The sequence below is a fragment of the Camelina sativa genome, chromosome 5, assembly GCF_030686135.1.
Source record: "Camelina sativa cultivar CO46 ecotype springtype chromosome 5, ASM3068613v1".
Taxonomy (NCBI): domain Eukaryota; kingdom Viridiplantae; phylum Streptophyta; class Magnoliopsida; order Brassicales; family Brassicaceae; genus Camelina; species Camelina sativa.
In genome coordinates, this window is record NC_141884.1 from 11467239 (window position 1) to 11536394 (window position 69156).

At 38.3% G+C, this 69156-nt stretch overlaps 9 protein-coding genes, 1 long non-coding RNA gene and 6 pseudogenes across 17 annotated transcripts; 5 read left to right on the forward strand and 11 right to left on the reverse strand.

Annotated features, from left to right (window-relative positions):
* Positions 1 to 809: 809 nt before the first annotated feature.
* LOC147943585 (uncharacterized) lies at positions 810 to 3522 on the reverse strand. Its single transcript, XM_087512283.1, has 7 exons — positions 3177 to 3522; positions 2444 to 3070; positions 2299 to 2342; positions 2021 to 2243; positions 1455 to 1926; positions 1319 to 1373; positions 810 to 1217 (listed from the first exon to the last, which is right to left on the reverse strand). The coding sequence occupies exons 1-7, from the start codon at positions 3520 to 3522 to the stop codon at positions 810 to 812; spliced, it is 2175 nt and encodes a 724-aa protein (XP_087368409.1).
* Positions 3523 to 4390: 868 nt separating this feature from the next.
* On the reverse strand, positions 4391 to 5895 carry LOC147943586 (uncharacterized). Of its 5 annotated transcripts, none has more exons than XR_015556695.1 (4): positions 5617 to 5895; positions 4874 to 4992; positions 4617 to 4694; positions 4391 to 4527 (listed from the first exon to the last, which is right to left on the reverse strand). It is a non-coding gene; the product is annotated as an uncharacterized LOC147943586 (long non-coding RNA). The 5 variants fall into 5 exon arrangements; XR_015556692.1 differs by having other exon boundaries at positions 4874 to 5471; positions 5617 to 5878; XR_015556693.1 differs by having other exon boundaries at positions 4391 to 4522; positions 4874 to 5471; positions 5617 to 5839.
* A 3422-nt stretch (positions 5896 to 9317) lies between these two features.
* On the reverse strand, positions 9318 to 9929 carry LOC147943587 (uncharacterized). Its single transcript, XM_087512284.1, has one exon. It carries the CDS (start codon positions 9927 to 9929, stop codon positions 9318 to 9320), a length of 612 nt encoding a protein of 203 aa, XP_087368410.1.
* A 5551-nt stretch (positions 9930 to 15480) lies between these two features.
* LOC147943588 (mavicyanin pseudogene) lies at positions 15481 to 16485 on the reverse strand (annotated as a pseudogene).
* A 2837-nt stretch (positions 16486 to 19322) lies between these two features.
* On the reverse strand, positions 19323 to 19712 carry LOC147943589 (uncharacterized). Its single transcript, XM_087512285.1, has one exon. The coding sequence runs from the start codon at positions 19710 to 19712 to the stop codon at positions 19323 to 19325; it is 390 nt and encodes a 129-aa protein (XP_087368411.1).
* Positions 19713 to 20619: 907 nt separating this feature from the next.
* On the reverse strand, positions 20620 to 21256 carry LOC147943590 (mavicyanin pseudogene; annotated as a pseudogene).
* Positions 21257 to 23009: 1753 nt separating this feature from the next.
* LOC104789136 (uncharacterized) lies at positions 23010 to 24058 on the forward strand. The gene is made up of 3 exons (XM_010514877.2): positions 23010 to 23545; positions 23608 to 23851; positions 23936 to 24058. The coding sequence occupies exons 1-3, from the start codon at positions 23010 to 23012 to the stop codon at positions 24056 to 24058; spliced, it is 903 nt and encodes a 300-aa protein (XP_010513179.2).
* A 429-nt stretch (positions 24059 to 24487) lies between these two features.
* LOC147943591 (uncharacterized) lies at positions 24488 to 25064 on the forward strand (annotated as a pseudogene).
* A 1461-nt stretch (positions 25065 to 26525) lies between these two features.
* On the forward strand, positions 26526 to 27959 carry LOC104789137 (uncharacterized; annotated as a pseudogene).
* A 783-nt stretch (positions 27960 to 28742) lies between these two features.
* LOC104786525 (uncharacterized) lies at positions 28743 to 31207 on the reverse strand. The gene has a single exon (XM_010511948.3). It carries the CDS (start codon positions 31075 to 31077, stop codon positions 28828 to 28830), a length of 2250 nt encoding a protein of 749 aa, XP_010510250.2. The 5' UTR covers positions 31078 to 31207; the 3' UTR covers positions 28743 to 28827.
* Positions 31208 to 37786: 6579 nt separating this feature from the next.
* On the reverse strand, positions 37787 to 39335 carry LOC147943592 (putative F-box/FBD/LRR-repeat protein At1g22000 pseudogene; annotated as a pseudogene).
* A 660-nt stretch (positions 39336 to 39995) lies between these two features.
* Positions 39996 to 40805, reverse strand: LOC147943593 (putative F-box/FBD/LRR-repeat protein At1g22000). The gene is made up of 3 exons (XM_087512286.1): positions 40611 to 40805; positions 40397 to 40528; positions 39996 to 40274 (listed from the first exon to the last, which is right to left on the reverse strand). Exons 1-3 carry the CDS (start codon positions 40803 to 40805, stop codon positions 39996 to 39998), a joined length of 606 nt encoding a protein of 201 aa, XP_087368412.1.
* Positions 40806 to 41087: 282 nt separating this feature from the next.
* LOC147943594 (uncharacterized) lies at positions 41088 to 43694 on the forward strand. Of its 2 annotated transcripts, none has more exons than XM_087449925.1 (2): positions 41088 to 41669; positions 41833 to 43694. In XM_087449925.1, the coding sequence occupies exon 2, from the start codon at positions 41944 to 41946 to the stop codon at positions 43462 to 43464; it is 1521 nt and encodes a 506-aa protein (XP_087306051.1). In that variant the 5' UTR covers positions 41088 to 41669; positions 41833 to 41943; the 3' UTR covers positions 43465 to 43694. The 2 variants fall into 2 exon arrangements, with proteins under 2 accessions (XP_087306051.1, XP_087306052.1); XM_087449926.1 differs by having other exon boundaries at positions 41090 to 41669; positions 41815 to 43694.
* A 4550-nt stretch (positions 43695 to 48244) lies between these two features.
* Positions 48245 to 50459, forward strand: LOC147943595 (protein CONSERVED ONLY IN THE GREEN LINEAGE 160, chloroplastic-like). Its single transcript, XM_087449923.1, has 9 exons — positions 48245 to 48702; positions 48780 to 48829; positions 48942 to 49038; positions 49132 to 49227; positions 49452 to 49532; positions 49655 to 49746; positions 49847 to 49939; positions 50040 to 50108; positions 50208 to 50459. Exons 1-9 carry the CDS (start codon positions 48391 to 48393, stop codon positions 50374 to 50376), a joined length of 1059 nt encoding a protein of 352 aa, XP_087306049.1. The 5' UTR covers positions 48245 to 48390; the 3' UTR covers positions 50377 to 50459.
* On the reverse strand, positions 50444 to 51205 carry LOC147943596 (oxysterol-binding protein-related protein 1B pseudogene; annotated as a pseudogene). 2 transcript variants are annotated; one of them, XR_015556697.1, is made up of 2 exons: positions 51096 to 51205; positions 50444 to 50851 (listed from the first exon to the last, which is right to left on the reverse strand). The product of XR_015556697.1 is annotated as an oxysterol-binding protein-related protein 1B pseudogene, transcript variant X1 (transcript). The 2 variants fall into 2 exon arrangements; XR_015556698.1 differs by having other exon boundaries at positions 50444 to 50831; positions 51096 to 51136.
* A 730-nt stretch (positions 51206 to 51935) lies between these two features.
* Positions 51936 to 52742, reverse strand: LOC147943597 (putative F-box/kelch-repeat protein At2g44030). The gene has a single exon (XM_087512287.1). It carries the CDS (start codon positions 52737 to 52739, stop codon positions 51936 to 51938), a length of 804 nt encoding a protein of 267 aa, XP_087368413.1. The 5' UTR covers positions 52740 to 52742.
* Positions 52743 to 69156: the final 16414 nt, after the last annotated feature.

Sequence of the window (69156 nt, forward strand, 5' to 3'; positions counted from 1 at the left end):
TGCTTGTTTTTTTTTTTGTGCACCGTATAATGAGATGCTTGTTTTCTCTATTTTTCTACCAAAAAAAACGAACACCATACAACACTGTGAACATCTAAGTGCAAAGTGTAGTTGTACGTAAGAATAAATTAAGTAAGTTCGGGTGAAAAGCAGGTGATGCTTTTAGTGGTAATGACGATGTATTGAAGAAGAAATAAGGCAGATCGTTTGTTTCTATAGGGAGAAAATCAATCTTTGAAGAAGTAACAAAATTAAACACATAGGCTCCAACTGGTGACCAGTTTTTAGAGAAAGAATGAAAAGGAATGTGTTGTTTCTACTTGTTCCTCATTTTTGTTACTATTTACTAATAACATATTTTCCAAATTCTAAAACATGAACCCCACACTATTCTTATGAGTTTCTTTTTTTTTAGGAATCACATAAGAAATTTGTCTCTCTCCAAATTTGATGTGAAACAAACAGGAAAACAAATTAATTATTATTTAAAAAAAATTCATGTAAAAGTCTAATAAATTATTTAAAAAACGTTGATGATAACGTTTAACTTCAACCTAACTACAAAAAGGACATCTATATTAACATTTTTTTTTTGTCAACCGAACTTTAAATTAAAAGAGAACTCCAAGGTTGGTTGCCCAAACCGGAGGGAAGAAGTTTACAAAAGTAGTTTCTGAAACTAAAGAGCGCGATGAACGGACCAGACAATCTGCCCTCACATTTGACGAACGCGGGATCCTGCGTAGTATGAAATCGGGGATGGAAGATCTGAGTAAATTGAAATCATCCAACAGGTTGGAGAATGCGGGCTATTCATCAGGAGATTGCACCATCGCCACCAGCTCTGCACAGTCAGTTTCGAAAAGGGAACAAACAACGCCAGCCGCCAACAGAGACTCCATAGCCCAGATCAAGGCTTGTAACTCCGAATGTAGAAGTGAGGGGGTTTGTCTATAGCATCTTGCTCCCATAAGTAACACTTTGTCCTCTCTATTGCAATAACACCAGCCCAAGCCCGCAAAGGGATCAGACCCCTTCCAGGATCCATCAACCTGACAACGCGGAGAAGGTTCCAGATCTTCCATAGGTGTCGAATAATCCATGGCTCTGCCTGTGAATGACCTCGCCTCCTCCCACAAAATTCGATCATTAGCCGCCTGATTTATAATGTCTATTGGCGCTGCCTCCATACCCTGAAAAACCTTTTTATTCCTATCCTTCCAAATTGACCATAAATCCAAGGTAGACAAGAACAAACATCCGAGGCACTCGATTGAGATGTCTCCCGCCAGAATAAGAAGTCTAAATTAGAATAAACTGAGCCATAGGGTAAACCATCGGATGTTAACAAAACCGGGGATAAATCCCAGATCCTACGAGACCGAGAACACACAAAGAGAGCGTGATTTATCGTCTCCTCCGCCAGCCCGCACCGTGTACAAAGAGTGTCGCACCGAACACCCCGATGAGCTAGCCGTTCCAACACTGGAAGAGAACCAGAAGCTATTTGCCAGAAAAAGTGTTGAACCTTTGAGGGAACGTCAAGTTTCCAAACTTGTGCCCGAAGGGCCGTACACGTCGGTCCGGACTCAACTACCTTAGTTAGATCACGGGCTAGCCGATAACCCGATTTGACCGTATACTTCCCGAATTTAGTGTAGTGCCAAATCAGTCGATCCGGTTTATAGAATTTACTGATTGGCATAGCCTGAATAATCTGAATATCCTCTGGATCCATGTACTCCTCAAGGATGGGCATATACCATTCCATAGTGTGTGGATTGATCAAATGATTAACCATTAAATTAGGATGGAGCAATCTCCCGCGACCATTAGCTGGTCTTGGGTGGCTATCCGGTATCCAAGGATCTTTCCATACCGAGATATCACAACCAGATCCCAATGCCCATCTTGCTCCTTTTTCCACTAAACTTTTTTGTTGAAAAAATACTCCTCCAAGCAAAAGAGGGAGAATATGGCTTTTTGGCCAAAAGAGGATGTTTATTCCTAAAATATCGACCTCGCATCACACGAGCCATTAGAGATGTTGGGTAATGAATTAAACGCCAATACTGCTTAGCCAACATCGCATCATTGAATTGCTCCAAATCACGAAAACCCAAACCGCCTTCGCATTTATCATTACACATTTTATCCCAAGCTACCCAGTGCAACCCACGAGCTTTGTCGTTAGACCGCCACCAAAATCTTGAAATGGCACTTGTTAATTTAGACGTTAATGCCTGTGGCAATTTAAAACAGGACATAACATGAGTTGGGAGAGCCAACGCCACTGACTTGATCATAATTTCCTTGCCGCCTTTCGATAGATATTTCGCCGACTAACCATTCACACGATCATGTAACAGATCATTAACATAACTAAAAACCTTAGTTCGCGATCCTTGAAGGCTTTCAGGAATGCCCAAATAAGAGCACATACCGCCTTCTTTTGAAATACCAATAACAGACTTCAATTGGGTTCTTATGTCCTCCGAGACTTTTTTACCAAACATGATAGACGACTTTTCCAAGTTAACCTCCTGTCCGGATGCTTTTCCATACTTTCCTATGATTTTCGTACTACATTCCGTCGCTTCTGCTTTACAGAAGAATAAACTATCATCTGCAAAAAGCAAATGCGAGATGGTAGGGCAATCCCGAGCTAACGTAATACCAGTAAGTTTATCCTCCCTTTCAGCCTTTTTGATATTAGCTATCAACACCTCCATGCAAAAAATAAATAAATACGGTGAGAGCGGATCTCCCTGACGTAAACCTCTCTGAGGTATAATAGAACCACGGGGTTGACCATTGAGAAGGACTTGATACGAAACTGAGGTGACACACCACATAATCCAGGAAATCCACTTTCGATCAAACCCTAACCCAACCATAACTGCTTCCAAAAAATCCCATTCAACCCGATCATATGTCTTGCTCATATCCGTCTTAAAAGCCAGAAAATCCGATTTACATCGATTATTAGTATTTAACCCATGGAACATTTTCTGAGCAACAAGAATATTATCCGTTATCAGACGACCAGAAACAAAGGCCGATTGAGTCTCTGAAATAATAGAAGGTAGATACCTCTTTAATCAGAACCACATGATTTTTTGATATAATTTTATAACTCACGTTACAAAGACTAATCAGCCTAAACTCCGCCATACGCTGGGGTCTTTCATTTTTCGGAATGAGACAAATATTTGTCTCATTCAATCTTTTATCGAAGCATCCCGTATTAAAAAATTCTCTAACCAAAGCCACCAAATCCCCTTTCAAAGAGGACCAAAACCGTTGAAATAACAATGCTGCCATACCATCAGGACCTGGTGTTTTCTCCGGATGCATTGCAAATAGAGCTTTACAAACTTCCGATTCGGAGATAGCCTTTGTTAAATCCCGATTCATGGAGTCTGTAACAAGTGGAGACACCTCATTAAGCATCTCTGAGATGTCCCTCAAATCCGATTTCTTAAAAAGATCCTGGAAATATTTGGAAGCAATATTCTCCATACCCGATGGCGACTCATTCCAAACATTATCGGATGAAGTACATTTTGAAGTACATTTTGGTCTATACCCTTTAAGTTTTACTTATTTAACTTTTTTTTTACAACATTAACTCCTAAAACAATTCCATAAATAACATTGCAGATAAACTCAAAAACTAAATTTTCTTAAATTGACCAACATTTGTTACATTTATTGCTATAAAATCTTAAGAACATCTATACATTCCGATTTTTCCAAAAACAACTCTATCCATTAAAGTTTTAACCCATTAAATCTCCAAAACTATTTTTATGGATGCTAGAATCTCTCAAATTTAAATGATATACAATAGATTTTCCATAACAAAAATTTATAATATCCATAATTATATTAACATTAATAAATTTCCTAAACCGAAATTCCAATTATAAAATGTCACATTAAATATGTTGAAAACCTCCCATATAATTTGGTTTATTTTTTATTTTTTGAGCAATTACGAAAAAAATAAAATATTTCTATTAATTATCATAAACTATATATATTGACATGCACTACAACAAAAACGGTATTTGACGTCGGTCATTAGTGACTTTAACGTCATTTTCAAACTGACTTTAAAGTAATAACATCGGTTTAAAAACCGTCGTAACATTACGTGACGTTAAGTATATTAACTTCAGTTTATAAAATGACGCTTACTTTTGCGTCGGATTAATTAGCGTCGGTTTTAGTAATCTTAGCAACGATTTTCTTCCGACGTGTTCTCACTTGTAAACCGACGTGTATTTGTTTTTTTTGTTTCTTCTCCAGATTGTTTATGCTCATCAGTATATATAACTCAAATCTAAATGTTATTTGAAAAAATAACTCAAATTTCAAAAAGAACTCAAATAAAGCTCCCTTAATTAAATAAATCTGTTTTACATAGAATATAAATGTCACTTTAACAGTTACACACATATGCCATCTTATTATCCATGTATCTCGCAATTCTCCTCTTCAGTTATTTGCTTTTGTTCTGGCCTGGAATCATATACAAATACCAGACTTATATAAATATTATAAAAATTAATTAGTATACTATAATGAAAATGATGTGATGTGATTCTTACATGGTCGTTTGATACAATAGATGAAGAGTGTCAAATGCTGCTGGATGAAACATGTTGTTAACCTCTATATCTCCCTTCCTGCTCTTGCACAAGATAATTCTAAATTCAGCTCAACAAATGAAGTCAAGCAAAAAAATCAGTTCATCATTTAGAGGAAGCTGAAATACAAAACCAAAGACTTATCATATAACTCCAATGGCTAGATAAATTGTTCAGATTTTGGCAGTTTAAAGATTACTACAGGGAATAGCCATTACCTCTTCAGGATCAACCATATTTTGGAAAAGAAACCGGAAGTAGTACTAATCCAACTGTAACATCTCTACCTCTTGCATCAGTTGCCAATCCTGATCAATCGTCCACACCTTTTTCCAAACTAAAAATTGACTTATTCTCCAACAGTCTAAGGCCCTAAGTTAACATTCTGCAATCTCTTCTCACACTTTGTAAACAATCTCAAAACCATATACTAGTATCTTGATTAAAGAAAAAGCTACAATCTCTTGTTATTCACACCTATTGTAGCTTATGCTATAACTCATATGCCCCTGTGACATGTAAAACAAAACATATACGTAGTTGCTCTTCTTGATGAGCAACCAAAAACATCATTGCCAAAACTAGAGGGTAAATCAACCAAATTAAAACATTGGAACAAGTCCACGATGCTCCTTGAAGATCCTCAAAGATTATACTCTCAAGTCTCAACTTATTGAAGTCGTGGAAAACAAAAACTTGAGGCAGTCTTGGCTTAAATCAACTCCTTTTTCTAAATCGATATTGACAGTGAAAATTGAGCAACCAAGCTTCTCTTAGAATCAGGTCAATCTGTGACTTAATCTCTGGCCAGTTCCTCTGTACCAATTGAGAGCCAACAAAATGGATCGATGCATTCAAACACTAACATTTCAATTTTCCGCATAAACTATCACGATTCTAATCAATGTTCGAAAACCTAACGAAGAACATCTCCGATCAAGTTCCAAGTTAGAATCGATACCTGAGTTGGCGGATTCAAGATGAGAGGATGCTTGATCCGTCACAGAGAGCATCAATTTTAGATCTACTTCTCCGCCTCTGAGCTTGAATCCAAATTGATTGAAATCAGAGCTCCATATACCATAGCGAGGAGAAGCTTAGACGAAGAACTCGTAAATGGAAGAGATGAGAAACAATCGAAAGCTCATAAAATTATGTTAATGGAAGAAATCATTTTTTTTAATCTTTTAGATAAATGACACAAAACAAAATGTCGGTTTCTTAAGTGACGCAAAATTCCTTCCTAATCGAAAATTTTAAGTCGGTTTATCAACTGACGTTAATATACCGACGTTATCCAGCGTCTTTTTTTGTAGTGATGGAAAATTATAAACTATAAAAATATGCTAATTTGGTAAAACAATTAACATAATTAAACTTGATAAAAAAAAATTATTTTGATTAATATTTTTTATGCAAAAACTTATTTTGATTTTGGTGAGATGGGTTGGCATTAATCCCATATAGGGAGTTAAGTGGAATTGTTTTTTTAAAACACTTTTATAGCATGAAATAAATGTATTACTAGATTATACATATACCTTAAAACCTTGAAAACACTACAAAAATCCTATATTTTGAATACTTATATCAAATACCTGTAAAATTTTATATTTTTAAAATTAATAAAATAATAATAAAATAACAAATAAATACAAGATAAATTTTAAAATTTTAAAATTAAAAATATTGTCCCGCAGTGTACCGCGGGTTAAATCCTAGTAATAATGATAACGTCAAACTTCTCTAAACAAGTCTGCCTTTTGATTCAACTAATTCTACAACTTATATTTTAAACAATTGTACATATCCAATATCAAATTCTAACTCATCTTGATCTATCTCATAATTATCTCATGAATTATTTAATAATTTAAGTCTTATAAAATACAACTATAAATAGTTTTCGGCACAAGAAGCCATCAACCATAGAAAAAAATACCTAAGATACAGAGATCTAAAGGTTAAAAAAAAGTCATACAGTATTTTTTAGCATGAATTCTTTATGTTTTGCTTATGTCTTGTGTTTGGTTTTGTTAATTTATGTATCTGATTTTGATCTTTAGAAAATATTTGGATTATGGCAAGTTCCCTTGAGACAAGTGAATCATCACGGCGTGGAGGTCTTTCAAGAAACAAAGGCAAATCGACTGCTGCAACAGGGATCAACACTGAAGGAAAGGTATTTATGTTTTATATATATATATATATATTTTTATTGAAATTCAATGCATATATGATGAACTGTATTAAAACAAAACATGATTATTGAGTATGTATATATTATAGTATGTGTGGAAGGAAAGACATTGTCAAATTATGCTTGAACTCGTTATTACGGAGCTAAGATCAAATGACCACTCTAGTAGAATGTCGAATGTTGCTGGTAAAAAAAGAGTTGAAAACAAATTATTTGAGTTGACTGGAGAGAAGGTTGTTTGGGATAGTGAGATTAAGAGCAAAATCGAGTACTTGCATAAGCTTTGGCAAACTAGTAGGCAACTGATGGAACGCACTGGTGTTGCTGTTGATCCATCTACTGGACAAATAATTATGTCAACATCTTGGTGGAATGATCGAATTTTTGTAAGTCTCTTTGTTATCATTTATAATAATTATTAGTCCAGTAGATGGATCAACAGCGACACCTGTGCGTTCCATCAATTGCCTACTAGTTTCAAGTACCCGAGTAGCATCTGGAGTAACCCCAAGATCATGAGGTCCTCGAGGAATGATGCCATAAACAACATGAAATGGGCTAAAATGAGTACTTCGATTAACTGCATGGTTGTGAGCAAACTCTGTTTTACACAACACTGTATCCCACGACTTAATGTTGGTACCAACCAAACAACGAAGCATATCTCCCAAAGAACGATTTGTAACTTCTGTCTGACCATCTGTTTGCGGATGATAAGCGAAGCTCATGTCAAGACTTGTACGCAACAAACGCCAAAGGGAACGCCAAAAGTGACTCAAGAACCGTGAATCTCTATCAGACACAATCGACAACGGCAAACCATGAAGACGATAAGTTTCTCGGAAAAATAATATAGCCACTTGAACAGCATCTGTCGTCTTCTTACAAGGAACAAAGTGTGCCATTTTAGAGAATCGATCCACAATGACAAAGATAGAATCATTGCCATGTTGAGTACGAGGGAGTCCTAACACAAAATCCATGCTTATATCCGTCCATGGTTGTGTCGGAATTGGCAATGATATATATAAACCGTTATTAGACGTAGAACGTTGACAAACCACACATCGTTCGACAAAACGGGCGACATCCCGACGTAAAGTGGGCCAAAAATATGACTTCGTTAACAAGTGTAGAGTTTGGTCCCGCCCAACATGACCCTCTTCATGAAATTCTCGAATGAGTTGTAGTCGTAAAATACACTCGGGCACACACAAGCGACGATAACAAAATATGAAACCATCTTGCAAAACAAATTCTGAACGAATCCCGGCTTGTAAATCTGCCCAAACCCGGCCAAAATAAGGGTCACTATGATATAAATCACACAACACAGCAAACCCGGGAACAAAAACCTGCAAAGTCGCTAGAAGATGACTTCGATGATTCAATGCATCAGCTACTTTGTTCATACGACCCGACTGGTGCTTGATGACAAACGTGAAGTGCTGTAAAAAGGCAATCCAGGAGGCATGACGTGCAGAAATCTTGTCTTGACTACCCAAATGTTTTAATGCATCATGGTCCGTGTAGAGAATAAATTCTTGATGAAAAAGATAATGGCGCCAATGCTTGATGGCTCGAGAACCAGCTATCTTCTCGCTAAAGCATTCAACAGGACGTCCGTGCTGACTCAAAACAACCCCAATGCCAAATTTACATGCATCACAATGCAGCTCGAAGACAACAGAAAAATCTGGTAAAGCCAATATTGGAGCTCAAGTCAACTTTTCTTTTATGAGTTCAAAAGCAATATTTGCTTCAGCATACCACACAAAGGTAGAACCCTTTAGACAATCCGTGAGCGGGGCTATAATATTACTAAAGTGATGAACAAAGCGACGATAAAACGATGCTAAACCATGGAAACTTCGAACATCATTTATAGTTGTTGGTGTAGGCCACGACCGTATTGCCTCAACTTTGCTTGGATCCATCTCTAATCCCTTGGCTGAGATAAGATAGCCTAAAAACATAACCTGCGGTGCTCCAAAAACACATTTATGTTGAGTGGCAAAGAAATTTTCACGCCTCAAAACACCAAGAACCTCCGCTAGATGTAATAAATGGCTGGCCAAATCATTGCTAAAAATCAAAATGTCATTAAAATAGACAACAACAAATTTACCAATGAAGGGACGTAAGGCTTGATTCATCACGTGCATAAACGTACTAGGAGCATTGGAGAGACCAAACGGTATAACCATCCATTCAAAGAGACCCTCTCGAGTTTTAAAAGCCGTCTTCCATTCGTCCCCAGGATTTATCCGAATTTGATGATAACCACTCTTTAAATCCAACTTGGAAAAAATAGAAGCGTGTTCAATCTGATCAAGTAAGTCATCAAGACAAGGAATCGGAAATCGATAACGCACCGTGATTTTGTTAATTACGCGGCTATTAACACACATTCTCCATGAACCGTATTTTTGGAATAAGCAAAGCCGGAACCACAATTGGACTTAAACTTTCACGAACATACCCTTTAGCCAAAGATCTTCCACTTGACGACGCAAATCCTCATGTTCTTGTGGACTCATACGGTAATGGGGTTGGTTAGAGAGTACAACATTTGGAACGAAGTCGATACGATGTTGGATGTCACGTAATGGTGGTAAATCACGAGGCAAATCAGTGGGAAAAACATCATTGAATTCTTGTAGCAAACCTTGGAAGGGCAAAGAAGGTTCAGAAGACTGCATGCTAGGGGTCGGAGTTGTTGGAGTTGTCACTAAAGCCCACACGGTATCTGTTTCAGATAACTGCGACTCAAAAGTTGCTTTAGGAACAAGCAACAAAGATGTCAACCCTTTAGATGTGGTGATAGCATCCTCAGCCACACAAGAAGGAAGTGAAGACTCAATATCTTCTTTAGAAGGGAGAAACATAACGGTGCGATCTTCAAAAGAGAAACTATAAGAGTTAGTACGTCCTTTATGGTGAACATCCCGATCAAACTGCCAAGGACGTCCTAATAAAATATGACAAGCATCCATTGGCAATATAGCACAAACAACCTCATCCTTGTAAGAACCGATAGAGAATGTCACCAAAGCTTGACGCGAGACGTTCATTTCATTCCCATTGTTTAACCATGCAAGCTTGAAAGGAGAATGATGTGGTTTGGTTTTAAGCCCAATTTACGAACTGCTTCACGAGAAATAACATTAGTGCAGCTCCCAGAGTCGATAATCAGCTTGCAAATTTTCCCATTAATAGTGCAGGTAGAACGAAATAATGCAGACCTTAACCATGATTCATTCAGAGCTTTTGGTAGCAAACAATTGCGACGAAGAACCAAACTAACACCTGTATCACCAGAAATTAGTTCCTCCATCTGATCTTGAGACTCGGAACCGGAATCATCAAACTGAGGTTCATCAGCAACTTCTATATCGTGGGCTAGCAAACCTCGTCGATTTTGGTTGGGACAAGCAGTCTATCGATGACCAGATTCACCACAACTATAACATCGCAAAGCACCTGTTCGTGGTTGGAGAGATGCAGCAATTGAATCTGACGGAAAGGTTGACTTTGGTAACGTAGAACGTGACGATGAAGAAGGGTCGGTGTTGGAAGCAACAGCAGTGTCTTCCAACAGCAGTGTCATTCGCAGCTTGTGGCAATAAATGAGACCAAGACGACGAAGACGTCCAAGGAGACTTGTATTGAAGCTTCATGCCCAACGCTCTTTGATGTGCTTCAGAAACAGAAGTGGGATTGAACTGTTGCAAAGGAATTTGGAGTTGAGTCCGAAGTCCACCAAGAAAACGAGAGACAAGCTGCTCCTCTGTCTCGACCAGTGTCGTACGAGCAACCATCTCAAAAAAATCAGAGGCGTATTCATCCACTGTTCTTGAGCCTTGACGCAAATTTTGAAGCTTCGTATATAATGTCCGCTCATAGTTATACGGGAGAAAGCTACGACGCATATGTTTCTTCATCTTCTCCCAAGAATCAATTTTTGATTTGCTGAAATTGCGACGAGATTCTTTGAGCTGAGTCCACCAAGCCATTGTTGGGATTTAAGTGAAAGAGAGTGATGAAGAAAAGAGTAATGAGAAATAGAGAAAAGTCGGCAATGAGAATAAGAAAAGATATGATTCCATAAGTGTGTGTTTTACAACATGTGACTACAAGTTTAAATAGGGAGGCCAACTAGGGCGACCTCCTTACCAAAATAGAAACAAGTGAAAGAGACATTAAGAGAGAGAGGGAAGTGTTCCCAAGCTTGATAGTGACGTCTCCTAAGTCAACTTGCCCACACGTGATCGGTTCTCTCTTCTCCCTAACGGCTCTAATAGAAGCTTCTCGATCACATGATGGGTTTTGATGGACTTCGTTCCTTCTCCTCTCCTTGTGTCCCTAAGAGGCTCGACCTTATCACAAGATTGTACGGACGTCCGTACCGTACGGCCAAGTCTAGAATGGTTCATGGTCAATACTCCCCCTCAAGCTTAGCCAAGTGAAACGGCTAAGCTTGGAACCCGTGAAGGATCACCTCGTTAAAAACCTCAACTTGGAAAACCGCATGGGACAAAACCAAGTTAAGGAAAAGAGTATGATCCCCACGGATTAGAGGAGTTTCTCATGGATGTGTGGGATCTACTAGCCCAAGTTTGCTGGAGATATATTCGCAAATCTGAGGACTAGTGGCCTTCGTGAAAATGTCCGCTAACTGATCCTTGCTTGGCGTGTAACAAGGTAGGACTACACCTTCCTCGATCTTTTCTCGCACTTTATGACAATCTACCTCGATATGTTTGGTTCTTTCATGGAAGACCGAGTTGGTTGCTATGTGTATTGCCGCCTTATTGTCACAAGGCATGGTGATTGGTTGCTCAGACTCCACTCCGAGATCTTTGAGGAGACCTTTGAGCCATGTGAGCTCGTTGGTGAGCTTCTTCATAGCCCTATATTCCGACTCGGCACTTGATTGAGATACAACCTTTTGTTTCTTCGACTTCCAGGTTACTAGGTTTCCTCCAACGAACGTGCAATACCCTGTCGTGGATCTCCTGTCAATTGTATCACCCGCGTAGTCATTGTCACAGTAACCAACAAGTTCAGTGTTATCATTCTTTCCCAGCTAGATGTCTCGCCCCGGACTGCCCTTGAGATAACATAGGATCCGCTCGAGTGTTTGCCAGTCAAAGTTCGTTGGAGCCTTCATGTGTTGGCTAACTTGGTTGACCAAATAGCATATGTCCGGCCTCGTGATCGTGAGATAGATAAGTTTGCCCACCAACCTACGGTAGCATCCCACATTTTCATATGGCTCGTGCGACTTGTTAACTGGAGCACCGGGTGTTGGCTTCTCCCCCTTTCGCTTGACCTGGTAACCTTCCTCAAGTGGCATCGACACCGGTTTGGCTCCCATCTTACCTGTCTCATGTAAAAGGTCAAGTGTATACTTCCTTTGAGAAAGAAACAATCTCTCCGGAGAGCGAGAGATTTCTATCCCAAGGAAGTATTTAAGTTCACCCAAATCTTTAATATCAAAAGTAGAGTTAAGAAGAGCCTTAGTGGTACAAATACCCTCCTTATCATCACTGGTGATAATAATGTCATCGACATAGACGAGAACGACGACTCGGCCACCGTTGGTGCAGAGAGTGAACAGCGTATGATCAGCCTCAGAGCGCTTGAAACCAGTCGTGCGTAGGGTAGAGCTGAGCTTGTGGTACCACGCCCTTGGAGATTGCTTGAGACCGTAGATTGCCTTGTGGAGCCGGAGAACTTTACCCGGAGCAACAATGTGCTTTAAACCCGATGGAGGATGCATGTAGACTTCCTCGGTCAGATCCCCCTGAAGAAAGGCGTTCTTGACGTCCATTTGACAGAGCTCCCAAGAGAGGTTAGTGGCCAAGGACAAGACGACCCGGACTGTATGGAGTTTGGCCACCGGAGCAAAGGTGTCCGTATAGTCAAGTCCATAGGTTTGAGTGAAGCCGCGTGCGACCAAGCGGGCTTTGTAGCGCTTAATCTCTCCAGTGCTAAGATATTTAATAGTGAATACCCAGCTAGATGTTAATAGTGAATACCCAGCTTTGTTATGAGAAATAGAGAAAAGTCGGCAATGGGAATAAGAAAATATATGATTCCATAAGTGTGTGTTTTACAACATGTGACTACAAGTTTAAATAGGGAGGCCAACTAGGGCGACCTCCTTACCAAAATAGAAACAAGTGAAAGAGACATTAAGAGAGAGAGGGAAGCGTTCCCAAGCTTGATAGTGACGTCTCCTAAGTCAACTTGCCCACACGTGATCGGTTCTCTCTTCTCCCTAACGGCTTTAATAGAAGCTTCTCGATCACATGATGGGCTTTAATGGACTTCGTTCCTTCTCCTCTCCTTGTGTCCCTAAGAGGCTCGGCCTTATCACAAGATTGTACGGACGTCCGTACCGTACGGCCAAGTCTAGAATGGTTCATGGTCAATAGCCATGGCCCGACCTTTGAACCTTTTTGCCACTAGCGAGAATCGATCACCATCAGGAACTTCTTAAAGTCCAACACCTCTTCCACAATGTTGAGCCAATCGATAAATTCTTCAGCTTTGGTCGTGCCAGAAAATTCTGGAATATCCAACTTAAAACCAGAATCCCATCTATGAGACCCATGGTTGTTGTGGACAACGATGTCGTCGTTGTTGTTACGATGACGGAGCTGACGTTGTTCATCTTGACGTACCGGAACAGCGAAGAGGTTTTCATGAAGATCCATGTCGTCCTTGTCAACTTCCGCTTGTCTCTCACGACGAACCCTTGGTTGATTCTGAAACACCGTCGTCAACGCAGCTTCGATGGTGTGTTGAAGAGCATTGTGCAAATTGTTCGTGAAGTTCTCCAAGGTTTCACGGAACTCAGTTTGGTGGTCTTCAATCGTAGGTTTGCGGGGAGCCATCGTCGAAGGAAGAACACACACACAGGACCAAACCTTGATTGAGGAATCAAAGTGTTGGAATCTGATGCCAACTGGAGTAGCGCAAGGATAGTAAAGCAAATTCGATTGTTTAGTCTCTGAATACCCAAACGAATAAGCATTCTTGAACTCGTTGAGAACCTCTGTTCTAGCCGAAGACAAGAGAGAAAGAGTTTTAAAGCTCTGTTTTTTATTAAATCAATGAAAGTTGTTTTACATTCAAAGAACCGATTCTCTTATATAGAGAATAATCAAAGATCTAACCCTTCTAAGAATTGTAAAGTTCCCATTATACTATAGCTAAAATTAAAGGAAAAATACCAATTTGTAATGTTAAAAATAGAAAACTGCAGAATAAAGTAAAAGGAAAATCATCAGCTAAGTCGGCACCGCCTTAACACCCTGCATGATAATCATAACTTAAATTTCTTAATTAAAAGCTAAAACAGACATAATGTGATTAAAAAGATAAACTGAAAATGATGTAAGTTTTATTGTTCCTTCCAAATCCGAACCGAAAACCAAAAAACAAAAATTGAGATCCAAACAAAATCAAAATACTGTATTGTTATCGATCCTTTCTTATCAAAGACTTGGTCGAGGTATTTTTTTTGTCGTGATCAAAATATATATTTTATACATATAGTTAATAATCCCCTATATAATAAAACAAAAGTACACAACTTTTTTTGTAGACTATATAATTTTTATAAGTTGGTTACAAAATAGGTTATAGATTAAATATAGATTGCTTACAAAAAAGGTTTTACATTAATTGGTCAATCCGTGGGCTATGAATTTGAATACACTTAAGAATATCCCAAAGAATTCTCTTAAAGAGAATATTCCAATGGTTTATACAATTTACAAAATAAAATCTTTAGTATTCCATTTATTGTTACAAAATATTTATTGTTAGGCATTAAAAAAAAAAATCTTGGCAATTTATTACACTTAAGAGATCTTACTGTGCAGTTAAAAATAAAATCTTACTTAAGCATAAATCATATTAAAACACTTTCACCAAACATGTTCAAAAATTAAAATAAAAACAAACAACAAATATAACCATTTCTCATACATTAAATTACAAAATTAACAATATAAAACTTACAAAATAGATGTTTTTTCAAGCTATCATATTTAGCATATAATTTTCTTGCATAATATTTTATCCAAAAAACTTTTAAAAACAATCATATAAATTATATTTTATTCTAAAATTATAATATAAATAAAAGAAATTTCAACCCGTGCTCTAGCACAGGTTCAAATCTAGTACATATCTATTTAAAATAGTAAAGAAAATATTCAAGTTAGTATATTATCTAAATAATATTTTCAAATCCAATCTTATAATATTATAATTATTTTTAGGTTTATTATTTTAAAACACCTAAACGTAAAACATTATTAGAAGTCTTGCGTATCATACAACATTTTATATAACAATGAAATCTTTGTTTGATCAAATTTTGTATTTAATGAGAGATTACAAATATTAATAGTTCTAGATAAAAATAGAAACTCAATTTTTATTAATAAATATTAAACGTCCTGTTTTTACAGAAAAACACAGGAAACAGAGTTATCTCAAGGAAACAAAATATATTTATTGCAATTTAGGAAATTTGGTATAGTCACTTTATAACGCATGATATATAATTAACTAATTGTTTGCCGAGTTTGTAATTGTACGTAATATCAAAATTATTTACCAAAAAAATAGAAATTTATGTGAACATAGGGAAGTTAAAAAGAAATTGTGTCGCTTGCTATGTTGAAGTAAACAAAACCACTCAAGGAACAAAAAAAACTTAAAACTCATAGTCTCAAACGTACGTACGGAACTGATAAAACTAAGAAGTTGAACCAAAAGCCAAAAGACAAAACGTCTGTGAATCTATCAAACTAATGTGAAAATTAGAGAAAGTAAAGGAAGGACGCAGAGTCCGATCCAAACACTAGACTTTGTAGCTGCGCTAAGTGGAGCTGGTGACGGTCCCATCTGATACTGTGGAGCACTCTTAACCGGTGAATCAGCCAACGGTGAACGTGACGAAGAAGAGCTTGGTGATCGGACCGGTCCAGGTACCGGAGCAGCGATGGGTCCTAATGAGGCCGGTAAGACATGGATTTGAAGCTTCTGTCCAAAGTCGCAGTGACTAGGAATTCCGCATATGAATTGTTGGAGTCCTGGCTTGGTTAGAACGATGGTATCAGACCCGGTCTCATATTTTGTTAGCGGGTTAGACGTTTCACACAGCTGAAAATCATTGTGAGTGACTTCAGTGACGTCATGGGAACCTTTAGTGTATTCGAAGACCAAAGAGTCTCCCACATGAAAAGTTTTTGAAGATGCCCATGCATCGTAATCAACGCTAATCGTCCATCCTTTGGAGTCACCCACTTTGTGAACGGTTCTTCCAATGGCACCTCCAAAAAGTGCAACAAGAATCAGCAAAGTAAAGAAGACGTTGCTTTTGATCAAAGCCATGATGAATTGTTGTTCGAAACAAGAGAATTAACCAGCAATTAAAGAAAACAACTTTGTAAGAGATTTTATGAAGTTTTGAGTTTGGGTTGGTGAGAAGTTAAGAGAGCGCTATGTTGTTTATATAGAGTTTAAAACAATCCTTTTCTCTTTAGGAATTGGGTTGACAAGTTTTATATGTTTTCTTAACCACAAAATATAATATATTTTGGACTAATTCCTATTTCCTAGTGATGTATTTGTTAAGGTCTTTTCTAATTGCCGTTTTCCATATAAAAAGATATATACAATATATCTTATATAATAAGGTAAGGTTTTCCAAAAATTTTGCATGAGAATGTGATATTTGGCATTTTACATAATTGACATATATCCAGTCATCCTTATTTTTATAATTTTGAATATAATCCAATTTCATTAAACAAAAATTAATAATTTAAAATTATATATTCAATTTCCTATCTTATATAATAAAGTAAGGTTTTCCTAAAACTTTGCATGAGAATGTGATATTTGACATTCAACATAATTGACATGTGTCCACGCATCCTTATTTTTATAATTTTGAATATAATCTAATTTCATTAAACAAAAATTAATAATTTAAAATTATATATTCAAAATCCTATAATTTGCATTAAAGTTTGTGTATAGGTTACAAATGGCTATAACCAAGTTTTTTAAAACATCTTAACTGTCGGTAAACCACATATATTACTTTTTAACAAATTTTAGATTGTATTTAAGGTTAACAAACAAAACATTCAAAATTATTGTCATGCATTAAAATGTTGACTTCATATTTGTTCATATTCATTTTTTTCAGTTTTTAAACAAACAAAAAAAATTTCCTATTGAACAATAAATAAAACACATTTTGTCATATACATTTAACTCACAATTTAATATAAAACTGAAAAAATGCAATTAAACCACAACTAAAACACACTCAATCATATAAGTTTAACTCATACTTTAATATAAAACTGAAAAAAATATTTCCAATTAAACCACAAATAAAATCCATTTAATCATATAAATTTAACTCACACTTTAATATAAAGCTAAGATAAAAAAAATATTATCTATTGTCCCTAAAACAAATATTCTCAAAATCAATCTATTCTCAAAAATATAATGATGGCACTGGCCAATGCATGTCAAATATGGAAACCTTAAAACCCAAAATGAAGAAGAAGAAGAATAAGCCAACCTTGTGTTTTCTAAAAAAAAAATTCTCTCTCTTTCCTATTGAATCTATAGTTTAATTATCATCACTTATATAAGAAAATCAATATTGTATTAGTTATAATAAAATAAATTATGTTCTTATCCAAAATACAGAAAACAGAGTTCTTTCAAGCAAAAGAAATATATTTACTGGTTGACAAAAAAAGAGAAAAGAAATATATTTACTGCAATTTTGGAAATTTGGTATAGTCACTAAAAATTCTCGTTGCAACCAACGTATTTTTATTGAGATTAATTGTTTAGTATAACTTCGTGGCAACTAAACTTGTTTCCAAAGTCTAATTAGATCGACTAAAACCCTACATTTTGAACCCTATAAGTAAATATGTTTCGATATTCAGCATCTTTGGAACACTACGCCATGGCCTGACCTGTGGCGACAGACACTGAAATCACGCGTCTACAAGAACAGATCCAGCAGTTGGCAAAGGCGGTGGAAGCTCTCGCCCTGCAACGTAATCTTCCTGTGCACGTCAATGTCCAGCCACAAGAAGAATCTGATATTGGAGACAATCCTTTCGCTATCGTTGACCAGCATGGCAGCATGACGATTTGCAGTGGGAGCAGGGGTTAAAGCTTGGACTTCCGGAGTTTTGATGCAGCGCATCTTTGCTTTGATCACGCCTCCCATGAGTCTCGTTGTGATCAGGCCTCTTTACTATTTTCCGTTTTGGATTTCGTACTTTATACATTTAGATTAGCTTCTTAATTAACCTAGGGTTTTCTTTTGTGATCTTCTTATTTAAGGAGTCGTGAGACTGTTTTGTATGTAACTATTGATTATTGAATAAATAAGTTTTAAAATAACTTTGCCTAAAGCCTAGAGAGGAGGACTCTCAACCCTAAGAGCTTGTGTTCAAGCCCTGCAAGGAAGACTTGCAAAACCACGTCGATATCTCGACCCTATCCCTATTGCTTCTTCGTCAAGTCTTGGCGTTCTAAGCAAGATCCATTCGTGAATCCGAGTTCTCCCAGAGATCTAGAGTTCTCATCTGTTAATTAAGTTTCCGCTCTCTATCAAGTTTCATGGGCGACAATCAGCTAAAAAACTTGTTGACTGTATCTTCTCGGTCGAAGAGACTCTAAAGTCCAAATGCGTACCTTTGGAGAGACGTGTTCCTATCATTACAAGGCAATTTTGGGATTTTAATAAAATATTATATTATCTTATTAATTAGTTTTTATAAATATTATCTACTTGGAAAATATCTTCTAATCTAATTTGGAATTATAATCATCAATCTTAGTACCTTGGGTGATAGAAAAGCTAAGTGGTTTGCGGGAGAACCAATCAAGCCCAAGTGATATAGATAATTCACTATCTTAATTGTTTATATTCTTAGAAATGAATAAAGACTTTTAAGTAGACCAATCACATTGATAAAACCACTTTACCCTTGCCTCATTCTATAGACTTCACATCAGCTAATAATTTTTTTGCGTGCTTAAGTATAAGAACTATGTAGTTTGTTGCAATGTATGGCATGCTTGTTAGACTGTTACGGACTAATATCTATATTGCCCATTTTTTCATCATTCATAAATACTTTGTTTTCTTTATAACGCATGATATATAATTGTTTACCGAGTTTGCAACTGCAATATCAAAATTGTTTACCAAAAAATAGTAATTTATGTAAGCATAAGGAAGTTAAAAGGGAATTGTATCACTATTTATGTTGAAGTAAACAAAACCACTCAAGGAACAAAAAAAAAACTTAAAAGTCATAATCTCAAACGTTCGTACCGAATTGATAAAAGTAAGAAGTAGAACCAAAAGACAAACGGCTGAGAATCTATCAAACTAATATGAAAAGAGAAAGTATAGGAAGGACGCAGAGTCCAATCCAAACACTAGACTTTGAAGCTGCGCTAAGTGGAGCTGGTGACGGTCCCATCTGATACTGATGTGGAGCACTGTTAACCGGTGAATCAGCCAACGGTGAAGGTGACGAAGAAGAGCTTGGTGATCGGACCGGTCCAGGAACCGGAACAGCGACGGGTCCTAATGAGGCCGGTAAGACATGGATTTGAAGCTTCTGTCCCAAGTCGCAGTGACTAGGAGATCCGCATATGAAGTGTTGGAGTCCCGGTTTGGTTAGAATGATGGTATCAGAGCCGGTCTGGTATCTCGTTATCGGTTTAGTAGATTGACAGCTTGAAATCATTGTGAGTGACTTCAGTGACATCGTGGAAACAACTTTTTATGAAGTTTTGAGTTTTGTGTTGGTGAGAAGTTAAGAGAGCACTATGTTGTTTATATAGACCCGAGCTCTCGTTTAAAACAATCCTTATCCTTTTCCCTTTAGGAAGTTGACACTTTTGATATGTTTATTATATTTTGATAATTCCTAGTGATGATCTTTTTGTTAAAGTCCCCTTTTTAATTTCCCTTTTCCATATAAAAAGATAGATACAGTACAATATATTTAACTGATTTGCGCATCGTGTTTTAGTTTGATTATCCTTTTTTGTCTAACCTACTAGAATAGAATTGAGAACTCCCAAGTACAATCTAAATAATATTTTCAAATCCAATCTTATAATATTATAATTATTTTTAGGTTTATTATTTTAAAACACCTAAACGTAAAACATTATTAGAAGTCTTGCGTATCATACAACATTTTATATAACAATGAAATTTTAGTTTGATCATATTTTGTATTTAATGAGAGATTACAAATATTAATAGCTTCTAGATAAAAATAGAAACTCAATTTTTATTAATAAATATTAAACGTCCTGTTTTTTAAGGAAAACACAGGAAACAGAGTTATTTCAAGGAAACAAAATATATTTATTGCAATTTAGGAAATTTGGTATAGTCACTTTATAACGCATGATATATAATTAACTAATTGTTTGCCGAGTTTGCAATTGTACGTAATATCAAAATTATTTACCAAAAAAATAGAAATTTATGTGAACATACGGAAGTCAAAAATAAATTGGTGTCGCTTGTTATGTTGAAGTAAACAAAACCACTCAAGGAACAAAAAAAAACTTAAAACTCATAGTCTCAAACGTACGTACGGAACTGATAAAACTAAGAAGTAGAACCAAAAGCCAAAAGACAAAACGTCTGTGAATCTATCAAACTAATATGAAAATTAGAGAAAGTAAAGGAAGGACGCAGAGTCCGATCCAAACGCTAGACTTTGTAGCTGCGCTAAGTGGAGCTGGTGACGGTCCCATCTGATACTGTGGAGCACTGTTAACCGGTGAATCAGCCAACGGTGAACGTGACGAAGAAGAGCTTGGTGATCGAACCGGTCGAGGAACCGGAGCAGCGACAGGTCCTAATGAGGCTGGTAAGACATGGATTTGAAGCTTCTGTCCAAAATTGCAATGTCTAGGAAATCCGCATATGAAGTGTTGGATTCCTGGCTTGGTTAGAGCGATGGTATCAGAACCGGTCTGATATCTTGAAAGCGGTTTAGATGCTTCACACAACTTGAAATCATTGTGAGTGACTTCAGTGACGTCATGGAAATCTTTAGTGTATTCGAAGACCAAAGAATCTCCAACATGAAAAGTTTTTGAAGATGCCCATGCATCGTAATCAACGCTAATCGTCCATCCTTTGGAGTCACCAACTTTGTGAACGGTTCCTCCAATGGCACCTCCAAAAAGTGCAACAAGAATCAGCAAAGAAGTAAAGAAGACGTTGCTCTTGATCAAAGCCATGATGAATTGTTGTTTGAAACAAGAGAATTAACCAGAAACTAAAGAAAACAACTTTGTAAGAGATTTTATGAAGTTTTGAGTTTGGGTTGGTGAGAAGTTAAGAGAGCGCTATGTTGTTTATATAGAGACCTAAGGTCTCGTTTAAAACAATCCTTTTCTCTTTAGAAATTGGGTTGACAATTTTTATATATTTTCTTAACCAAAAAAATATAGTATATTTTGATAATTCCTATTTCCTAGTGATGTATTTTTTAAGGTCTTTTCTAATTGGCGTTTTCCATATAAAAAGATCAATTCAATATATATGTTACTGATTTGTGCATTGTGTTTTTGTTTGATTTTCCTTTTTTTGTCTAACCTACTAGAATTGACTCCTAATAACCTGTTGTTAAAAAAAAAGGTTTAGGTTGACCAAAAAACAAAAGCTTTAGTCTTCTTAATTAAAAGTTAAAATAATCTATATTCATGATTAAAATTTAAAAAGATAAACTAATGTAAGTTTTATTATTAGTCCCAAGTCCGAACCAAAAAAAAGAAAACTGAGATTCAAACAAAATCAAAATATTGTTATTAATCTTTTCTTATCAAAGACTTGGTCAAGGTCCCCAGATTTTTTTTTTTTACCGTGATCGAAGTGTATATTTTATACATAGTTAATAATATATATCTATATAAAAAGATTCAAAAGTTATTATACTATCTAAAAAAAAATCCAATCTTATAATATTATTTTTAGGTTTATGACTTTAAAACACCTAAATGTAAAACATTATTAGAAGTCTTGCGTATCATATATCATTTTATATAAAAATGAAATTTTAATTTGATCAAATTTTGTATTTAATGAGATATTATTAATAGCTAATAGCTTCTAGATAAAAATAGAAACACGATTTTTATTAATAAAACTAAAGGTCATGTTCTTATCCAAAATACAGAAAACATATTTATTTTTTTTGTCAACATAGTACAAGATCAGCTAAACGAACCAATTGGAAGGAAAATTGTTAACATAGGTAATTTGATGCTTTCTACTCTAGCATGACGCACTAGCTTATCCGCTTTACCAGTCCGTGATCAGGGGACGAAGACTATAAAGAAACAGATAAATTCATCCTTATCAACTTCTATCTCATCCAAATAAGACTTGAATGCAGCCCACTTAGTAGGCGAAGACACCATCTTCACTAAGTCAGAACAATCAGTAAGAAAGACGACATTCTGATTATCCGCTCCAATCATACACCGCATTGCTCAAACTAGAGCTTCTACCTCTACATGTAGGGGGAAAAGACTCCTTCGGAGATTCGCTGCACCCATAGTGGGAGAGTCCCCTGTAGGGGAAATGCAGTACCATCTTCTACCATCATACTGGTCGGTCGCCTTCCAAGATCCATCCACAAAACATCGATAACTGGTTGCATACCTATTAATCACCAAATCTGTGGTTACCCTAGAACCAGAACCCGGTCGATACCCACCTTGTGGAAGGTCCCCCAAAGAATCATCCTACGCCGAAAACCAACCCTTAGTTTCTTCCTCGGCGAGGCACAAAATTGCTAGTGGGTTAGAATCCAGATTACTAAAAAGTTTATCATTCTGAGCCTTCCAAATATACCATAGAATCTATGGATAGATATCCGCCGAAAAAATCTGTTGGAATCTTTAGAACAAAGAGTCCATGTTGGCATAGATAGACTCAGAGGGATGGTCGTGAAGATGGTTAATCAATCCGTCACGATGTGTACCCAGAAACCGACGACGAGGCTGATGGTCGTGAAGATGGTCAAGTGAGAATGCGAACACCCATTCTTCATGGTGATGGGATAATGTATAAAGGCCAAAAATTCTACAATGGAATCTCGTTCAAGGAGTGTGTCACCGACTATGCACTGCTAACAGGTTCCAATCTGAAGCAATACAGGTATGATAGAGATGCAATCGGGTTTAAATGTATTGGTGCTAAGGGGAAATGTGGGTGGCAAGTGTATGCTGCATCTCTCGGTGATGATCCTTTCTGGAGGATTACATTGTACAAGGATAAACATATATGTATCCCTAATGGAGAGTGTGCGATGTTTTCGGTCCCAGTGATAGCTAGGATATTTCTTGATAAGATTAGGGAAGAACCAGAGTATTACATGCCTGCCAAGATGGAAAAGATTGTAATGGAGAAGTGGAAGATATCAGTTACAAGGCCTCAATGTCAAGCTTCTAGGAGAAAGGCACTGGGATGGATCTCATTGGAGTATGATACTCAGTTTGCACGTCTCCGAGATTATGGTGCCGAGATTATGGAATCAAATCCAGGATCTGTGTGGATATTGATACCGTGAAGAATGATGCTAGTGAGGATGTCTTCAACTAGTTTTATGTTTGTTTTGATTTTCTTAGAAAAACATGGAAAGCTAGTTGTAGGCCACTAATAGGAGTTGATGGGTGCTTCTTAAAAGAAAAGATTAAAGGGCAGTTATTAGCGACATTAGGCAGAGATGCAGACAATGCTATTTATCCAATAGCATGGAGCGTTGTTCAAGTCGAGAACACAGATAATTTGCAATGGTTTGTGAATAGGTTGAAGATTGATCTAGACTTAGGAGATGGAGATGGTTACATTATTATGTCATATCGGCAAAAGGTATATGTTCCGTTTGTATTTGTTAAGCTCTAGCATAATTATGTTTTATGAAGTTGTAGCATAATCATGCGGTTTCTGTTTCAGGGTTTGATAAAAGCTATTGAGTTAGAGTTACCAATGGTGGAGCATCGAAAATGTGTTAGGCACATTTATGGGAACCTGAAGAAGATTCATCCTAGTAAAAAGCTTTTGAAGAAACATCTCTAGGATCTGGCTTGGAGCTACAACATCACCGAATATGATCAAAACTTGGAGAGGATCCACGCATACGACTCAAAGGTGCATGAAGACAAAGCCAAAGACTTGGTGCAGGGCCTTTCACAAGCTTGGAAATTACTGTGAAGGTGTTGAGAACCACTCCATAGAGTCCTTCAACAATACCATCAACAAGGCAAGAGAAAAACCATTTGTGGCTATGTTAGAGATGGTTAGAAAGCTTGTCATGGTTTGGATTGCTAAACGATCTGCCCTTTCTCATGATCACAAAGGTTAGTTATTTCGATTTGTGTGTTAGGCATTGTTTTGATTTGTTAACATTGTTTTGATTCGTTAACATTGTTTTGATTTGTACTCCTTATGTCAAACGGTTCCTTGCTAAAGAACATGAAAAAGCTTCTGAGTGCTACCACAAATGGGATGTATGAAGTCCAGCTGGGTTATGACAAGCATCGAGTCTGTTTGAGAACAATGAAGTGTACCTGCATGAAGTATCAAATATGTGGAATCCCATGTGAACATGCATATGGAGTTATAATTAAGAAAACATTGGAACCTGAAGATTATGTGTGTGAATGGTTCAGAACCTTTAAATGGCAGCAGAATTACAACGAAGGCTTGATTCCACTAAGAGGTCCACGCTTTTGGCCTTCTATTGGCGGTGATGATGTGCATGCACCACCTCCTAAAGAGGGAGAATCTACCTTCCAAAGAGGGAGAATTTACTAAGGCAGACAAGAAGAGGAAGAAGGGGGTTAATGAGTCGCCTACCAAGAAGAAACCAAAAGAGAAGAAAAGGATCGTGCACTGTGGGGTTTGTGGTGCAGCTGACCATAACCGTAGGTTCAATCAGAAGAAAAATGCAACACATGTTAGATTTGTGTTATACATAATCATATGGTTTGATTTTGTTGGCTCGGATGAGTCTGATTGTTGGTTTTAAATGTAGGCTACTCAAGGTGAACCTTCTCAAGGGACTTTGACTCAAGAGAACTAATGGTGTCGCGTCAAGGAGATGTACGAGTAGGAGTAGAAGGATAATTGGCAATGGCATGAAAGAGAATCACAAGGAGGACTGGTCTGTTTTTGTAAGTATGGTCTTATTGTGATTAACTCTTAATGATGTCTTTTTGGAACCTTATTGATGTCTTTTGGTCTTTTGGAACCTTATTGATGTCTTTTGTTATTGATGAACCTATGTAAGTTTCTTAGAACCATAATATCAGTATTTTGTAACCATAACCATTGACAACAACATCCATTACAAGAACATAATTTTGTCATACAACCAAACACAAGATCATCATACACCCAACCAAACAAGATCATACACCCAACCAAACAAGATCATACAACCTTACTGATGTTACACTAGCTCATCCTGCTATCTTAAATAGACCAAACATGATTATACAGCCAAAAACTGTCACAACTATCATCATCTTCATCCTTGATCTCAATTCTGATTTTGCATCTTCAACCCTCTCAAATAGCTCTTTCTCAAGCTCCATTTTCATTTTCTTCTCAATCTCCATTTCCATTTGTAGTTTTGCAGTGTGAAGAGTCAGAGACTCTACCTCATCCAATAGTGCCTCATTGACCCACTTGAAGTAGTGGTCATCGTTCATAAGCTATCAAGCAGCAATCACAACAATGAAAACAAATTCAACATATCATAAAGGTGTATACTCACATATGTACCTTCTTCGCAGCTGCATACCCACAGCGGAAGTATCGTCGACAAAGATTTGTGTCTGATTTCAAATTTTTGGCCACGATCACTTCTCCACACCAACATCTCTTAGGCACACCAAAACTTTACCTCGCCCTCTATCTCGGACATTTGATGCACAACTCGAAGCTCCAGAGACATTGCTCATGATTTCCAGAACTTAATTTAGGAGAATTTGATTTTTTTAGGGTTTATACATTCAATATTTGGGGATTTTCGTTTTAAGACAAAGAACATCAATCGGGTCGGGTTGTTTTTTTTACTCGGGTTTTAAATTTGTTTCAAACCGGGTTTAGGGGGTTTCTACCTGGTTAAGTTCGTAAACCGTCAAAACCCAGATTAGGGGGAAATGGCATGAGAACTATCATCTCGCGGGGAATTAGATTTACAATAGTTTATAGGGGGATACACAGGACGAGATTTAAGTTCCGCGTAGACGTGGTACGATGCCATAGTTATGGGGGGGGGGAAATAGGACGTGTTTCCCTACTAGAATATAACAAGGTCCACCGGCTAGTGAATCAGACACACAAGGTTCGTCTTCTCATCTCTGATTTAGTGCACGTCGTTTATTTTTTTTCTCGTCTCTCCCTTGTTTCACCTACCGTCTCTCTCTTTCTCGCATCACAGCGACTGCTCAATTTGCGATTAGGTTCGGATTCAACTTGAATTAAACTTTAATTAGTCTCTGTATCTACTCAATTTCCTCTGATGTTTGGGCGATAGATGAGTCTTAATGTTTTGTAAAATCTTTGTTACTACTACTGTGATTTTTGATTTTTTGGATAAGATCTTGGATTGATTTACGATATCTACCAATTCTGGTGAGAGCTTGTCAGAATATGAATCATGTGACTGATGGAAGAAGAGCTAATTGCAACCTCGCTTGTCTTGGTGTTTAGAAACCCCGTCCTCCTACTTTTCCTAGACATGATTTTCTACTCTCTCTCTTTCTCTATCTAGAATGCAATGGAAACTAGCTTTAGGTTGATTGAAAAAATTCTGATCTTTTTGGATCTTGTTACTTGATTAGCACGTGAAAGAGTCAATCATATTGATTAATCATTCATTAATAAAGAAACTTGATTTTGCAGGAGCAGGGAGATTCAGATCACCAGGATCAGGAGTAGGATTCGTTGCTCCTTCTCCTCAGTTTCGAGCCTCTTCTTCTTACTCTGCTTTTGTTCATCAGCAGCAACAACAACAGCAGACTGGTCAATTCCCATTACCTTACCCTACTGCTTACGGGTAAGCGTAATAATCACATCAATAACAATCGATCTTGGTTAATGTGTGTAGCAAAGCCTAAAAGAAATGTTCTGCAGATTTGCTGGTTATTCTTAAGAGGGAATGTACCCAATGTTAGATTACTTTCATAGATCTTTCACAGTGTGACTTGTTTCCATTTCACTAATTTATCATTGAAGTTCTTTTGTATATGTTTTTGGGTTGTAGAACTACTACAATCATCAATTCATCATCTTTATGGAGGACACCAGTTTTCACCATATGTGGGACATCCATCATCAGGATCAACAGGATTGTACCATGGCTATTATCCATTCTATGCTCAATACAACACAGCACAAAGTAGCAATCAAGCACAAGCTCAACATCATCAAGGTTTCAGCTTTCAATACACTTCTCCACCACTTCCTCCTCTGCTGCAATATCCTTACTTGCCTCACCAGCAACACTTTAGTTCTCAGCAGCAATTCAGCTCTCAGCAGCAGCCTCCGTCTCTAGTCCTCTCCCTCCCAACCTCTCTAGCTCTATCATTGCCATCATCTTCATCACCACTCTCTACAACTTCCACTTCAGGTTTGATTTCACAACTCAAAATCTTAATTGAAAAACCACTCAACACATTGTTTTGAATCATGCTTGATTGTAATGTTTTGTTGCGTATTATTTAGCTGCAACAACAGCAGCAACAAAAACAGTAGTTATAACTACAACGACAATGCAGCATCAGCAACTGAAATAAGCAGCACCGAAAATGGCCATGAAGCAATAACAACATCAACCATCAAGATAGAAGATGGATTCAGTACTACTACAATAGCCAAAGCAAGGGACAAACTTCAGTGTACACTAATATTCATCGATCTCTCCAGCAACGTTTCTAGAAACATTCATTCATCGGTCTTAGGAGTCTAGAATCTTAATATTATAATGATTAAGCAACCTTATAGGAGTTTTCTAGTGGAAGACTGATTTTGTTTAAAATTGTTAGTGAGTTACTTTGATTAGTTTAATATTACTTATATGATTAGTTTAATTATGAGCAACTTAATATGAGTTGCTTTAGTGGAGATGGTATAAAACCATTTCCACTTGTGTTTTTCTTTGAATTGATCACTAATTAAATATTAATAAAAGAGGAGAGATGATGAGAAAAATAAGGAGAGAAAATAAAAATGTTTCTCATGTAAGCATTTGTAGAAACGTTTATGAACAGTTGACTAATTATTAATGCAGTAAATTATGTTTTGAATTAATCTTTAAATAAATAATAATATTATATTAAAATAATTAAAATAATATATATTGAACAACTCTCTTTAATTCTAATTGGTCATAAGACCATCTTTATTGGTTATCTTCTAATAAGTGTCTTAAAATAAAATAAATATAAAAATTAAAGACACTCTTAATTTTGGGATCTAAAATGTCTTCCTACAGACACAACTTTGAACTTATTCACACATTTAAATATACTCTTATGTTTTTTATTTTATTATTTATATTTTATAGACACCCTCGTAAAATGAGGGATGTGGATGCTCTAATTGTTTCTTCTATAATATGACAACAAAAAAACTATGTTAGGAAGCGATTCTTGTAACCAACGGAAGGAAAATGCTGGCGTTTGTTAGAAGCGATTCTCTTCTGCAGTCTCTTGTCGTTCAAGACAACGAAAGGAAAATGCTGATCCACATATTTTTCTACTAGTGAAATTCAAGTTTCTATTTTTATTCAAAGATTTAACAAAAATGTAACAAAGTCTACAAATCTCTAAACAAAATCAATCAACTACAACAAGCGACATATACTCATCTTTAGATATAGCAGCCTCCATGATCGTTATGGGATCAATCTTTATGCGTTTAATCTCTCCATCATTTTCCAAGAACATTTTAATCATATTCTGGGAAAATCCACTAACCAAAGCCACTCCTTTCTTGTTTCCAAGCACCGGCGTTGATCTCGAATGCCTCAGGTTCCAAAACACAATCTCCGGCACAGCTTCTCCGTACCCTTTCTCTATGTACTTGCTCACAATCACCTCATAATCTGTTTCCCATCCATTACTCGGAGGTGACGTCCTTCCCCATCTATTATACGAAGAAGTCGAAGTCGACGCTTGATCAAATTCCATATCACTGAACACAAACACCCTCTTGATCATCTCTTCCGGCTTCAGCTTCCCTTGCACGGCAACTTCAAGAATCAAATCAAATACCTTCTGAAAATCAGTGTTCATATCCCATTGCATATCCCTCACAAACTCTGTTTTTGATCTCAAATCGTCTCCTTTCACCAAATGCAGTTCTGGATTTTCGCTGAAGGTTATAAGCTTCCCTCTCCATGGCTCTTCTGATAGCTCAGAGACGAGCAAACCAAGCGCGACGGAAACATCTATTGGATCACCACTCATAGACCCCGAAACGTCACAGATGGCCATGCAATTCGTCAAAGAACCTTTTTCTTTAAGATCATCAACCATTCGTTTCCATTGCAGCTCAGCGACTTGTCCACCGTCTCCGCCATTTAAACCTCTTATTATCTCGTGAGGTAACACAGCCCCGGCGGCTAACTTTGTTTTCCCCATCTCCGCATCTTTAAGGTATTGCTGAAACCTCTTTGCGACGTGTTTCAAGAAAATCTCCTTGTACGACTTCATCGCCACAGAAGCAACACGGTTATACGGAAGATATTTCCAATATTTTGCTCCCATGTATACTTCAGGGAGTTGAAGAGTTCTACGGAGGGGAACAAGAACTTGTTTCCTTAGCCGATCACGAACTCTGTACGCATAGTGAGCATCTTCTACGCCTTCGTATTCCGGGAATAACTCTTTGGGAAACACCTTCCTGGCAATGCTCTCGCAGAGAAGAGTTGCTTTGTCGAACGAAGAATCAAGCGATGGACACCATTTAGCCGCTAGAGAGACTTCGTTTCGTTGGCCTGATGTCAAAAATTTTAGGTCTCTCCTTAGCTGATTTGCGAATAGATCAGACACACGTTCATGGAGAAACCTATAGTCTGGATCGTTAGTATATCTTGTAAATGCCTTCTTCCCCATTGAAACCTTCTTTTGCTTGCGCGCCAAGCTTGCTTTGGCTTTCTCCTCTTGGTTTTTCCTCTCTGCGTTCGCTATCCTCTTCTGCCTCGTTGCTACCGGCCTGAATGTAAAACCACGGCGACCCCTTCCGCGACCCCTCCCACGACCACGACCAAAACCACGACCACGACCAAAAACACGACTAGAAAATCGAGCTCTTCTACGTCGCGCTGCTGCGTCTATCGTATCGATCCATTCCGAATTCTGGATATTGCGGATTTCAGATCCTTGTAAAAGCCGGTAAAGAATCTCCGGGAAATCTTTAAAATATCCAAATTTGGAGATGGACTCGAGGTTACAAGCTAGGGTTTTGGGATGGCGACTATGGAGCCACAAGGCCGCCGTGTAAAACCCTTCCTTGTCAGATTTTCCAGTGCCACGGACTCCACGAAGGTTACAGATAAGCTTGAGAGTGGTTAAGGCGTCGTGGCTCCAAGCCTCCTGTAGGCGCTTCTCCAGAGGAGCCTTGGGCGTGGAGGGAACAACGTGGAAGAAGAAGTCGAGGCAGGGGTTGCCTGAGGAGAGGTACGTGGCGGATCTATTCTCAGTATAGCCCATCTGAGGTGAAATTGTTTTTACTTTTGGCGGTTTAACAGGTCTAACAGATTTGACGACGGCGTTGGCTTTAGTTGATTTCCTGACGTTTGAGACCTTTGCGACGCTGGGACGACAAGTGTCGATGTTTTTGAGGAGAGCGGCGAGGTACGTGGTGGGTCTATCCTCGGTGTGTCCCGTCGGTGGTGGAGTGTTGACGTTTGAGACCACTGCGTTCACTATAGCTGGATTGCTGGGGCCAGAAGCTGTGATGGGTTTTGTGATCGGTTTGGTGTTGGGATTTCTGATGGGTTGTGTGTTGGGTTTTGCGCGGGGTTGTGTGAGGGGAGCGTAGGAGTCTCGTATCTCGGGTGGACCAAGCAACGAAGAAGCCATGGTTATTTAGGGAATGATGAGACAATCTGTCGAGAGAAGGAAGAGAGTTGAGGTACTTGAGGATTGGAATTGAGAATAAGAGCGATATTTAATAAAGAAGGCTGTACCTAATATTTATACAAGTACATAAGCACCGACTAACCTAGGTAGGGTTACCTAAAGTTGTTACAAAGTATAAGGTAATTAATGTACTGAAGATACGAGAATATCGGAGATGAAATGTTCCGAGATATTTTTGATCAGAAACTTGATTCAGTAGCTTGGGGATCAAGTTCTCTATAAATAAAGACTATTTATTTTAATTAGTAAATAAATTACTTTGTTACATATCTTTTTTAAATGGAGAATAATGTTTATCTAATATCTTACATTTATCTTAAAATAAATAATATGCATCTTTCTATATATATATATAAGACTAAAAGATGAAATACATTATATTATTATAAGGTTTATAATTAATGAAATCGAAAATTAAATAAATATTTTATTAATTTTATGTTTATGCATGCTTTTATAAAATTTAACAGAATTATAATTTAATTTAATTTATTGCATGATTTATTTTTCATATAAGCAAAGCAATGGAGAGTTAGTAACTTTCATGATACATGTGTTATGTTTATCAATTAGATTTTAAAACATATAAGAAGATCATTTATATAATAAATTACAAATTCTAAAAGTTAGTGGATTATATTATTTTTGGTAAAGATATATAAAAATATATAAACAAAAAGGTAACTTTACAATAAATTACAAATCCTAAAATTAAAAGGATTACAATTACTTCAACTAGGACTCAGACCCCCTCTTGCTAATAAACTTTCCGGCCTCATATAAGAATGGAAAACTGGAGGAAGTATTTTAGAAAAAAGTAAATAAATTTAAAATTTAAAATTATACATTATGAAATCATTTAAATGTAATAGTATAGTTTGAATACATAAACATTAAACATAAACTGTTACTAAAAACACAACCATCAAAATGAAAACTTATAAAACAAAAAATATTATGTATAATATACGCAACTTTGCAAAAAACATTGTTTAAATTATTATAAATATATAAGATATTTTATGAAGAATTATGCTAAAGAGCTACAATTAAAAACATCATTATGACAAAGTGATCCTAACTGAGAATATTGAACTAATGATTGTAATGAGTAAATGTAATTTTCTATTAAATAATTATAATTAAAAATGTATTTAATAATGAGTGAAATTGTATCAAAGAAAAATTAAAATTAAAATACACAATTTTTAAAAAGAAAATAAAATAAATTTTAAATATTAAAATAGTTTTTAACAAAAAGTTACTATAAGTAGACACAACTGTAAATTCTATAGTAAATTTTATTAAATTTCTATATGTGACAACCCGTCTGTGGACCCCACTAGCCTCACTGCTAGTTGTCCCCATAGGTTGGCCCTGCAGGGCATCGATCCTAACACATCAATGTGGATATCCCAATCCACCAGTAGGTTATTGGTGCGCCAGGCGTTCCTTGAACCATGGTCCCCACCCTTTAACAACCTTCCCACAGGACAAGCTGTCACCAATTGACCTAGTGGGGTCCACGGACGGGTTGTCACATAAAAATCGGATCAATTGGTGACAGCTTGTCCTGTGAGAAGGTTGTTAAAGGGTGGAGACCAGGGTTCAAGGAACGCCTGGCGCACCAATAACCTACTGGTGGATTGAGATATCCACAGTGATGGGTTATGATCGATGCCCTGCAGGATCAGCCTATGGAGACAACTAGCAGTGAGGCTAGTGGGGTCCACGGACGGGTTGTCACACTATATTGCTATAATCATTTCTAAAAATTTAGTTAGATTATAGAATAAAATTGAATAATAGATATTAATATTCAATTATTTAGATTCAACATAAAACGGAAAATTTGTTTCAACGAACAATGATTTGTCAGTTATTGATGAAGAGACAAATATATAGAAAGTTCAAAAGACTTGACTATTTAAATAGACACACCTATTAGAACGAAAAGTTGTGATGAAAAAATATAAATAAAATATAACAAAAAGACACAACTGTAAAATGAACAGATACAACTGTTTGGATTTATTAAAAAAACAAATAAAAACAATTTTTCACAAAAAATACTACAATAAGTCGTAACTGTTGTTCGTATTTATTCAGATTTTTTTTAAAAAAGTTACGATTAATAAACGCAACTGTAAATTCCAGATTAAGTTTTATTAAATTTCTCTATTGTTATAATCATTTCTAAAATTTTGTTATAATTATAGAATAACGTTGAATATTAGATATTAATATTCAGTTATTTAGATTCAACATAAAAAAAAATTTATTTCAACAAATTTGTAAGTTACTGATGAAGAGACAAATATAAAGAGAGTTCAAAAGACATGACTATTTCAATAGACACACGTCAGTGGCATCACAGATCTATTAGAATGAAAAGTTGTGATAAAAAAATAAAAATAAAACATAGTAAAAAAGACACAACTCTACATAGATGTGTGATTAACAATTTTTTTTACATAAAACAAATAAAAACAAAAAATTTACGAAAAGGTACAACGAAAAATCGCAACTGTCTGCACTTGATTATACCTACTAACCCATATAAATTGCTTTTAAATAGAAGGCATATTTATTACCATATTGAAAAGTCAAATTCAAAAACTCACTATATAATCCATCTAACTCGCCTTGGGAATTATACCCGAACCGATTTTTCCGAACCGAACCGAACCGAGGTTTGGGCAAATCGGTTCGGGTTCGGTTATTTGATGAAAACCGATCGGAAGAGATATAAATTTGAGATCGGTTACCTCTTCGGTTTGGTTCGGTTCAGGGTAACCGAACGGTTACCCGAAAATCTTAACCTAATCATCAATCGTCGTTGAGCTGCCGTTATCGTCATCGCCGTTTTCACCTGTCTCGACAAAGAAGAAGATACACACATGTGTGTGTATAGATCTGAAGAAAATTAATTATAAAAAAATAGAATAAGAGGCTTTCTATTCATTTCAGTAAAACATATCCAACTTATTTGGGTTTTATTAACGAAATGGACCCAGTTTGGTTTGGGTTTTTATTAAAGAAGTGGCCCATTAGTTTTTTTTTTAACTATCCGAACCGATTTAACCGAATCATCCGAATTTAACCGATTTTTTACAAAAAATTGAAATGTTCGGTTAGTTTCGGTAACAAAATTAATAATCCGAAAACCCGAAAACCGAACCGAACCGAACCGTTCTACATTTCGGTTATTTTCGGCACAGTTTTGAAATTCTGTAAATACCCGATTTCGGAACTACCCGACCCGAACCGAACCGTTCTACCCGAATTCGCAGGGCTACATCTAACTGTTGGAAAAAAACTCTAGATATTTTTATTAAATTATTATATTTAAAATTAACTAAAAGTTATAAATAAGATTCATCATTCCAAAAATCTTTTGTTAAATCAAGAATTATAGGAATTTCTTTACTTTTAAAAGAATGAATCCTAGAGAATAATTTAGAAAGCTATATAAACCATTGAGATTGAACCTTTATATTATTTTGTGTCATGGCAAAAAAATGAAAACAGTTCAAACAGACAAATATATATATATTTCAAAAGATATAAATATTCGAATAAAACCAACTGTACAATGAACAGTTGCAAATTTACAAAAAAAAAACCGTTAAAATGAAGAATCGCAAATTTTGTAAAACACACAATTTAAATTTTTTACAGATTTTTTTGGTATGATTATCCAAAATGTACGATTGAAAAACACAATTTTTGGTGGCATTTATTTGGATTGCTATTATATATAGATTGAGAACTCCTAATAGCCCTTGTTAAAAAAAAAAGCTTTATTTAATCATAACTTGACTGTTCTTAATGAAAAGCTAAAACAGATATAATCTATATTTTTGTGATTAAAAAGAATAACTAAAAATGATGTAAGTTTTATTATTCGTCCCAAGTCCGAAAACATAAACCAAAAAAAATGAGATCCTAACAAAATCAAAATATTGTTATCGATCCTTTCTTATCAAGGCTTGGTCGAGGTCCCCAGATATTTTTTGCCGTGATAAATATATATATATATATATATATATTTATCCATAATTATTAATATATATATCAATATAAAAAGTAATGAAAGTATTCAAAAGTTAGTATATTATCCAAATAAAATTCTCAAATCCAATCTTATAATATTATAATTATTTTTAGGCCTTATGAATTTAAAACACATAAACGTAAAAAATTATTAGAAGTCTTGCGTATCATATAACATTTTATATAAAAATGAAAATTTCATTTGATCAAATTTTGTATTTAATGAGAGATTACAAATATTAATAGCTTTCTAGATAAAAATAGAAACTCGATTTTTATAAAATAAAAGTAAACGTCCTGTTTTACCAAAAAATACAGAAAACAGAGTTTTTTCAAGGAAACGAAATATATGTACTGCAATTTAGGAAAATTGGTATAGCCACTAAAAAAATTCGTGGCAACTAAAATATTTTAATGAACTTTAGTATAATTTTACCAAGTTCTTTAGTATAATTTCGTGGCAACTAAACTTGTTTCCAAAGTCTAATTAGGTCGACTAAAACCCTACATTTGGAACCCTATAAGTAAAATAGTTTCGATATTCAGCATCTTTGGAACACTACGCCATGGCCAGACCTGCGACGACAGACACTGAAATCACGCGTCTACAAGAACAGATCCAGCAGTTGGCAAAGGCGGTGGAAGCTCTCGCCCTGCAACGTGAGCATGAACATAATCTTCCTGTGCACGTCAATGTACAGCCACAAGAAGAATCTGATATTGGAGACAATCCTTTCGCTATCATTGACCAGCAGGACGATTTGCAGTGGGAGCAGGGGTTAAAGCTTGGACTTCCGGAGTTTCATGGGCGACAATCAGGTAAAGAACTTGTTGACTGGATCTTCTCGGTCGAAGAGACTCTTAAGTCCAAAGGCATACCTTTGGACCGATGTGTTCCTATCATTACAAGGCTATTTCGCGGCAAAGCGGCAGCTTGGTGGAAGGAACTACAAACGTCGCGCGCACGTTCGGGTAAACCTAAAATCTTGTCATGGGAAAGTTTGAAGAAGAGGATGCGTAAGATGTTCTCACCAGTCATCTCTGATCAAGTGATGTTCCAATGCTTGTATGACTTGCGACAAGGATGGAGATCAGTAGAAGAATATTCCACTGAGTTTTTTTCGCTTTTGAGGCATCTTAATCTGCAGGATTCAGACCAACAAGTGGTGGCACGTTTCATTGGCGGCTTGCGGAAACAGAAGATGCGACACACTCTTAGCTTGTTCAACCCTCTCACTATTTATGAAGCACATCAAAAAGCACTCACCTTGGAAGCTCAAGCTAAGGAAACTTTTTGGTGGGATACATCAAAGGTCGTTATTGCATTTGTGTGGGCAATATGCATAAAGTAGTAACCGAAGTATATCCATTGGTTTTTGTTCCTTTTAGGTCGATTTGGATCCCTATTTTTATAGGTTCTGTTTCAGCTTTCATTATTTAGCACCTTCAAATTTTATAAATCAGGAGTTTTCTCGAAAACTTGACTCTATATTAATTCTCCGTTACTGCTGCGCCACTTATATGTAGAGCTTTTGTTATGATAAGATCATTTGGGTAGAGAACTTGCCCAAGTAGGTTTGTAATTTGTGGCATACTCTGTTACGCACTATATTCATCTATACTTGTTTTGAAGATGCACTGCATGTGTATCTGTGGTCACTGTTCTTTTCTTGTTTATTGTGTTAAAATCATAGCATTTTCCTATGTCTTTTCTTGAATTATTATGTTCATTTGTTCCCACACCTTAGCTGCATATCTAAGGTGTTGGTTCATGCAAAGTCCTTTTCTTTTTGCAGATTATATCTTAAAGGGTGCTTAATTTAAGCAGCTCGTTCCTAACCAGTCGATGATGTAGGTGTTACTCGGTTACTCGTTTAAGCATCTCGCTTAGTTGTTATTTTGTTCTTATTGTGTAGGTGTTACTCGTTTGGAGGCATAATGATGTAACCCCTTTTGTAACTGGTACCATGTTCAAATGGTTTAAGTAATGAAAATGAAGGTTTGTTATAAACAAAACAAAAAAAGACCAGTCGATGATGGTTGAAGCAGACTTGATATATCATTGCCACAGAGTTTATTAGACTTTGATAATATTATAAAATAGATAGGAAATGTTTGGACATCTACAAACAAACTTCTGAGACTCTGACTTGGCCACATTCTTACAGGAATTTTTTGTTCGAGGCTTCCATATGAGTGCTTCTACGTGATCTGTTTCTTTCTTATGCTCTTGTGCTTATTATTCTTTCCTCTGATATAATTGTTCCTATCTTTTTTTTTTTTTTTCTAGCACCGCTTGTTCAGAGTTCTATAAATGTATATCAATTCTGCGTAAACTTGTGCTGATAGAAGCGAGGCCCACGCAAGTAGTGGGAGTGAGCTATATATATGACAGTATCTTCAAAAGAGCCATTTACATTCACTCCGATGTTTCACCATATTATAAGAAAACATATTTTTATTATCAAACAAGCATTTCAAGATTTTGGAAGTCAAATAACTCAAATAAGTAGAAAGCCTATAAAATATTAGTTTGAAGTCGAAAAGCATACATGATCCCTGATTTTAGATCAGTCAGTTACTCAATTCATCTTCAATAAGTACTATGCCGCGGAATCCACTTGAGTGGAGAAAAGAGAAGCCGAGATAATGGTGAAACCCTTGACACAGATTTCAACTCTTTGATCATCTTCTTTTTATTTTCAAGACTGCAAGGTTCTATGCTGATTGCAGCTCTTTTTAAATACTTGGAGTTGGCAAATATGTAACTTACAACTTCTTTCTCTCCTTCTCGTCCTCTGTATCCTTTCCACTCAAACATCTCGAGATGGGTTGACAAACATCCCGGTACAGAACTTGGTGGGATGAACGAGAGTGGAAAATCTCCATCTAACTGTGTGAAGCAACAACAAGATATATATGTAACTAACAAATTTACTTCAATTTGAATTTGTTAATTAGTCAACCAAAACTATATATACATGAACCTGGTCAATGAGAAGAACTTTTAGTTGAGGAGAATTTTGAAGAAAACACATAAATGGTTGCAACCAGTCCAACTGATATAAAAATATTGTGCACTCTATAAGTTGGGCGAAGTTAATAGCGTGACAACACACAACCTGCGATGAACATATATTCCAACAAATAAGTCAACGTTGAAAATGTGGTCTTAAATTCAATAAAAGTGAGGTTGAAAAAGCACTGCCTACCGTTTCAATGCTCAAAAGCATGACGAGACTCTTGACCGAGGAAAGAGATTTCATAAAGTTGTCAGTAGGATAACATAAAACGGTGATAGTTGCCCTGTCAAGCCGAGGCTTGTTCTCAATCAAGCAAGAGTTTCCCGAATAATCTTTCAGGTAGATTTCTCCTAAAGTTTCAGCATCTATAACCAAAGATCCCCCCATGTTTCCTTTTGTTTCTAGTTTTACGTAAGTATAACATAAGGTCTTTAGAGAAGGCACTTTAACCCTGAAATTTTCCAGGGTGTCATTGTCATGTCGTTCCACATTTAAATTCTGAAGAGCATGACAACCTGATAAAAACCTAACAAGAGAATCTTCGTCTTTGTAGACTACAGAGTCAAGAAAAAGATTTATTAAGGCTGGGAGGCACACCGGGGAAGGAACATCCAAGAGAATCTTGTCGGAAATTGTAAGGCCAACAAGTGTCTCACATACGTAAAGGCTCTCAGGCAAGATGATAGGCACTGACAACCAGCTGAGTTTGAAGTATAGCTGTTTCACCTTGAGCTCAACTGAATAAGCAATCCACTTTATGATATCAGCATCAACATCAACGGGACATCCTGGACCTAGTTCTATAATTAATCTTTGTAATAAAGGGGCCTTATGGAGTTGCAATGACTCATCAAGAAACAACCAAATGCTTTCTTTCTTTTTCCCAGGAACTTGTTTATAGTCACTATCTATGTACTCCAGTTCTGGTAGCATCGTCCAGATAGACCGCCATCGCTTTGACAAAATCATCGTAGACACGGCCTCTGTCGTAGGGAGTAACAACAATATACTAACGAGCAAATCGTCGGATAACGAACTGATCCTGTCTTCAATTCTCCCTTTCTCACTCTTTACGAATGGTTTTGCACTGTGTATTGTATTGACTTTTGTCCCAGCCATATTAAGCAAAAGCCGACGACCTAACAACATATGTTTCTTCTCAATGAAGCTAACTAAAGTTTATAGGGTTCGAGTTTTATATAAACTCTCTACCCTTCCATTTTTTAAGTTAAGAATCCTTTTTTTGTTTCTTGTTCCTAAATTTTCCATATTCCTTATCCCAAAAATATAGCAAGTTGAATTTTTTGGTGGAGCATTTTTGGAAAGAGTGCCGGTGGTTATTAACTATGTAAAGAAAAATAAGAGCTTTTTTTGTAATTTTTAATTACCACAAAAAATTAATAACTCATCTTCATAGTTCTGGAAACATCTTAAAACTTTTTGAGATACTTTAGATTTTGTATCATGCTTGTGTATTATTAATGACTGCAACACCTGCAGCATGATGCTTGTGTCATCCGATCATATTTTCGCTTGTAAAATTCACGTTTGGTTACTGAAAAGCCGTTTTCGTTTCCTTCTTGGCTTGTGATTTGTGTGAGAAACTTGGTACGTACGTGCGAATGAAGTCATAAACCGGCTATGTATGGGAATTAATGATTTCATACGAGAAATTAATAACACCTTTTTTTAAGTATAAAACAAATACGTAGTTCATAAATCTTGAAATCAAATAGAATTCTAATAAATAAAAAAAGATCATTTTTGACGTCGAATGGATTAAGCGTAGAAGAGAAGCTTAGATGATAGTGAAGCCCTAGGCATAGATTCTAACTCTCTCCTCATCTTGTTCTTTCTTATATCTTTGCGACGACCACGGGGTTCAATGGAGATGAAAGCTCTTTTTAAACACTTAGAGCTGGCAAGTATGTATTTCAGAATTTCTTTCTCTGCGTTTTGTCCTCCATAGCCGTGCCACCGAAAGATCTCGAGATGGGTTGACAAACATTCTGGAACAGAAACCGGTGGGTGGAATGAAAGTGGGAAATCCGAGTTTGTCTATGAAACAACATCAAAAGATAATATCTAAGTACTGTGCAATTATACATCACGTTTAACTAGTTCAGTTTAGATGTTTATTAGTCCATTAATAAAAAAAGAAATCAGTGGGGTAATTAAACCTTGTCGACGATGCGAAAATCTCGTAGTATAAGAGGAGATTTTTGAAGAAACCACATAAATGGTTGCAACCAATCTACTTTATATGGTGCGATAAAAACTACAATCGTCAAGTCCAAGCCCGGAGAAGTAACCTGCAACGAACATATATAATCAAAACGTTGGTTTTTTTCTTTCTTTTTTTTTTAGCATAACAATTATATCAGTAGTACGTACCGTTTCAATCTTGAAAAGTATCTTCAACTTGATATACATGAGTTGTGAATACATGCGTTGTGATAGGACCGGCCAAAGAGACCGCCATCGTTTCGACAAAACCATAGTAGACACTGCTTCTTTTGTCTCGAGAAGCGACAATATCTCTGCGAGCACATCGTCAGGTAATTCGCTAATCCTGTCTTCTTTAATCATCTGACTCTTACTTTTGATGAATCCTTGTGCACTTGTGTGTATTGATTTGTGTCCTAATATCTTTGTCTCAGTTGAAGAAACCTACAACAACTAGAGCTGTATATGTTAAACAGAATGCAATTAGGTTAAGATTGTTTTCAATAAAAAAATCATCTTTGTTTTGGTTTCGTTTTTTTTTATAAAAGAGATTATTTTCCCTTTTTTAATTTTAAGTTTCTTTTTATTTTAAATAAAGAATTTTTTTTCTGCATTATACATTATTCTTCAGAATAATTGGCAAATATCCTCCCCTTCGTAAAAGAAAGAAAAATAACAAAATTAAAAAAGAGAAAAACTCTCTCTCTCGTATCTACGAAGATCGATTTCTAAGTTTTGTGATTTGGTTTTTTGCTTCGGTTTTGATTGGCTTTCGATGAGGGTGGATCTCTTCTTGAGATTCTTTGTGGTTGATTATGTTTTGCTGGGTCAGGATCTTGTGGATCTAAGAGGGAGTTATCGGATTCTTGGGTTTCAATTTTTGGGATTTTATTCTTTTCTTTTGGATTCATGGAGTGAGCAATTGGGGTCTTTTTCATTTTCTGTCTGGGTTCACTATGGCGATGATCTCGGATGCATCGATTTGATTTCGTTTCCTTTTCTTTGGGGTGCGAGGGCGCTGATTCAGGGACTCAGAGGACTTGACTCGAGGTTTCTCTCGGATATTTTATTTTCAGATTATGGCTTATCATGGGCACTAATTCAGGGTCGAGATTATAGAGATCTCAGATGCGACGCTCGCGGGATAGTGATTTTTTCCCTTGAGGCTCCGGATTTATGTGACTTGGTGTTTTGGTCTTCCGTGTTGGACTATAAATTCTCCTCACGGTCTGTCTTTCTATCTTATCCTCCACTTTTGTTTCGAGCTTGTCTCCTGAGATTTCATTGTGGTTCTTTCCCGTGTTATAAAGTTCTTTTTCTTTCCATCGGTTTTTTGTTTCTCTCTTGGGTTCCGACGCGAGTCATGTCACAGAGTGGTTTGTTGCTTCAGGGTACGGCGGGGAGCTCTTCGGGGTCTGGGACTAAGCTGAAGATCAAGGTTCCACGCTTTGATAATACGGCTTTAATTGAGGGTTATGCTAAAACCTTGATTGGTAGATGCATGAATCCAGCTGTGCAAGATATGAAAGCTTTGTTGTTTATGCTTCCTCGGATATGGAAGATGGAGGAGAGAGTGGTTGGGGCTGATCTCTGTTTGGGGCGCTTTCAGTTTGATTTTGACCAAGAGGATGACATTCAGGAGGTTTTGAAGATGGAACCCTACCATTTTGACCATTGGATGCTTTCTTTGGTCAGATGGGAGCCGGTGGTGGATTCGAGATATCCTTGTCTCATCAAATTTTGGGTCCGTGTGATGGGTGTCCCTCTGCACTTCTGGGCAGATGAAACCTTTCGTACCATTGGAGCAGATCTGGGTGAGGTTGAGGAGGTCGATTTGGATAATGGCCGGGTGAAGGTCTTGCTGAATGGTTTCAAGTCTCTGATTTTTGAAGCTACTGTTGAGTTTCATAGTGGCGAGGAGACAACAATCTCTCTGAGATATGAGCGTCTGTATGGGTTCTGTCGGCGATGTAATAGTTTCTGTCATGATACAAGCCGCTGTCCGTTGTTTGGTGACAAGGGGAAGCAGCGTCTTGACGATAGTCTTCCTCCTCGACCAGAGGACAAGCTCCAGAGTTATAAGGGTGCAATGGTTAATGGTGGGGCTAATGGAACTGGTTCGGGGTTGAGTGGTGTTGGTTCAGGGGCGTCTCATCAAAGTTCTGCTCATGGGACTGGGCGTGGTGTAGGGCATCAGGCAGGTCATTATCGGGCTAATCAGAGTTCTGGCAGCAAGTGGAGGAAGACTAAAAAGAGTTCTCATGTGGATGAGAAGTTTGTGACGAAGGATACATCTGCGGTTCCTGTTCCTGTTCCCATTTCCCAGGTTGCTGTCTTAGGGAATGGTATAGCTCATTCTAGTTCTAGTGATGTGGAAATCAGTCTTTCTGCTAATGAACAGAAGATGCTTGATGATCTTATGGGTCCTCAAGGGGAGGTGGCTGTGGTTACGGGTGGTCAACCTGCTGTGTCGGGTTCGGCTATTGTGCAGGGGGCTGAAAAAAGGGTGTGCAAGGCTTTGTTTCCCAGTGTACCAGTCTCAGGTTCTATGGAACTGTCACAGCAAGAGGTTCTTTTTTCTGAGGATCTAGGGAACCTGTTGGGGCAGGAGTTTCAAACCACGGATCATACTTTGGGCTTTATGGACACTATTATGGAGGAACAAGGTATGGCATCAAAGGGGTCTCCCCAAGAAGACAATTATCTAACGGATGAGGGGGGTGCTGATGAGGGTCAGGATGGGGTGGTCCTCTCTGATCACGTTTCGAGTGAGGAGGTTAGTGATGTTGCTGTAGATGCTTCTGTGGTTACGACACAGGGTGGAGCAGCTGGGGGAATTGTGCCTACTTCACAGGCCAGATTGGTGAAACAAAAGGGTGTTCTACCAGGTGCTAGTACCAAAAAACGGAATATGGTTTCTCTTACCTCTCCGCGCAAGAAGGTTGTCGCCAAAGGTGGTGGACCGAATGGGAAATTTGGTTCTCATCAAGGAGGAAAGCCTCCAAATCATTCAGTTAATTGATGAGTGTAGTAAGTCAAGGGCAGCAAGGTGGTGAGCCAGTCTTGGTCTGGGTTTCTTTGTGTTTTTTGTTTTCTTCTCTTTTGTCTCCTTCGAATAAGACACCAACGGTTGATCTGTATGGTTGTATTTTCTTCACACTTTGGTTTTTATTGGCTTTTTTGCTTTGTACTCTTTGGGCTTGTGCCCGATGTCTATCTACTTTACAAGTAATAATAAACCCTTGTTCGCCTTTCCTTTGGTTCATTGTCCCTTTTACATTTTTGCTTCAGTGTTGGATTACGTATGGATGCTACAAACGATTGGGTGTGGTGTTTTTGTGGTTATTGGTCCTTGGGCCTTTGTTGGGCCTGTTAATTTCTTTCTTAACAATACATGGAAATTATATGTGTGGTACAACCTCTAGCGGTCGGGTATTAGTTGGTATCCTTGGGCCTTATATTACATATGTTGAAAATATCTCCTACAAATACCTTCATAGTTTTCTGGGTTGTATGTTTTCCACCTCTTTTTCGGTTATGTTTCTAATGTGTCTCGGTGTGTTTTATTCTGATCTCTTTTTCCCTAGGGTGGGAGGAGGTCTCAGTGGGTATCTTTGCCCCCTCCAGCTGCAATTTTTTCCATGAATATAGTCAGTTGGAATTGTCAAGGCCTGGGTAACAAGGCTACAATTGGAAATCACCGGGATCTATGGAACAAACATCGGCCAGATTTTTTATTTCTCATGGAAACAAAACAACCGTATTTTGTTTTGGAAAAATTTGTTGGTCATTTTGGATATAAGAATTTAAAAACTGTTGAACCTATTGGCTGTAGTGGTGGTATGGCTCTTTTTTTCAATCAAGCTGATCTTCAGGTCACGATTTTGTTTGAGTCTAATAGGCTAATTGACATTGAAGCGGTTTTTAAAGGTCGGATAATTCACTTAACTTTCATCTATGGTGATCCCGTTCCTAAGAATCGGGATTTGGTTTGGGAACGTTTAATACGACTTAGTACTACTCGATCTTCCCCTTGGTTTGTGGTTGGAGATTTTAATGAACTGAGAGGAAACAATGAAAAACGTGGTGGGAAGTTACGCCATCCTTCCTCTTTCCTTTCCTTTAATGGAATGATCCAGGATTGTGGTTTTTTGGAATTTCCCTATCTTGGTGATTGTTTGTCTTGGAGGGGTTGGCGGGATAAAAAACCAATACGATGTCGGTTGGATAGGGCTTTAGGGAACGAGGATTGGCATGATTTATTCCCGGACACAGTGACTGAATATTTGCCGATGATAGCTTCAGATCATAAACCTCTTTTGGTTAATATTGGTGCCAAGCGGTTGCGGGGGAAGCGGAGCTTTATGTTTGACCGTCGCTGGATTGGTAAGCCGGGGTTGATGGATGCGATTACTTCGGGCTGGGATAGGGACTTGGCCCCGGGAGCAAACTATTTTGTGGACAAAATAGTGAATTGCCGAAGGGCAATCTCCCAGTGGCGCAAATCCCAAGTTCCTTTCGGTAGGGAAACCATTGAGGATTTAAAACGACAATTAGAAGTGGCTCTGGCGGATGATTCCATTCCTCCCTCTGCAATCTCGGATTTACAAAATCGGTTACGCCAGGCCTATGGGGATGAAGAAATCTACTGGTATCAAAAAAGCCGGAATAAATGGATGCGTTTGGGGGATAAAAATTCAAAATATTTTCATGCCCAAACAAAGCAGAGACGTGCTCGTAACCAGATTACTGGTTTGTTTTCTAAGGATGATATCTGGTCGACTGAGGATGCAGATATTTGTAACACGGCGGTATCGTATTTTGAGGATTTGTTTACTTCAACAAATCTGGCCAACTTCGAGGAGATTTTAAGGGAGATCAATCCGGTTATTACAGATGAGGAGAATGAGCGGCTCGTAGGTCCTGCAACGGAGGCTGAGATGAAGTCAGCTTTGTTTATGATGCACCCAGATAAGGCCCCTGGTCCGGACGGGATGACAGCTTTGTTTTACCAAAAAGCATGGAGTATAGTTAAACTGGACCTTGTGGGTTTGGTTAATAGGTTTTTTGTGGAGGGGATTTTTGACAAGGATCTGAATCGCACACATATTTGTCTTATTCCAAAGGTTGCTAAGCCAACTAGGATGGCCGAATTGCGTCCGATTAGCCTTTGTAACGTGGGGTATAAAATTATTTCAAAAATTCTGTGTCAGCGGCTTAAGAAGGTTTTACCTGGTCTTATTTCTGAGACCCAATCGGCTTTTGTTCCTGGTCGGTTGATATCGGATAATATCCTTATTGCTCAAGAAATGTTTCACGCCTTACGCACCAATCCGTCTTATAAAGGAAAGTTTATGGCAATAAAAACGGACATGAGTAAGTCATACGATAGGGTTGAGTGGGACTTTGTGGCGGCTTTATTACACAAAATGGGGTTTGCAGAGATGTGGGTGTCATGGATAATGTTTTGTGTCACTTCGGTTGAGTATAGGGTTCTTCTTAATGGCCAGCCAAATGGCTTGATTATTCCACATAGGGGGCCCCGGCAGGGTGACCCTTTATCTCCTTATTTGTTCATTTTATGTACAGAAGTTTTAATTGCAAATATTCGGAAGGCAGAAAGGGACAAGCTCATTACAGGGATAAAGGTGGCAAATAAATGCCCACCTATTACACATTTGTTGTTTGCAGATGATAGTCTGTTTTTTTGTAAGGCAAATAGAGAGCAATGCCGGGTTATTTTGGATATCCTAAAACAATATGAATCTGCTTCGGGCCAACAAATAAATTTTTCAAAGTCATCGGTCCAGTTTGGCCACAAAATTGATGACACTTTAAAATCGGAATTGCATGATGTCCTTGGGATCACAACTTTGGGAGGAATGGGTTCCTATCTAGGTTTACCAGAAAGTTTGGGTGGGGCAAAAACCAAAGTCTTTTCTTTTGTTCGCGAACGGCTTCAGGGTCGAACGAATGGTTGGACGGCAAATTTGTTTTCAAAAGGTGGGAAAGAAGTAATGATTAAATCGGTTGCTACTGCGGTGCCAACTTTTGTGATGTCTTATTTTCGGTTGCCAAAAACAATAACATCAAAACTTACTAGTGCAGTGGCAAATTTTTGGTGGAGCACTAATGGTCAAACAGGGGGCATGCATTGGCTTGCCTGGGAAAAATTATGTGTTAGCAAACAGCTGGGTGGACTCGGTTTTCGAAATGTGGATGATTTTAATTCGGCCCTTTTGGCCAAGCAGCTATGGCGGCTTATTGATGCTCCGGACTCACTGTTTGCCAGGGTCTTCAAAAGTCGGTATTATAGGAATACACATCCGTTGGATCCAATTAGGTCTTACTCCCCATCCTACGGGTGGAGGAGTATCTGTTCCGCTCGCTCTCTGGTTAATAAAGGACTCATTAAACGGGTTGGCTCCGGGGACACCATTTCCATATGGTCTGATCCTTGGGTGCCAGCTCAATTCCCGAGACCAGCTTTAAGTAAGGGCCTGGTAAAGGACCTTTCTCTTCAAATGAATCAATTAATTGATTGTCGGACAAATACTTGGTGTATGGACATGCTCCAGGAGCATTTTGATCCATCCGATGTGGCTTTGATCCAGGCTATCCCATTAGGAGGAAACCAGAGGGATGACCCTTATGGTTGGCATTTCACGAAAACAGGACGGTACACTGTTAAATCGGGTTATCACACTGCACGGCTTGATGTAAATCGGACTTTTCTGGCTCGTGGCTCTGGTCCGGAGATTACACCTCTCCTTGCTGGTGTTTGGAGAGCTCACTATCCTCCTAAAATTCAACACTTTATGTGGCAGGTTTTATCTGGTTGTATTTCAGTTTCGGCAAACTTGGGACGACGTGGTATTGCTTGTGATATAGGGTGTGTACGCTGTGGAGCTGATGAGGAAACAGTTAATCATGCCATCTTTACTTGTCCTCCTGCCCGTCAGGTTTGGGCTTTAGCCCATGTGCCGGTGGGCCCGATTTCCTTTCCAACGGATTCGGTGTATGCGAATGTGGATCACTTCTTAGGGCAGCAGAATCCTGGGGCTCATGTTGCGGCTTTTCCTTGGCTAATGTGGTATATTTGGAAAGCACGGAATGCACGTGTTTTTGAAAATATTGTGGAGCAACCGGAGGATATTGTTAGGGTTGCAGAAGGTGAAGCTACAAGGTGGCAGCAGGCTCAGGCAGAGGAGGATTTAGATATCTATCACCCTATCCCTGTAGGTCTATCTGTAAGGGCGGATACTACTTCCCTTCCAACAGTTTTTTCGGGTCACCGCTGTTTCATAGATGGTTCATGGAAAGCAGAAGACCAATTTGCAGGTGCCGGCTGGTGTTGTACCTCGCTCCAAGCTGTGTCTCCGTTGATGGGCGCTAGGACCTTCCGACAAAGTCTATCTCCTTTACATGCTGAAGCTGAAGCTTTCCTTTGGGCGATGCGCTGCATGATCGGTCATGATTTCAGAGACGTGGCTTTCTATACAGACTGCTCAGATTTGGTGAAGATGGTGTCTTCTCCTTCCGACTGGCCAGCATTCTCGACGTATCTGGACGACATCAAGATTGATAGGGAAGAATTTACATCTTTTTCTTTATCTTTTATTTCAAGAAAAGCTAATATTAGTGCGGATTCTTTGGCACGCCAAGCGCGTACCTCCCCGTATCATGTTTTGTTTGTAAACAATTTTCCCCCTAATTGGTTCGTTTGAGCTGATTCTTTTGTTGACAAAAAAAAAAAAAAAAAAAAAAAATTGGCAAAATAGCCAAAGACTAATCAGTTTTTATTTGTATTTTTTACATTTTTCAATATTTGAAATTAAAAAATATATCACACAACACAAGTCGAAGAAAAAAAAACAGAATAACCCCAAAATTACCACAAACTAAGATATTTTGGAAAAACTCGTATCACTCCACAAGAAACTCATCCATGGCGATTCTTAGTTACATCTCAGCGACATCAACAACACCACCGGTTCCTCAAGATCAATCACCCAATCCTCGTCTACCAACCAAAATCATTCTACCCAACAAGAAACCTGAGAAATGGTCCACCGGCGTTTCTCCCGGAGAGTACGGTGGTCCTCCGACTACCACCAAGCTCCGCAAGTACTGGGGAGGAGAAAAAGAAGATCCCATTACTTCCACTGATTTGATCTGGAACAGAGATTTTATGGATCAGATGAAGAAACTGTTCGATGACCCCGATGATGATTCTTCTCTCGACCCATCTCCTTCAAAGGTTCCATCTTTATGCTTCTGTGATTTGCTTACAAATTTGAATCAAAGACTTAATTTTGTCTTGTGATATGCAAACAGGAAGATTCTTCTGGGTTTCTGAGCTTTAGCAGAGTTATGAATCTTGACAGGTTCTCTCTTCTTTAAAACTCATAAAAATCTCAACTTTATTTTCTTGTAGTTTGAATTTGATTAAAAATGGTTGCTTTGTTGTTGTTGTCGTTATCTGTGAAAAAAAAACAGTATGGATGTTGATTTAAGCAAAGAGCTTGCATCGTCTTCTAAATCCTTTCTGAAAGATCGACGTGAGACTTCCAATTCAGAAGCTAAAAAACAGATGGTGAGATTATTTGATTATTATCATTTTGCCAATTTGACGAAGCCGCATTGTTTAGTTGTTGTTGTCTCTACTCTTTGTTTCAATGTCAATTAGAGTAAGGCTATTGCGTCTCCTAAATGGAAACTGGCACCAACACGTCGCGAGCAAGACAAATGGGATAGAGCAACTAAGGCTGCAACTGGTGGCAGTGTAAGTTTATCTTTGCAGACCAACTGAATGATCATTTCTCATTGGAAACATTGATCAGAATTGAAAAACATAGACCTTGATTGATCACTTTTGTTCATTGACTTGATTAGTTTCAGACCAACTGAATGATCGATCATTTTTCATTAGGAACATTGATCAGAATATTGAGAAACATAGACCTTGGTTCTTGATTCCTTTCTTTCAAATTCTGTTTTGTGCGACAGGATGTGATGTTTAGGGAGTTGAGGCGGCCACGTGGTGACCCAGAAGTACAGGCTGCTAAAGACAGGGAACAGTATTTCAAGGTACCTTCTTTTATTAGCTAAAGCTAGCTAATCATTTAACGGTTTGTGATCTCATGAAAGGCATTACCTTTTGAGGCGTTCAGTTCTTACTAGTCTCTTGACTTTTGGATTGTTTTCTGCAGCTTAAAAAGAAGATACAGGTTCTCACATTGGGTATTGGTGGTGTAGGTTTAGTCTCAGCTTACATCTCATACACTCCGGAGATAGCACTTAGGTTTGTCTTCTCCTGCAAAGAACATCAAAACCTCTGTCAAGAATTGTAAAATCAGCTGATTGCATTTTATTTGGTTTCTTGTTTTAAAATTCTTTTACAGTTTTGGTGCTGGTTTGATGGGTTCACTTGCGTATATGAGGATGCTTGGTAACTCTGTAGATGCCATGGCAGATGGAGCCAGAGGAGTTGTCAAGTACTACTTCTACTTGTTTATATTCAAATTCCTTTTGGTTATCTATATTAATGCCACTCACTCACTTATCTCTGTTCTTTTCACTGAATTGATTTGATAGAGGTGCAGCTAACCAGCCACGGTTACTAGTCCCCGTTGTGTTGGTTATGATATTCAATAGATGGAACGCGTAAGTGTCTCTCTCTCTTGTGCATTTGTAGTATGTCTTCCATCAAGATCAACTTGATTACATCAAATCGTATTTACGTGCTACTTCATGTATATGCAGAATACTTGTTCCCGAGTATGGATTCATGCATTTGGAGTTGATCCCAATGTTGGTTGGGTTCTTTACTTACAAAATTGCTACGTTCTTTCAAGCTATAGAAGAAGCCATCTCCATTACTACTCAGAAAACCGAACCAATCTCTCCAGACACAGAGGTCAGTGATATGTAAGGTTAAAGTCAGCGTTGTAAGAAATGTAATCTAGACGCAAAAAGGTATTTAATGTAATAAAAACTAATAACTTTAAAAACTCATTCATAGAAGCAAATCACCAAGATAATTAAGAACATAGTACATAGAAAGCAAATGCAGAAAGAGTAAAACATATAGATAGTTAAATTGAAATTATGAAAATTTCAGACCAAACCGGGTCCGGTGTTGGTTCGAGTGTATTCTTCGTTGAGTCTGCCTTCGTAAACGTAACCTAGCTTCTCGCAACACTTCTTAATCTCTTTGACACCATTCTCGGAGCATGCATCATCGGAAACAACAATGGTCGTTTCGTTTTCTCCCGCTTTGTATTTGGCAATCGCTTGATGATTCGGAACAGCAATCTTCACGACCCTGTCGTCTCCAGAAGTAGTGCAAGAAATTACTCTAGCTTCCATTTTCTTGGTTTTTTTTTTCTGTCGGTTTAATTATTACTCTGCGTTAGTATATGAACAAGAAAGAGGTTAAGATGACTTATATAGAGAACAATCATGTGAATGTTAATGGTAGAACCACGAAACATGTATGCATGTAGAAACTGTAAATGGACCACCATATTTGGTCTTTGTTTGAATAATAAAGTTGAATCCAAGAAACTGCTTCATTTTGCATGACTTATGATTACTTATCTGTCTATAAAGCCAATACCACAACAGAATAATGTCAAGTATATATTTTACCTTAGGCAACTAGAGAAAAGAATATAAAATCGAACTTTTTGTATGGATCATTTATCTGTTCTCATGAGAGTGTATACATATTTATAGCTTAAAAATTTATTTAATTTCTCTGTACAAACTTATTAAAACTAGATTATATTGTATAAAGTTAGACTTGTTTAAATATAATCATAACATAACTTTGATTTATGGATTGCTACTTGTATTATTAATAGATTGGATTTTTATATATGTTAGGTGTCAAACTGTCAAACATATATTCTCTATGTTATATGTTAGATTTTCTTTATTTAAGTTTAAGCTATAAATATGTAAATACTCATGAATACAAAATGAAAAAGAAAAAAATGCTTGGATTCTACTTTATATATTGTTCTTTAGTCTTATCAATATCTAGCTTATTAGGTAGGCAGCCATTCTATTATGCTTAAGAAAAAATGATATTATTTAAAAATTGAAGGAGAAAATGTAGTATATGATTTGCAATGTCTATCACCATTAATATATTAAAAACAAAATCAAAACTGAAAAGAAAATAAATAAATTTCAGCTATCATCGTGTCACAATAGCATTGTGGCCAAAGAAGAAACGGGGATCCGGTTCATGTCCCTGGAAAGTAAACACATTCTGAGACCATTCTACGACTCCCCAAACCATTCCGTCTGTTCGTCTCTCACACAAAATCTCTGCACACCAAATCTCGGTTTTAAGGCCAAAGTCCACCGTCTTCTTCCACCAAACTGTTACTCTCCTTCCTTTTCTGCTAGAGTTTGCCACCGAGATCAGATGATGAGACGACATTTCTTCGAGTCCCGCAACGCTAGTCCACGACCAAGAGTTTAATTTAACTCAGAGAAAAGTAGTGTCCCATGGCCTCTATCTACCTTTGTTTTGCACCATTCGTTTTTCCCTATCGCTAACACGCAAAAATTACTGTAAAAGCCACGCTCAAGGGCACGGTTATACAGACTTCTGGCACAAGCCAAATTAGCTCGAACCAATCTTAAATCAGACGACATGAAACCTACTCGTTTCAGCGGGCGGAAACCTAGCTCCCAAGTTTGATTCATTGGGTCGTAAACTTCTTTCCATACTTCGGTGAACTGGTACTTCTCGCTGCAGCCTCCGCGTACATAGATCTTACCGTCAACGACATCAGCGCACGCTGCTTTTCGACCTACACACATTTTGGGGAGTCGACGCCATTGGTGGGAGTTACAATCGAGAAGATACACTCTCCTGCTTCTCTTTCCCTGTGAGACACTTCCGCCGATTATGTAAATATGGCAACCAATTGAGACAACAGCTGAGAAACTGGGATATTGGCCGTAAGGAAACGGAGGGGCTGGTATCAACTTGTGTTCTGATGAAAGTATGTACCATCTAGGGCTAGGGTTGTCTTTCATTTTTAAACAGACACAAAGGCACTCCTCGGTGTTTCCGATGCGTGATCGTGCGGCATAGAGGTCAGCCGTAGCCACGAGTGATCTAAAACTTTTGGAGACGAGAGACAATATTGGATGATGGGTTCTCGACACACGAGCGAGACAGTTGAGCACAATGTCGTACGGTAACAAAGAAAACGACGTCGGAGATGATTTCCTCGTCTTTCTTTCTTCTTTCTTCAACGATGGTTCTCTCATCTCTTCAACGATGATTTCCTCGTGTTTATCATGCCTTAGTCTGAGCTTTTAACCTAAATTAATTAAAGAAATGTCTTCTTTATAAATGTCTTCTTTCTTTTTCTTTAGTCTGGAAAAATTCTACAACTAATTTTTGGAAAATTTTATTTATGAATGTCTAAGACCTTTTTGTCTTATTTTTTAATACTTAATATATTTTCTAATTACGTATATATAGAAACAAATCAAATAAACTAAAACTTGATCAAATTATATATTTACTAAGGTATAAGATAACTATGTAAAATTTTAAATTGTATTTTTTTTTATATACCGGATTTAGAGTTTACACATTCGATTTTAAAATACAATATCACTGTACATTACATTATAATGAAATTAGATTTTAATTCTATGCACTCAATCGCAATGAGTAACATTTTTATTTTTCATATCAAAAAATATGTGCAGTATAACTTTTTACAATTTTTCATACAAATATATGATTTTGTAAAGAAAAGTTTGATCTTATAGTTAAATTTTGACAAAACAAAAATATATATATCTATAATATAGTTTATCAAAATTGTCACATTGCTTTACTTGTTTATAGGGAAAATCACATTTTAAACTTTCAAAGTGTCACTGGATAGTACTTTAAACCTTGAAAGAATTCCACTAACACTATAAACCTTTAAAATGATTTTACTAACACTTTAAACCTTTAAAATGATTTAACTAACACTTTAGACCTTAAAACTAACTTTCATTTTTGTACCGCCATAAATATAGCGGAACAATAATATCCATCAACGCAAAATAGTTAAACTATGTTGGTTTAATTTAAATTCTAATTATTTTTAGTTTTTATAAATAAATAAAGAGAAAAAAAAATTGTGTTCATCTTCATTGTAGACAAAAATTTTACAATGTTACTCTTCACATTATTAATCCTTTTGATATATGCATCTCCACTGATTCAAATCGATTGACTTCTTATTGGAAACTAATGAATCTTCTAATAAATTGTCATCTTAAATTTTACATTTGTCAAATGTTTTAACCTTACCTCTGATTCTTCATTTTTTTTTTGCTTTGATGTATTTTTATATTTTTATCAATCGTAATAAATAATTAAATTAAATTTATTAAACAAGTATTTAATTCAAACCAGCATAGTTTAACTATTTCACGTTGACGGATATTACATTCCATCATCTTTCATGGCGGTGCAAATAGAAAACTTAGTTTTAAGGTTTAAAGTGTTAGTGAAATCATTTTAAAGGTTTATAGTGTTAGTGAAAAATACCTCAAGGTTTAAAGTGCTACTCAATGACACTTTGAGGGTTTAAAATGTGATTTTCTCCTTGTTTATATAAAGGTGAGCATCTACATTTTATTTTAATAATTAACGGTATAATTTCTTTAGTTGTAATATTATATTAATTAATTTTATGATTTCCTTAATTCTTTTTCTTATATACATATAATAATTATCTTCTTATATTTATTGAAATTGTTTAAATGTTTAATTTATTGTAATTCTATTTTTTTAAACTGACACATGTCCCGATCACGTGAGTTATTAACTTTGAAAATCGAATTTTATATAACAAGGCTAGGTTTGGCATGCATGTATATATAAAATCTTATATTGAGTTTTACTGAAACTATTTGAATTTTTTACATTGTATTCTGCATATTGATTGATACTTTATGTAGTAAAAACCATATTTCTAGTTCTGACCTATTTAAAAAAAAAATATAATTAAACACTCAATAATATTTAATTGCAACAAACCAACTATCCCTGGACATTTTATCTGAACCTGAATCTCGAATTAAATGTAAAAATGCATCTTAAGGTAGGTATTCAAATCCAATAACTTGAGCATTTAAGAGCGCATGTTAAACCATTGTGCACTCTTAAATGCATCTCTCTCTTAATGTGAAACGTTAAATATTAGTTTATAAAAAAAAAATTAATTTTTTTTTGTTCATGGTTTGTTTGAGTTCGGGTATACCCACCCAAACCGGTAGTATAAAAACCCGAACGGATTCTATATGTCTAAACCCGAATGCCTAAGGCTAAAACAACAATAACCAACATATACAGCAGAAGACATATTAAACCAACTCCAATATATCACAATAAAATAACAACTATAACCAATGTAATTCAGCAACCTAACAAACTTATAACAAGGTTCTAATAATAACACATAACCGAGACCCAGATCATCCTCCTCCACATCGTCATGATTACACGTCACACTTTACCAGCACTACAACAAACATGAGAGGCGTGAATATTAACACAAATACTCGGTGAAACGATCTTTCGATCTACTAAGCTATATACAAAAGCAATTAAAGGGTGCAAATGGTTGCACGGTTGAAGAGATTGAACATGTTGAAAAAAATTATTCAACCAATTTTCACCATTTGCATTGTAAAGGTTGGAAAAAACTATTCAGCCCATTCAACCCAAAAAGTTGAAAAAAAAAACTAATCCTACAGGAAAAATCTTCAACTTGTTCAACCACTATTTTAGAGATGAATGAGTTGAATATTATTCAACCCAATTTTATTCAACCCATTTTTTCAATTTTGTGCATCTATTTGCAGCCAAAATAATTTATAAAGCACCAACAGAAAAACAACTAAACAAAAAGCAAATCTGCGTCGACACACAACTGGTGTCAATCGACGCAATTTTAGTTATTATTAGCATCATTTTGTAAGTTAATTATTATGTTACTATAGGTGACCTCGATCCAGTTTTAGTGACATTTCTAATAATATATTGTAGTTATATAAAAACATTAATGAGAAATTTTGTAAAGATATTCCGAAGTTGTTTATTTTGAAAACTAACTCATGTCTTGGGATTTAGATTTTTTTCTAAAAAAAATTGAAATTATCAAAAACTCATAAATAAGTCAATATATATCCTCTATATATTAATAGGGAGACATTTCTGAAAAATCATGCTGATGTGTCGTCGCCAAAGAGTTCGAGACACCATTTAGCTTATCACGCTCATTAATTAGTTAATTTTAATTATATATTTCATTAAAAAATTAAAACAGTTTGTTATTTTCCAAATTTAATAACAAGCCCCTCTTTTCATAACATACTTTTATAAACATTTCAAAACTAATATATAAAAGAATCTGATATATAATTTAATATACTTTTATAACATATTTTTATAAACATTTCACAGCAGTTTTAACAAAAAAGGCTTGGACTTATTTACAGGTAATGCCATTATAACTAGATTCGGACCCGCACATACGTGCAGGGTTAATTTCAAAAACTAAGTTTTCTATATAATTTATATATGAAGTTATTTTTGTAAATGTAAATATTTTATCAACATTCAATAGCCGAACTCTACCAATTTTGTATTTGATTTGTTTTTAATTCGGTTTAGACAAAAGAATGATCATATTTGTTTCCGATAACATTAAAAAAAATTAAGAAAAAGGTGGTATATCATTTTGGGACAGTAAATGGGTCACATCTCTTATATGTAGAGTTTTTATTAAGGGGAACCAAGAAAAATAAAGTCAATTTAGCATTATGGGAGTTTGAAATATAGAGAATCGAAAGAAAAATAAAGAGGAGTACAAAGTTAAGTATATTGAACAAACTCATGTTTTCAAATTTAGAATTTTGGTTATCGATTGGAAGTACCAAAAAATATCATAAAATAAGTCAAACATATACTCGAGTTTTATTCCAAAAGATCTTCTAAGCCAAATTTAGGTTTGCTATTTTCATGTAAACTTTAAATCTCTTTATAAAAAAGTTCTAACTTTGATTTAGTTTGATATTAAAAATATCACAATATAGTCTTTGTACATACAATGTTAATTATGTAAATTCAACAAATCCTGAAAATGTATCATTCTTATAATCTTACACGATATTCATCAAACATTTTAAGTAAGAAAATCAAAAATGGCAAATTGTCAAATAAAGTTATATCCTAATGTAGAATTGAGGAAAGATCAGTCATGGCTAGACCTTGGAAAAATACCCGGATCAAAAAATCCGATCCGAACCTGATCCAAAAAACCCGACCTGAATCCGTATCCAAAATTTTAAAATACTCGGACGGATTCTAAATTTTTAAATCCAAAAATCCAAAACCGAACCCGATCTGAACCCGAATCCAAACGGGTACCCGAATATATCTACAATATTATTATATAGTAATAATATATTAGTAATACTTATAATTTAAATAATGTAATTGTCTAAAATATTCAGATTTTTGAATATTTTATATTTTTGATTATTTAAACTATTTTTTTAGTAAATTTGGATAAAAATACTCTAAATCTTTAGACATATTGGGTATTTTTGAATAATTTAGACAAATTTAGATACTAAAATTTGGAGTTTTGAGACCTTAGGATAATCTGAATTCGAATTCAAAATATCCGATCCAAACCCAACCCGAATCCAAAGTCTAGAAATACCCAAACTGATCCTATACCTCTAAACCGAAAACCCAAAATACCCGGAATGAAAAATCAGGGATATATTACTTATTTATGTTAACTAATAATAGTGAACGCAAATTCCTAACAAGCTGATAAATAAAAAAAACGTTCCCAGGCCCGATTCCCCATGCTAGACGAAAGAAGTATGGCCCGTTTGAAAAACCACCCACTTTCTATTCCTAAAAGAGGTAATATTCAGCGGTCCATAAGCAAAACATGAGGCAATCTTTCGGTCCATTCCACTCCTCCGGCGACAAAGCCCTACCAGAACCATCTTCCGGCGTTAACCACTGCCGCAGCCCATCTCCAATCACTGGTATCATGCTTTTCTCTACTCTTTAAACTCTTGTGTAACCTTACTTAACATGTGTAACCCTTCCATCTTGTTTCTGAAAAATCTCATAAAGTGTGAGTAACCCTATCCGTTAAACCCACGACGTGTAACTGTAACCATGGAAAAGAAAATACCTTACCACCTCAAAGGTAAAGGCCGTATCACTATGACCACTGGATGGTGATTCTCCAGCGCTGGGAACCAGTTATCTCTGACACTTTCCCCTCTCTGATACCTTTCTGGGTGGAGGTACAGGTCCTCCCAAAACACTACTGGCAAGAGGAAATTCTTAGATCTATTGGAGACGAGCTGGGAGAGACCCTGGATACTGACATTACCAGTTCAGTGATAAAGTTGAAAGTCATGATTAATGGATTATAGCCCACCATGAAGGAGACCATAGTGGAGTTTCCGGATGGGAGTGAAACTTTGATTACCCTATCGTACAAGAATCTCAAAAACCACTGTCTCCACTATCATTGACTGACTCATGAGAAAAAACACTGCCCGGGCCTGTAACACCCGCGAACCGATTTCTGGTTATTGGGAAGGGGTGTCGATCGACACCAAGGGGAGTGTCGATCGACACCATCATTTTTTTTGGTTTGACCGGGTTTGTTGAATTGCCGTTTTGGTTTGGTTTGGTTCAATTGAAGTTCCTAACCGACGTATATAAGGGAAAAGTCGTCCTAGGGTCGTGGATTAGAGTGTTTGGTCGCCGTTTGCAGAAGAAAAGAGAGAAAAGAGAGAGTTTGTGTTCTTGAGAGATTTTGGCTTGTTCTTAGCTGTTTTGGTGAGATCTGTTCCTGTGGAGTGGAGATCTTGTGCTAGGAACAAAGGAGAAGGCTTCTAAGGGTTGGATTCGTCGTTGCTGAGTCAGAATCTTCCTGCAAAAGAGGTGAGGGCATGACCATGGCTTATCTAAGCCTGAGAATCCTTTGTTTGCTTGATTTGTTGTGTTTTGTGGTGTTGTTCTTGCTTATGGTGGTTTTGTTATGGTTATTATAGGTTCCTGAAGCTTTTGGGTGAGTTTGGGACGGATTGGAGATGATTGGAAACGGAGATTCGACGATCGGCTTCGAGCAGAACGTGTCTACGGGGTCGGTGTCGATCGACACCAAGTGGGGGTCGGTCGACACCATGTTTGGGCCAGTGTATATTGACACCTCTCTGGTGTCGGTCGACACCAACTTGCTTGATTCGTGATTTCATGGTTTGTTGTGTTTGTTTGTTGTTTGTTAAACATTGGAATCTCAGTTGCTTGTGTGTATAGCCCAGTAGATGGGAGAATTGTCTCACTAAGTATTTGTGATAATACTTACTCATCTCAATTGTTGTTTGTGGTGTGCAGGTTTTTGACGTGGAATCATGGCGATGAGGAGGAGGATGATCTAGGGTCTCCTTTGTGTGTTGTTAGTTATGTTATTGATGTTGGAACCATTTTAGAGTTTTGCTAGGTTGCTGGATAGAATGATCATGGATGTTATATACTTGAGATGATTATTGTTATAAGTTTCCGTTGTGCTTGTTATTGGATGTTGGTTTATTATTGGTATTGTAGTTGATTAGTAATGTGTGGGTTGTTGGTTTAATTAGGTAGTATGGGATGCTTAATTAAATGTTATTATTATTAAAAAAACGGATCGGGTCGTTTCAATTTGGTATCAGAGCCTTTACGGTTCTAGGATGGTTAAGTGGATAGTTAGAGCGGTTAGGAATTTAATTGGGAGAATTATTTTCCTTTTTGCTTGATGCATGGTGTTGTGTGATGGAATTAATTATGAGTAGTTAGTCAATTTGCATGTGGTATGGAGTCCTAGTATCATCCTCTTTGAGCCTTTAATGAGATTCCACGGTAAGATGTGTATTTGTGTGCGGTTTTGAATGGTGTACTTAGCTTTTTGTTCTGGGTAGTGCAGATGGTTAAGGGTGGAGCTGTTGCTGGTCGTGGACGCGGACGTGGTCAGGGACGCGGTCGTGGTCGTGGTAGGGGCAGAGTCCCAACAGTGAGTGAGTCTGTTGAGCAGAGTATAACAGCTGAGGGTGTCGGTGAGTCGCAGGACTTCCAGGAGGGGACCATGAGTGTGGCCGGGTGGTGATACTGATAGGACCGTAGGCGCTGAGGGGGTCGGTGCGGACGGTGCCAGTGCCCGAGTGGCCGGTGGTGCTAGGGTTCCGGGTGTGGGAATCCCAGCAGGTGGGGCCCCTGTGGGAGGTGTGGACCTGGCGGGCTTGTTGACACAGCTGTTGGAGCGGATACCGGGAGTGGGTCTGGCTCAGGCTTAGGTAGTGCCACCAGTGGTGGCGGAGGAGCAGCAGCTAGTGGCTGCGGATGTGAGAGCTCATGCTCCTTATTTGTCTATGCTGAAGGAGATGCATAAACTTGATAATGCGCGGTTTTTGGGTGGTACGGACCCTACCGCTGCAGATGCGTGGAGGACGAGTCTGGAACATAATTTCCAGACACTCAGATGTCCTGAGGAGTTTTGGGTGGACAGAGGGGTCCACAATCTGATTGGTGATGCTCAGGTGTGGTGGAGATCAGTGGCTGCTAGAAGGGTGCAGAGGGAGATGACTTGGGCTGACTTTGTGGAGGAGTTCAACCGCAAGTATTTTCCGAGAAAGGCGTTAGTCCGATTGGAGGTTCAGTTTCTTCAGCTATCCTAGGGGACTCAGTCAGTTCGAGAGCTGGACTTGGAGTTCAGTCAACTCCGGTCTTATGGGGCTCGGGCGATGGAGTCTGAGGTGGCTCAGATCAGGAGGTTCATGAGGGCGCTTCGTGAGGACTTGAGGGTCCACTGCAGAGGGAGGAGTTATGCTACGAGGGCGGAGCTGGTGGAGACTGCAGCGGAGATAGAGGATGGCTTGAGGTCACAGGTGGTGGTGGTCAGTCCAGCGGTTCAGACAGAGGAGACTTTGGAGCAGAACAATCCGAGCAAGGGTAACAAGTCGGAGCAAAGGCATAAGAGGAAGCGAGAAGACACGTCAGGTATGCAGCAAGGTGGGCGAGGGTGCTTCGGATGTGGAAGCAAGAACCACAGGTTGGCAGACTGTCCCAAGAAAGGTGATCCACAGGAATATCGTCGATCGTGTTACCATTGTGGGGAAGAGGGGCACATCAGGCCTTTCTGTCCTAAGCGGAGGCAGATGATGGAGGGTGCGGCACGACCGAAGGGAGGATCGGGTGCTCAACCCGGAGTTTAGTTTAGCTTCAGTTTCTTTTAATTTCAGTTTGTTTTTTTTGTTTGGAGTTGTAAACGGTTATTGCATTTGAGGTTTTAATAAAAATTGGAGTTCTTTGGTTTTGTGATTTGTGGATCTTGTGGAAAAGGAAATTGCTCGGGAGTTATATAAATAGAAAGTTGCCATAAATAGAAAGCTGCCATAAATAGAAAGTTGCCGTAAATAGAAAGTTGTCATAAATAGAAAGTTTCTAAAAATGGAAAGTTTTAGGAATAGTTAGGACTTGTCTATTTTTGGAAAAGGGATGTGAAATACCGGAGTGGCGGGAATGTTTGGAGGTTGACCTGCAGAGTGGTCGCAGATGTGATGATCAGTTCTCAAGGATTTTGTTTTGATTGGTGATGACACGGTGTTAAGAGAATATGTGGGTTCTAAAAATAGGAAGTTTTATGAATAGTTAAGCTTGCCTATTTTTGGAAAGGGTGTTTGTAAACACCGAAGTGTTTGAGATGATAGGAGTGAGGCCTGGGGGTGGCCATGGTAGTTGTGATATTCTAGGAGAGAATATGGTGTTGGTAGGACATTGAGATGTTCTACGTGGATCACGGAGGGTGGTCCCGGTTGGAGAAATGTTTATAGACGTTATGATTGTTTGCTATAGGGACGGGGGGTCCTAAACAACTATGAGGAGATGGGGGTCTCTTGAGGGGACGGGGGGTTCCCTAGATACCGATAGCTCGAGGGACTACGGTCCTGAGGGTGGCAGAGGAGATGGGGGTTCTCCTGAGGAGATGGGGGTTCTCCTGGTACAGAGATCTCGAGGGTGACGACCCGAGGGTGAGACGCTATGGCTCGAGGACGGGGGTCTGAGAGTGTGATCGGTATGGCTTGAAAGTTGCGATCTAAGAGCAGATGAGTTGGTGGCAAAAGTGTCAATGACGTGGGAATAAGCATTGTATCCGAATGTGGATTAAGGAGATTGATGGGGGTTCAATCTCAGGTTTCCGGTTGAGATCGGATGTGGATCTCGGGATTGATGGGGGTTCAATCTCGGGGTTTCTGTCTGTTGACCGGGAAGGTCAGGTGTATGCTGGTCGGGGGGACCAGAGTGGTGATGATTGGGAGAGTATGGTTTGGATTGACCAGTGGTGATGTGAGCACGGGATTGGTCACTCGGCCGTGAAGACTCGCATCTCTAGGACGCCTCTCGGCCACCTCTCGGACAACACTCGGACACCTCTCGGCCACTCGTACCACCCGCGGAACAACTTGAGACCAGCCTTCCTAGCAATGTGCGGCACCAACGAGTCCCCAAGGATCATCAAGGAGGAGCAAGACAAGTCACCTAATGGGCAGTTCAGGCCAAGCTCCAACCTTCACACCAAGGGCTCATGGCTAGCATCACCAAAGGAGAGCCTACGGTGCGACCAGCTTTAGGAAGCTTGATACGCGTGTCTTCACCAACAAGCTAAGTGTGAAGACCTAAGTCATTAGAAGGAGCTGTACTCTTTTTCCTACTTTGGGTTTGTCCCAATGGGTTTACCAAAGAGGTTTTAACGAGGCAGCGAGCTCTAGTGCATCTCCACTTTGTTCCTGCTTGACTCATGACTTGGAAACATTCCTTGACATGCTTAGGACCCAAGGAAGTGAAGATCCTATCACCGCGTCCAGCCAATGACGTGGCAATCCTATCTCTTTCCCTTCCTTCCTTTTGAATTTCTTCTTGAACCCTCTTATGACCGTTGGATTGGTCTTTGCCTTGTTTTACTTTTACTTTTGCATTTAGGGACATGTGTGCTCCTTAGCTCTGGCCGCGTGTCTAGGGTTTTAGTGTCTCCCTTATGTAAGCCTCCCTATAAAAAGGCCTAAACCCTCATTGTAAAAAATCATACTTGAAGATTGAATTAATTTCCAAAGAGAGAATCTTTGTTTCTTGTCTCGCTGCTCTCCTTAGCCCAAGTCCGAGACTTGGCTCTTGAGAAACCCTAGGAGATTCATGAACCGGGTTCGTAATCCCCTAGTTCGACCGTATCACGAGCCGAGCCATTTCTCGTGTGTCGTCGCATTGATCCCCCTCGTTCCACCTCGTGAAATCACTCTCGACCCACCAGTCGCTCCCCGCGTCGTCTCGGTCCATCCGCATCGATCCGTTTTGATCCGTCCGAGCAAACAAGACCGAGGCTACCGTTCAATTCTTGATTCCCTCGTCCGTTTGTCCTCAAATCTCGTCTCCGCAACTCATCCGCACTCTACTCTCATCCCACCCCCCTTTTTCCAAGAAAAGTACACGCCTTTTCGTCCGTCCCGCGACGTAGAACTCTGTCCGAGCCTTTAGGCCGTCCGGCGCTTGCATCAGGTGGGGTCAGGACTTTGTTGACCGGTGGTGATGTGACCCGCGGACGCGGCTATGGATCGATGGAGGAGTGTATCTTCGGTCAAGTCAGAATCGGTGGGACTTTCCTCGGCCAAGCATCAAGGGTTCGAATCCAGAGAGGATTCAAACGACAGAAACGAGAGTTGAGGAGGTTCCAACGAACGGTTTGTGAAGACGGTCGTGAAGCCTTCTCAGAACGTACGGACGCGGCTGAGCGGATACGGCTAATGGCAGGACTCGGTGGGAAACGGAGGTGGAAACGACGCGAGATGGTACTGGGAAGTCTCGAGGACTGATGGTAAAGAACTCGAAGCTGGCGAAGTGGAATCGATGATAGACTCGAGAGCTGGCGGAAGAGAACTCGAGGTTGGGACGGTGGGACGAAAGAGATGGGCGATGGAATAGAGGTGGTTTGATGCGACGACACAAGAGGGTTGGCTCTCCTCTTGATACGGTCAACTAAGAGATTACAAACCCGGTTTGTGAATCTCTTAGGGTTTCTCAAGAGCCAAGTCCCGGACTTAGGCTAAGGAGAGAGGTGAGACAAGAACAAAGAATCTCTCTTTGTGAAAATTTCTATTTCTTTCAAGTCTGATTTTTACAATGAGGGTTGATGCCTTTATATAGTGAGGCTTACATAAGGAGACTCTAAAACCCTAGAGACGTGGCCATGATCTAAACCATACACATGGCCAAAAAGCAAAAGCAAAGATAAAGCAAAGCAAAGACCAATCTAACGGTCATAGAGGGATCTAGAAGAAATTCGAAATAAAAGAAGGGAAGGGGATAGGGTGGCCACGTCATTGGCTGAACGTGGATAGGATCTTCACTTCCTTGGCTCCCAAGCATGTCAATAAGTGTTTCCAAGTCATGAGCCAAGTGGGATCGAAGTGGAGATGCACTAGAGTTTGCTGCCTCGTTAAAACCTCTTTGGTAAACCCATTGGGACAAACCCAAAGTAGGAAAAAGAGTACAGCTCCTTCTAATGGCTTAGGGATGTCTTCACACTAGCGTGATGGTGAAGACACTCAATTCAAGCTTCCCAAAGCTGGTCGCGGCTCAATGTGCCTAAGTGGTGATGCTAAACTTGGGTCCTTTGTGCGTAGGTTGAAGCTCGGCCTTGAAATACTCAAGAGGTGACTTTGTCTTGTTCCTCCAAGTTGATTCTTCTTTGGTCGCCTTGTTGGAGCTCCCTTGGTCGCCTTGTTGGAGCTCCCTTGGTCGCGTTGAGGCTCCTGGGAGGGTCGCCGGTGCCTTGGCCGCGTTCGAGATAGGCGTTCTGTCCATGTCCGAAGCTTCTCGGTCATGCGTCTTGGAGCCGTCCGGGACGTCTCGGGCGTCTTGGTCAGGGGGTCGAACCCGTGATCACATCAGGTGGGGTCAGGATTGAGTGGACCAGTGGTGTCATGGTTGCGGCAGACCAGATGGTTGGATGGTGCGAACTGTTGCGGCGGTGGTTGGATGAGTTTTGCGGTCTGGTGGTGGTGTGTTGCAGATTCGAGGACGAATCTTTTGTTAGAGGGGGAAAATTGTAACACCGCAAACCGATTTCTGGTTATTGGGAAGGGGTGTTGATCGACAGCAAGGGGAGTGTCATTTTGGTTTGGTTTGGTTCAATTGAAGTTTCTAACCGACGTATATAAGGGAAAAGTCGTCCTAGGGTCATGGATTAGAGTGTTTGGTCGCCGTTTGCAGAAAAAAAGAGAGAAAAGAGAGAGTTTGTGTTCTTGAGAGATTTTGGCTTGTTCTAAGCTATTTTGGTGAGATCTGTTCCTGTGGAGTGGAAATCTTGTGCTAGGAACAAAGGAGAAGGCTTCTAAGGGTTGGATTCGTCGTTGCTGAGTCAGAATCTTCCTGCAAAAGAGGTGAGTGCATGACCATGGCTTATCTAAGCCTGAGAATCCTTTGTTTGCTTGATTTGTTGTGTTTTGTGCTGTTGTTCTTGCTTGTGGTGGTTGTGTTATGGTTATTATAGGTTCCTAAAGCTTTTGGGTGAGTTTGGGACGGATTGGAGATGATTGGAAATGGAGATTCGACGATCGGCTTCGAGCAGAACGTGTTTGCGGGGTCGGTGTCGATCGGCACCAAGTGGGTGTCGGTCGACACCATGTTTGGGCCAATGTCGATCGACACCTCTCTAGTGTCTGTCGACACCAACTTGCTTGATTCGGGATTTCCTGGTTTGTTGTGTTTGTTTGTTGTTTGTTAAACATTAGAATCTCAGTTGCTTGTGTGTATAGCCCAGTAGATGGGAGGATTGCCTTACTAAGTATTTGTGATAATACTTAAGCATCTCAATTGTTGTTTGTGGTGTGCAGGTTTGTGACGTGGAATGATGATGATGAGGAGTAGGATGATCTATGATCTCGTTTCTTTGTTGTTAGTTATGTTATTGATGTTGGAACCATTGTTAAAGTTTTGCTAGGTTGCTGGATAGAATGATCATGGATGTTATATACTTGAGATGATTATTGTTATAAGTTTCCGCTGTGCTTGTTATTGGATGTTGGTTTATTATTGGTATTGTAGTTGATTAGTAATGTGTGGGTTGTTGGTTTAATTAGGTAGTATGGGATGCTTAATTATATGTTATTATTATTAAAATAAAAACGGATTGGGTCGTTTCAGGGCCTAGCTGCAGAGAATGCAAGAACTGTGGAACAAGTTAGAGACAATCCTACCCGTCCATCCATTGAGACAAGAAGAAAATATTACCTCACCCAGGATAACTTTACTGCCGCTGGGAGTCGACTTACTAACATAGTCAACAGAGAACTATCTGACAGAAGTAGCTCCAAACATCAAAATCCCTCCTACCCATCAAAAAGAGATAAGACGCCAATCCATGTACCGGGATCTCGGTACGATTCATATGGAAGAGTGCAAGAACGTGAGTGGGTAAGAAGAGATCACTATCATAGAGAAACCCATTCAGAGTATAGATCACAAAAGAGTAGAAACTCCTACTCAGCGTCCCTCAACTCTCCTAGGGAAGGGCTGGACAGAGATCACTCTAGTCGCTATAATAGACAACAACCTGAGAATCTCCAATGGAGAGAGAAAGAGCGTCGAAAAAACTCCCCTCGTCATGACAGCTCTGAAACTCCCCGAGGCAGAAGACCTCCTCTTGAAAGAACCCAAACCTCTGCAGAGGTAACACCACCACCACTGATCGCGATACCAACCACTGCTGAAGTACTCGAGGAACTGAGAGATGTAACAATCCAATACATAAGCTGCGCAGACCCTAGTGAAAGTGCTGCAAGAAAGTGCAGGGTTATTCAAGGAGAAGAAAAACGGTTTACTGAGGAAACTGCGAATCGAATAATAGAGGCTGCCCAAATTTTGAACCTGGCTCATATGGACTCTATATCGGATCACCATATAGCAACCCTCTCTGGAGATATTGTACCTCTAAACCAAAACGAGGGCGCTGCATCCGCAAAAAAAGAGAAGAGATAGACCTCTCCTGCCAAAACCAACAAACAGAAGCCCCATGAGACTCTCGGGAGCTAAATCAAGTAAAAGAAACTTATGCAGGATCCAGAGCTCACCTATAAGGAAAGACACCACCGGGAAAACATCTCTCCCACATGGAGAAAGCAGTGGAACAGCCCCCAGAGGCTCTACAAATCAAGGAACCGCGACTAATGCAAAAGGAAGACCTTTGAATCCAAAAACTGCGGCTCCAAAAGGAAAAATAATCTCGGCTATGGTCAAGAAGAAGGTGGATTTTCACAATCCACCATCTCCGCTTCATTAAAAATCCTGAGCTAGAACTGTTGTGGGTTGGGGAATCCCATAACAGGCCAACGGATCTATGAGATCTACTCCAAGATCTCTCCTGAAATTATTTTCCTCATGGAAACAAAAAACTCAGATAAAAATGTTCAAAAATCCCTAAACTGGCTACAATATCCTGGCAAACACTTGGTCTCACCTCACAGTCCTGGGGGAGGTGGACTTGCTCTATATTGGAAACCAGAGATCGAGCTCACAGTAATATCTAGCTGCAATAACTTCATCGACACTCGCATCAAAGCGGAGGGTAGGACCTTCTTCGCCACATTCATGTATGGTGAACCCGAAAGGAGTAAGAGAAAAATCATTTGGGAGCAGTTAACGATCATAGGAAGAACTAGAGACTCACCTTGGTATCCCACTGGGGATTTCAACGATATAATTGATGCTTCGGAGAAACAAGGTGGCCCTCTCAGACACGAAGGAACTTTTGTCGACGTCAGGACCTTTATGGCTGAATGCGACTTGTTTGATCTCCGACATTCTGGAAACTGCCTGTCTTGGAGAGGGAAATGAAATGACCATGTGGTTCACTGTAGACTGGACAGGGCAATGTCAAACACTTCTTGGGCCGAGGTGTACCCCTTCAGCAGATGCGAATATATGAAGTTTGAAGGCTCTGACCATCGACCACTCCTCACTCATCTGGACCTAACAAAGAAGAAGAAGAAAGGAATATTCAGATACGATAGGAGACTCAAAGAAAACAAGGAAGTGATATGTATCATTAAAGAAGCGTGGAGCTATGATGCAGAAGAATTGGTGGAAGAGTAAATCACTCGATGCAGAACAGAGATTATAGCCTGGTCAAAAGAAAAATATCAGAGCAGCAAAAAACTCATTGAGGAACTCAAAGACCAGCTAGATGAGGCTATGTCGACTCAAGATCAGGATCGGAGCCGAGTGCTACACCTTAATAACCAACTCTTACTAGCATATAAAGCGGAAGAAGAGTACTGGAAACAACGGAGTAGACAGATATGGTTAGCTCTAGGAGACAAAAACACAGGATATTTCCACTCTATCACAAAGGTCAGAAGAACTATCAACAAATTCTCAGTGGTAGAGAATAAAGATGGAGAACCTGTCTATGAAGAAACGGCTATCCTCCGAGTGATCTCTGAGTATTTCTCTGATCTATTTACCTCACAAGATGGAGAAAGAAGAAGTGTAATTGATGAAGCTTTGTCACCCTGCATTACAGAGGAAGTAAATCAGAAACTTATAGCTATTACCATCACAGGAAGAAATAAAAAAGGCTTGTTTTTCTATACGTGCCGACAAGGCACCGGGGCCGGATGGCTTTTCTGCGAGTTTCTTCCAGTCCAACTGGGAAACGGTAGGACCCCATATTGTCCTTGAGGTCCAATCTTTCTTCTCCTCGACACAACTGCAATAAACCATTAATCAGACCCATATCAGGTTAATACCAAAGATTCAGAGCCCACAAAAGATGGCAGACTACCGACCTATCGCTCTATGCACTGTGTACTACAAAATCATCTCAAAACTCCTGTCCAGGAGACTGCAACCGGTGCTCCAAGAAATCATCTCTGAAACCCAATCTGCCTTTGTCCCTAAAAGAGCTATCACCAATAACGTCCTCATCACTCATGAAGCCCTGCATTATCTCAAAACATCAGGAGCTACAAAGAGATGACATATGGCCGTTAAAACTGATATGAGCAAGGCGTATGACCTTCTAGAATGGGATTTTATAAAATGAGTTTTGGAGAAAATGGGGTTTCATCAGACCTGGGTGCAATGGATTATGCAATGCATCTCTACAGTATCCTATGCTTTTCTACTAAATGGATCAGTCCAAGGTTCAGTTTTACCTCAAAGAGGAATCAGGCAGGGAGATCCCCTCTCTCCCTATATATTCATCCTTTGTAGTGAAGTCCTTTCGGGCCTTTGTTCAAAAGCTCAAGCAAATGGCAGCCTTCTTGGCCTCAGAGTGTCACAACGAAGCCCCCGCCTCAACCATCTCCTGTTCGCAGATAACAAAATGTTCTTCTGCACGTCAGATGCTCAAAGCTGCCACACCTTAGTGAAGATCCTACAAAATTATAAAAAGGCATCTGGTCAAATGATAAGCAAGGCAAAATCGGCTATCACTTTCTCAACAAAAACGGATGAACATATAAAATCGAGGGCCCAACAAATTTTGGGGATACAAAGAGTTGGAGGACTCGGGAAATACCTAGGCCTACCGAAGATGTTTGGGAG

Bases quoted from the DNA above. Each gene is read 5' to 3' on its own strand.
- LOC147943595 (XM_087449923.1), top strand. From the start codon at position 48,391: ATGGCGATTCTTAGTTACATCTCAGCGACATCAACAACACCACCGGTT. The intron at 49,039-49,131 runs GTGAGATTATTT...AATGTCAATTAG, and splicing joins CAGAAGCTAAAAAACAGATG to AGTAAGGCTATTGCGTCTCC. The intron at 49,533-49,654 runs GTACCTTCTTTT...TGTTTTCTGCAG, and splicing joins ACAGGGAACAGTATTTCAAG to CTTAAAAAGAAGATACAGGT.
- LOC147943597 (XM_087512287.1), bottom strand. From the start codon at position 52,739: ATGAGAGAACCATCGTTGAAGAAAGAAGAAAGAAAGACGAGGAAATCA.
- LOC147943589 (XM_087512285.1), bottom strand. From the start codon at position 19,712: ATGTCACTGAAGTCACTCACAATGATTTCAAGCTGTCAATCTACTAAA.
- LOC147943585 (XM_087512283.1), bottom strand. From the start codon at position 3,522: ATGGAGAATATTGCTTCCAAATATTTCCAGGATCTTTTTAAGAAATCG. The intron at 3,071-3,176 runs GTATGGCGGAGT...CTATTATTTCAG, and splicing joins GAAAAATGAAAGACCCCAGC to AGACTCAATCGGCCTTTGTT. The intron at 1,374-1,454 runs GTGCGACACTCT...TCGGTCTCGTAG, and splicing joins CTAGCTCATCGGGGTGTTCG to GATCTGGGATTTATCCCCGG.
- LOC147943593 (XM_087512286.1), bottom strand. From the start codon at position 40,805: ATGATTAAAGAAGACAGGATTAGCGAATTACCTGACGATGTGCTCGCA. The intron at 40,529-40,610 runs GTACGTACTACT...TGTTCGTTGCAG, and splicing joins TACTTTTCAAGATTGAAACG to GTTACTTCTCCGGGCTTGGA. The intron at 40,275-40,396 runs GTTTAATTACCC...GTTGTTTCATAG, and splicing joins ATTTTCGCATCGTCGACAAG to ACAAACTCGGATTTCCCACT.
- LOC104786525 (XM_010511948.3), bottom strand. From the start codon at position 31,077: ATGGCTTCTTCGTTGCTTGGTCCACCCGAGATACGAGACTCCTACGCT.
- LOC147943594 (XM_087449925.1), top strand. From the start codon at position 41,944: ATGAATCCAGCTGTGCAAGATATGAAAGCTTTGTTGTTTATGCTTCCT.
- LOC147943587 (XM_087512284.1), bottom strand. From the start codon at position 9,929: ATGAACGTCTCGCGTCAAGCTTTGGTGACATTCTCTATCGGTTCTTAC.
- LOC104789136 (XM_010514877.2), top strand. From the start codon at position 23,010: ATGCGAACACCCATTCTTCATGGTGATGGGATAATGTATAAAGGCCAA. The intron at 23,546-23,607 runs GTGAAGAATGAT...TGATTTTCTTAG, and splicing joins TCTGTGTGGATATTGATACC to AAAAACATGGAAAGCTAGTT. The intron at 23,852-23,935 runs GTATATGTTCCG...TTTCTGTTTCAG, and splicing joins TTATGTCATATCGGCAAAAG to GGTTTGATAAAAGCTATTGA.